This window comes from Triticum urartu, chromosome 5, assembly GCF_003073215.2.
Source record: "Triticum urartu cultivar G1812 chromosome 5, Tu2.1, whole genome shotgun sequence".
NCBI lineage: Eukaryota > Viridiplantae > Streptophyta > Magnoliopsida > Poales > Poaceae > Triticum > Triticum urartu.
In genome coordinates, this window is record NC_053026.1 from 604007431 (window position 1) to 604078827 (window position 71397).

Sequence of the window (71397 nt, forward strand, 5' to 3'; positions counted from 1 at the left end):
AGAGTATTTTGAATGCTTATACTGCTGCTACTGGACAATTACTCAACCCTGCAAAATGCTCCATCCTTTTTGGGGAATATTGTCCCATTATTCAGCAGAATGAAGTCAGAGCCATGCTCCAAGCTGATACCATAAATTTCGAAGAGAGTTACCTTGGTTTACCGACTCCTGATGGTCGCATGACAAAAGGTAAATTCCAAAATCTACAAGTTAAGCTGACAAAGAGAATGTTGCTTTGGGGATGCCCCTCACAAGGTGGTAAAGAAGTTGTTATAAAGTCCATTGCTCAGTCCATTCCAACTTATATCATGAGTATCTTTAAATTGCCTCTAGGACTTTGCGATGAACTAAATCAGATGATCCGCAACTATTGGTGGGGCTCAGAAAAAGGGAAAAGGAAAACCCATTGCAAATCTTGGGAGGAGATTACTAAACCGAAGTGTATAGGTGGTATTGGTTTTCGGGATTTTAGGTTGTTTGACCAAGCCTTACTTGCGCGGCAAGCTTGGCGTCTCCTGACAATCCCGGACAGTCTTTGTGCACGTGTCCTACGTGCCAAATACTACCCTAATGGTAGGCTTGAGGACACTGTTTTTGCTGGTAACCCGTCATCATCATGGCAAGGAGTAGCTCATGGTCTTGAGCTTTTGAAAAAAGGGCTAATATGGAGGATTGGAAATGGCACCCAAGTGCGAATATGGAGAGATAGATGGATCCCTCGAAAACCCTCCTTCCAAATAATCTCTGCCAAGGGGCGTTGCAGGTTGAAGTGGGTGTCCGAACTCTTGGATATCAATGGCAACTGGGACGTTGCTGCAGTCCGTCAATGGTTTCCGCTTGATGCTGATGTAATCTTGAAGATCAAGAATTCCGTGTGCAACGAGGACGATTTTATTGCTTGGGCTGGAGAGAAGACGGGCATCTTCTCGGTTCGTAGCGCATATAGGATTGCCTTTGAAGAAATGAACCGGCCGAATCAATCTTCTTCCAGTAACTCTCCTGATGGAGAACGAAGAGCTTGGTCAGCTATTTGGTCTTGTAATGCTCCACCAAAGACCCGCATTTTTGCTTGGCGTGCTGCAAACAACTCACTTCCGACTTGGGATCTGAAGCATGCTAGGAAGCTGGAGGTTGTGGATTTATGTCCAGTTTGTGGCACTGAAAAAGAAGACACGTTTCATGCTTTGTGTCGATGTCCCAATGCCAGGAATCTTTGGCTTGCAATGGCTGATATTTGGCCTATCCCCGATCTTAAAGACATGATGAACACAGGCCCGGAATGGCTTCTCCATGCCCTGTGCAAATTGCCTGATGAGCAGCGCCTGCACCTGGTTATGCTCTTATGGAGAATTTGGTACGTTCGGAATGAGGTAGTACATGATAAACCAGCACCGCCAGTTCAGGTTTCTGTACGCTTTCTTAGAAGCTATGTTCAGTCCATTTTGACAATCGCCAAAGAGCCAGAGAAAGACCCCTTGAAGGGGAAATCTGCTATGCTAGATTGTTCTTTTTCTGTTGCACCTGCGGCTACGTCTGAACTGGTAATTCCACCAGCTGTGTGGCTGAGACCTGAAGAAGGATGGTTGAAACTCAATACAGATGGCTCCTTTGTTTCAGCGGACGGTACTGCTGGCAGCGGCATGATCTTGCGTGATCACAACGGTAATATAGTCCTCAGTGCTTGTCGTCATCTGTATCATTGCCTCAATGCTTTAGAGTCTGAACTTGCAGCCATCAGAGAGGGCCTGTCACTTGCTTTACAATGGAGCGAGCTACCTATAGACATTGAGTCTGATTGCTTGGAGGCTATCAATCTGTTGAAGAAGGGAGAAATGGATAGATCTGCGAACAGTTTCATGGTTCATGAAATCAAAATACTCATGGATCAACGAAATTCTTGTATTACTCACATTTATCATAGTCAAAACACTGTAAGCCATTTGTTGGCATCTTTTGGTAGAACTACGGGTCGTACCATGGTGTGGCTCGGATCTGGACCTGATGAGGTCGTCAAACTGTGTAATTCTGCTAGTAGATCGGCTACGTGAGTAATACAAGTAATTTCCCGCAAAAAATGGTTCAATGATCAGTCCGTACTAACCGGACTTCGATGGAGGGGCGGCGCCACCAGAGGTAGGAGTTGAAGACGAGCACGTCGGCGTACGTCCAGTGCCGGGCGTGCTTGAGGATGGAGGAGGTGTTGGAAATATGAGCAATTTACCAAATGATTTTATTAACAAAAATACTAGATAAAGCATGACTAATATAGTAGAGATAAAACAAGTCATGCGTTTTGACAGAGAGAAGGTAAATAGCTTCTGCATATATGAACCGTAGCCTATCATATCTAAACCAGACAGTATAGCAAGTAGCATATATGAAGCAGAACCTATCATGTATACCCATTTGCATCCTATAGGTTTGCACCCATAAGGACGATCAGTTATCTCTCAAGTTTCATTCGCCAAGATGGAATCCATCTCGCTACGAACCGCTTCCTTCCAGTAGTCAGCATCTTCAGATGCATAGGCCTCTGAAATAGAACTAGGAGTGTCATCTATGAGGTACACAAGAAAATCATCACCAAAGGACTTTGCAGTCCTCTTTCTCTTGCTCCTAATAGGAACTTCATTGTTCTCCTTCACAGGACTTTCAAAGTGTTCCATCGAAATTGTAGGTTCGGTAATTGTAACTGGTTCCTGATTCGATGAATTAGGCATCTCCTGATTAGATGAGGTAGCCATATCCTTCATGGGAAACATATCTTCAAAGAAAGTCGCATCATTCGACTCCATGATCGTACCGACATGCATGTCAGGTACCTCAGATTTTACAACCAAGAATCTATAGCCAATGCTATGAAAAGCATATTTCAGGAAAACACAATCCACAATCTTTGGTCCAAGCTTCTGCTTCTTTGAAATTGGAGCATTGACTTTCGCCAAACAACCCCATGTTCGCAGATAAGAGAGTTTTAACCTTTTCTTGTCCCATTCCTCGAATGGAGTTATCTCTTTGTTCTTTGTGGGGAATCGGTTCAGGACATGACATGCTGTCAATATCGCCTCCCCCCCCACCATGCCTTGGAGAGACCCGATGTGTCTAACATGGCGTTAACCAAATCAGTTAGAGTACGGTTCTTTCTTTCGGCCGCCCCATTTGATTGAGGTGAGTAGGGAGGCGTCCTCTCATGGATTATATCATGTTCCGCACAAAAATCATCAAACTCATTGGAAAAATACTCTCCACCACGGTCGGACCTAAGCCTCTTGATTTTCCGATCAAGTTGGTTTTCCACTTCAGCTTTATAGATCTTGAAAAAGTTCAAAGCCTCATCCTTAGATTTCAGAAGATACACACGGCAGTACCTAGTGGAGTCACAATTAACGTCATGAAATATTTCTTTCCACCTTTTGTCAACACACCATTCATTTCACATAGATCTGAATGTATGAGCTCTAGTGGTGCAAGATTTCTTATTTCCGCAGTCGTGTGAGACTTACGAGGTTGCTTAGCTTGCACACACACCTGACACTTAGATCCCTTGACGGTGGTGAAAATAGGGATTAAGTTCAACTTCGCTAGTCGCGACATGCAACCAAAGTTAACATGACAAAGACGTGAATGCCACACATTGGATTCACTATTGTTGCAAATATGATTAACAACTTTATTGCAAACGTCTGATAAGGATAAACGAAACAAGCCTCCTGACTCATAGTCTTTACCAACAAAGGTTCCATACTTGGATATTACAAATTTATTCGACTCAAAGACAAGCTTGTAGTCATCTCTACACAGAAGAGATCCGCTAACAAGATTTTTATTGACGGAGGGGACATAATGCACGTTCTTCAGCCGCACGATCTTCCCCGAAGTAAACTTCAGATCGACCGTGCCAACACCACGAACAGAAGCACTTGAACCGTTGCCCATCAGCACGGTTGAAGTCCCTACGGTCTGATAAGACGAAAACATGGAAATATCACCGCATGCATGCACATTAGCACCCGTGTCAATCAACCAGTCAGGAGAATGACATACTGAAAGAATAGTGGGAAATATACCATACCCAACATCCTTCATACAGTGTCTCCAATGACAACATTAGCGGTCTTGCCGCCTTTCCTAGGATGACCCTTGTCATAGCGATTAGGGCAACTAGGAGCCCAATGATCAGGATCCCCACACACATGACAAGCACCTTTCTTCTTGCCATTCTTCTTCTTGAAGTTCGTGTGTTGCACAGCCTTGTTCTTCCCATCAAATTTGCTTTTCCATCAAACTTGTCCTTGTTCTTGAACTTGTGGGGCTGGAACTTCTGCTTCTGTACCACATTGGCACTAGATCCTCCCTCAATACCTCGAGCACGTGTGTCCTTTGCTCTCGCCTTTTCTTCCACATCAAGAGTGCCAATGAGATCCGAGACGGAAAACTCCTGCCTCTTATGCTTCAGCAAGGTAGCAAAGTTCCTCCATGAAGGAGGAAGCTTAGTGATGATACCTCCGGCAACAAACTTGTCCGGTAGCATACAACTGAAGTGCTCAAGTTCTCTAGCAAATGACTGTATCTCATGAGCTTGCTCAACCACGGAGCGCTCTTCAGTCATCCTGTAATCATAGAATTACTCCATGATGTACAGCTCAGTGCCAGCATCCGAGACCCCAAACTTGACCTCGAGTGCATCCCAATATCTTTTCCATTATCAATTGACGCATAAGTATCAACTATGTTCTCACCAAGAACACTCAAGAGAGCAGTCTTAAACAGAGTATCCATTTTCCAAAAAGCTTGTGCCTGTTGAGCATCAAGCTCTCCTTCAGGTTTGCCGAGAGTGGCGTCATAGCAACTCATGGTTTGAAATCATAAGACTGCTCTCACGCGCCACCTCTTATAATGGATACCCTCAAACATAGGAGGTCTAATGGAAGTAGCAAAACCACTTGGGGTAAATTGCCTATAATAAGGTTTTTGGATTGTTGGAAATATGAGCAATTTACCAAATGATTTTATTAACAGAAATACTACATAAAGCATGACTAATATAGTAGAGATAAAACAAGTCATGCGTTCTGACAGAGAGAAGGTAAATAGCTTCTGCATATATGAACCGTAGCCTATCATATCTAAAGCAGACAGTATAGCAAGTAGCATATATGAAGTAGAACCTATCATGTGTAGGACAAGGACTAGAACAAGGAACTGAGGCATAACATTTAATAGGAAAGACAAGAACACGTACGGAACAGCAGCAGCAGAAGCGCTGGACTTGGGGTCGGTGTCCTCGCCTGCCATGTCGTCGGGGAAGAAGTCGTCGGCAACTGGATCGTCCGTGATGAAGCAGCCAGTAGTCGCGCTGAGCGCTTCTCAAAAACCTTATCACCCTTCTCCCGTACAGGACTCAAAAGGTGCGGTTTCGGAGGCCTACTGTCCCGACCTGCAGTGCACGCCGCAAGACGGGATGGGGAAGAACGTAGCAACAGCGGAGTGGTCGGAACTTTGTGGCGAGAGGAAGAGGCGCGGCGAGGCGGGCGGCGGAGAAGGAGCGCGCGTGGATATCCCTCTTGTACTCATGCTCGTACAAGTGAGGAAAGAACCTCCCTTGTAAGAAGGTCCAACTCCCACTAAATTAGCAATATAAAACTAAACTTTAATAATATCCTTTACCCTGCATAAATGGGCTAAGTAGATCTCTCGGATTTATTAGAAATTTCTAAAATAGTTATTGGGCTGCCTAAAATAGACTAAATTCCCGCAGGAGGCGCCCATAGTGCGGTCTGTGACGCGATGGCGCACCGGGTGGTCGGAGTTGGACTCCACCAGCAGCGGCGACCAGTAGAAGTCCACCGACGCGTTGTGCTCCTGATACCGATCCATCTGTGATCGGTCGATTAGAGTTCATGCATGTGACTTTGATCGATCGTGCCATGTGATTAGTAAGTTGGTGCATACGTGCACGTTGAAGGAGACGAGGGTTCCGGCGGAGATGAGCGTCTTGTGGAGGCCCTGGGTGGCGCTGTCGATGAGGCAGACCATGGACACCCACTGGTTCCGGTTCAGAGAGTCGCCCACGAACGCCAGCCGCTTCCCGCGCAGCTTCTCCAGCAGCCTCATTTTTCGTTATGCAGTTTCGGTGCTTTAAAGGCACCTGCCTTTGGGTCACTGACATGTGGATCAGTCACCTGTTAGACCCATATGTCATAGACATAAAGGTAGGTGCCTTAAGGCACTGAAGTATCATCCATGCATGAGCAGCTGAACAACCGGCAGACACAGTGTGACTTGTATTGTACTTCCTTTGTTCGGAATTACTTGTCACGAAAATTGATGTATTTATACGTATTTTAGTTATAGATACATTAATTTTTATTCATTTTTAAGACAAGTAATCTGAAATGGAGAAAGTACACACGTGCAGACACGCTACACTTACTTCACTTCACTATGCGCGACAACGACATGTGTAGGTATGGCACGTACGTACCTAGGAAGGTCGCAACCGTGCGGCTGCCACCGCCAGTGCTGGTATCGGAGGTCCGTCCTGCCGTACCTCCCGCACGCCAGGTTCTCCGACATGAACCGGCACGCGCTCTCCTTGTACAGAGCGTACGCCTCCTCGTCGTACACCCACCGGCCGGAGAACATGTCGCACTCGTCCACACCCCGACCACAGCCGGCGGCAACAGTGGTGGGTGGCGGAGGCATGCTCGGTGGCGGTGATGCCGCTGCTCTTGGCCGTCGTCGTGACCGAGACGGTGGCCGTAGGAGGCGAATGCATCGTCGGCGTTTTCAGGGGCAAAGCCAGGATTTGAGCATAGGGAAGACAGAGATTGATTCGGCGATGAGAAAAAAAACAGAACATAGTAAATCTATCGAGTGATTTTGATTGATACCTGAATATGCTTCTCGTTGTTTGCTCGAACCAATCCCTTCAAAAATGAATGTACTGGTTCTTCTGATCACGACTATGCACAAACCCAAGCATAGTCGATGATTTTTTTTAATCCAAATGACAGAATCAGTGTATTATATCTATTTTTTATATCAATTTGTGAGGATAAAACGGGAGATTGCTGCATCTAACTAATTCCATCTAAATCAAAAAATCGGTGTAATCTTAATCCTAATGCGGATTGGTATTGTCAGATCGAACAAACTAATGAAGGGGGACTCACCACAAATTTTCTTGCGCATCGTCGTGGTCATCGGGCGCAGCGTGACAGCTTCCACCATCGGTGGTGATCGCCTGTGACCTGTAAGGTGCGGCGCCGCCTACCTTTTGCCAACCGGCAAACTGCCCTAGGCGGCTGCGAGTCGTGCGTGGTGCGTCCTGGGCGACTAGGCGGCTGTTTGTCTTTACTTCTAATGGAGTAGTTGATAGCTTCGTACGGTTTATTTTCGTCCCACCACTTTCAACCGTTTTATTTCGTCGGGTTTTTTTCGTCTCCTCTCCCACCCCACCGGTTTAGTTTCGCGTTACCCTCACATACAATGAAAAAAATCTAAACGGATCAGAACTTTTCATTCTAACGCAAGTTATTGAGGAATGTCTTTATGTGAAAGAATCAATCACGATCAATCTCTAAAGATCAAATCTAAATTAATCAACCTTACATTAAATTGCTCAATCACATTAATCTCTGCGCTTGGCAGTCCGTACATTGTTTCTTTAGTTCGCTTCCACCACCTCCCTTCGTTTTTTTCTTGCAGCAATCTCTACTCCCAATGCACGAGTTGGTTGAATAGTCCCATCACTTTCGTCTGGTTTTTTTTTGTCTCAGCTTCCACCACCCGCCACCTCGCACTGGTTTATTTCCGTCTCACCTCTCACCACTCCTCCTTCCATTTTTATCTCCGGTTACTAAACCCGCCAACTGATTTTTCTTCCTATCCCACCGATCTTCTCTCATTGTTTCCATTCTGTTCCGGATCTCCTTCCCCCAATCCTTCCCAATCACTCCCAAGTCAGAATTTTCTTCCAAATCTGACCATACCTATCTTCTTTCCATTCCATTTCCGATCTCCTTCCCTCAATATTTTCCAATCATTCCCAATTCAGTTTTTTCTTCCAAATCCGATCACACCCGATCTAGATCTCGAGGGTTGCCTCCCGTTCATCCCAGCACGTCCCTTGTACCAGCCATGGAAGAGAGGAGGGAGAGAAGATGGGAGTGCGGTGGCCTCTGGGCCGTCTTGGCCCTAGCGGGAAGGCATTGGGAGGAGCCCGGAAATGGGCGATATGGCGAAGGTTGTGGCCATCGTGGTCACGGTCGTCGTGCTCGTGGCGTGCGTGTTCCTGGCCATTTGGAAGTACCGATGGCAGGCCAGCACCATTGCACGCACACGGACACGGTCACTCGAGTCATCCACGGCTACGCCGCAGGCCAACGGCTCCGCGAGCCTTGATCCAGTATCTCTGTCTCCGTGGTCTACGAGAGCATCTCCGACTGGGGCAACAACCTGCTGCCGGCGGGGAAGCAAGTCGCCTTCTGGGGCGGGCGGGGCAACAACGGCAGGGACCAGCCCATGTCCGTCTTTGGGATCCCGAAGTACCATTATAAGTATGGCAACTACTCCTCCGTTGCAATCTTGGTTGCAGTATTAAGATCACATGATCAGTGAATTGTAAAGTTGAAATATATCAGCTTGACTGTCTAATGCATTTGATCTAATTAAGGATAGTACATTCATGGCAGCTCTAGAAATGCATGCATGCAACTTATACCATGATCTTATTGTGAATGTTAGTGTTGGTGTGAGTAGCCAGAAGCAAAGTAACGTCTTTCTGATTGCTCCATGTTACTGTGTCGGTTGTTCGGGGATCTGCAGAAGGCTACCAAAAACTTCACAACGATTCTGGGCCATGGATCATTTGGTCTTGTGTACAAGACTGTAATGGCTACTGGTGAAGTCATGGTTGAAAAGATTCTTGCGACGCCGCTGCTACTTGGTGCCCGCCACACCCCAAGGTATCGGTTGCCGTCCCTGTTCTCCCGGTGGCCCTCTCGTCATGCGCTCACTTGGTCGAGAGTTTGTCACAGCCGCCGAGGAACAGGTCGGTGAACTCTATTTACTTTTTATGGTCTCACCTTAGCTATTTGATTCCTTTCAATTGTGTGTCGCATATGTGCAGTCTAATTTAGAATTTTAAAATTCTCTACTTTTAATGTCTGAGTTGGTTGATTAGTACGGTTTATTTTCGTCCCACCACTTTCAACCGTTTTATTTCGCTGATTTTTTTTTCCGTCTACCCTCCCATCAACCCTTGGTTTATTTTTGCGTCACCCCCCACACAACAAAAGAAATCTGAGGCCTCTTTTGGTTCATAGGGTAGGATTATCGTAGGAATAGGAATCTTGTAGAACGGATCAGAACCTTCCATGTTGTCACGAGTTATTTAGTAATGTCTTTATGTGAAAGAATCAATCACGATCAATCTTAAAGATTAAATCTAAATTAATTATCCTTACCATAAATCGCTCAATCACAATAATTAATCAAAATTACATTAGTTTTTAGGGCAATATCTCACACCTCGATCTTTTTCTACATCGAATCGCAAGGACGACGCGGCCCTCGGAGCCCTTCGCCACCGCCGGTGTCCGAGAGGACCTGCCGCCGTCTTCCCCACCAAGATCTCCACCCTCTCCCCCGCCAGCGTCATCCACTCACGTTCTTTCCTTAAAGCGGGGAGGCCCCAGATCGAGTTGAGCAAGTCAGGGGCCGCCGCCGACGCGGATCCCCACGAACGAGCCAGCCATCGCCGCTGCGGTTCCCCACGAACGAGCCAGCCATCGCCGCCTCGGATCCCCACGGACGCCGCCGCGGATCACCACCGTAGCCCTCTCCTTCTCCCCCTCCGTTCGTGCCTCCTACCTCTTCCTCCAATCTCCAGGTAAATCCTGATCCGCGAGTTCCTGGTTTTGAACATATGGTGTGTGTTGCTGTACTGCAGGTCCTTTGGGGAGAAGAGCTTCTGCGGTAGGTCGTTGTCGGCGGCGGTATCACACCTCTCACTCGTCTTCTATCAGATTGTGCCAGACCAACCATCAAGTTATTTTCACCTGGCAACATGTGCTCGTGATGCCATTTGAATTTTCGAGCAAGTCTCGGTCTTTCCTGGTCCGGCTATCCAGGCGACAAATGCCAACTTGGTAGCAGTTATCGAGCATGGCTAAGAAGAAGGTAATTCATATATGCATGGTGCAGATTTGTAAACTCTAATATCCTCATACTTTCTCTCTGTTTTTTCAGTGGGTAGGGGTTGGTGCGACTAACTGTACTTGCTTCCTAGAGAACAACTATCACAAATCACATGCAAGTTCAGTCGTCGTGAGCTATAGTATTCGACAAAAATGTACATGGCATTGAGCTATAATATTTATTTCGTTTTCATTCTTATAATATAAAGTTCAGTGTTACTTCCATTCTGTTTCATGGTAATGATGTGTTGGGTATGTTTCAGTTAGTGGAGGAATCTGAGAACACACAGAGATTTAAACTTACCCTGTTAAATGCTTAAAATGCATGTCCGTTCTGTTGGATGCATGTTTGCGTGTATATATAAATAAATATGATTCTCACCACCCTTCATCCTAATTCGTAAATGCAAATACTTGACTAATGCTGGATCTTGCACAGCCAACTTTACACTTTCATCACAAAGGTGAGAAGGCTAGCGAAGTGGTCCGTGCCAACATGAAGAAACTTGAAGATGCCATTCATGGAAATTCTACACAACAAAGATCTTTTTTCATCTTTTTTCATACACTGATGGTACACTTCTGTTTCAATGATCTTGCCTGCTGCAAATTAACAAGAATATACAAGCATGGTCAAGATAATCTGAATCTTGTAGGCTTGTAGCTAAACTAGCTGCTGAAAGGCACGAGTGATGTGTACTAAAGGATTCACAGACCATGTCTACTTTTTGTGATTAATAATAGTACCATATGTTGGAAAATATTAGTTATTAGGGATGAACACCAAACTGTTGTAGGGAAAATCTGTAACATCTAACCACCTTTTTTTATGGACACATGACACCTATTTCAATTGGTCTTCTTTTAAGCGTCATAAATTCTTCAAGTTTGCTAACCATGAGACCATTATCGGTTGTGATAATTATATGAATCTTGGAGATAATAGTTTTTGTATATTATTTATTTCACAGGCATCGACGACTACAATGAGGAGCACAATAGCAGCAAGTCAGTACCAGCGAGCAGGGAGGAGGGCAACCAGCTTCAAAGCAGACTTCATCCAGAGAAAGGCACTTATTCACCGTTACTTTGTAGATACTCCCTCCATTCTAAAATATAGCGCGCCCGCGCTTCCCGAGGTTGAACTTTGACCATTTCAACGAACGAGACCGACTGCGGCGGGAGAAAAAATTACATAATTAAAAACTTCTTTCGAATACAAATTCACTGATATAACTTTTGCTCCCGCCGCAATCGGTCTTGGCAGTTAAATTTACGGTCAAAGTTGAAGCATGGGGATAGAGGAAGCACTACATTGTGGAATGGAGGGAGTAGTACTTATCCTTTTTATAGTTTCAAACGAAATTTTTATTATCGATAATTAATATTCCAATAATTCTGAAACTAATAAACATTAATGAGAAATTTGAAAAATAGGAAGGACACTAGGAATAATAGCGTCCAATTCTGGGCGTCGGTACCAACAATGTCCAAGGCTGGACGCTCTTATAAACAGCGTCGTGTTTGGTTTGACCAGACCCCGCATGGCTACCTTCGGCCTTTGACTTGTACCCTCAGCCACCTCCACAGGACTAAAACTAGACTCCGTCACCTCTAGCCCGTCGAAAATGGCGCTTTAACATTATTGTGTTTGATAGTATGATGTGTGTTAGCTGATTGTGAAAAAAATGTGTTAGCCGAGACAACATTGTTATCAGTTATGTTAGCTTGACGAGTACCATCTAATTTTTTTCAAAAGCCCATGGCAACGCACGCGTATTCTACCATCTAAATTTTTTCAAAAGCTCGTGGCAACGCACGGGCGTTCTACTAGTTTTCAATAGTGGGCTGGCGAACTAGTATGATGGTAAGCTGAATTATTGGGCTTCAAAAAAATCAACTCCTTTGATTCTTTACGTCGCTGGGCTCGCTACAGGCCTTAAACGCCCAGAATAGGAGGGGGGGGGCGAATTATGCCTAAGGCTGGTCATAATGGGAAGTAACTTATACTAGTGTCATCTCTATAGTGCGAAGTAACATAGTAGTAGTATCATAGATGATTTTATTTATTACCTTGTACACTCATCCTTTCTCGGAAAGTGCTATGTTACAGTAAATATTATGTTACTTTAAACACCCCTCTTCTCATTAACTATATGCCACATAAGTAAAAAAATGACTAATAGAGGCGAGGGTCCCGATCTTTCGATGAGATGATAACTATCGATTTGGTGGAGACGACTTTGATGATCCGACTACAAACGTGCATGACGTTGTGCCTTAGCAATCGCTAAACAAATCTCCTGAGGTTACTGACGATCCTGGAAGCACGGTCAGCCTGACCACGAAGGTCTGTTCCTGCAAGCAATCGAAGAACGAGCAAGAATATGATAAAGCAATCTGAATATTGCAAATAAATATGAAGTATTGATAATGGTGGGGATCCGGAAGCGGTCTTGGTCTGGTCGTTGGACACAAACGAAGTACACGAAGTTGCAATGGCTAACTTTTAACTAAACAAATCCCCAGGAAAAAGCTACTAGATGGATCTACTTATATAGGAGCAAGGGGTGGCGGCCAAGGAGGTGGGAGGACGTCACAAGGCAGCCTAAAACTAACCCTAGGTCGTACAAGGCTCATGGGCCCAAGTGGAGGTGATGCAACACCTTTGGGCTTGTAGTTTGACTCGGATTCTGCTGCAACGTCAGATTGTTTCGTCCATAACTCCCGCGCTCATAATCCGAGATGCAATGATGGAGGAACCCACCGGCGGTGGTGAGCATGAACTGGAATAGTAGTTGTTGTAGTCACCTAATGCATCCTACTGTATCTGTCTCTCAAAGGTACAAGCACGAACATACATACCAGTAATGCAACGAGGAATATACTGAAATCTTGCCTGAATATCATGGTTCAAACCACCAAAAAATCTATTCATTGTATCATTCTCAGATTCTTCTATGTTACAATGATGCATATAAGATTTTTGAACTCTTGGTAGTAAGCATGAACAGTGTTGTTGCCTTGTTTAAATTGTTCAAATTTGCGACGCAATTCACGACGATAATAAGGAGGGAAAAATTGTTGTCTCATTACAGCTTTCAAAACTTTCCAAGTTGTGGGTTGGTTATCAATGTTTTTCTTACAATGTACACTCCACCAAACAGAAGCAAAATCAGTAAATGCTCTAGTGGCTGCTCGCACTCGCTCAAGTTCAGAAAAGTCATGGTGACTAAAAACTTGTTCTACTTCAAGCTCCCAAGCTAGATAAGTAGTAGGATTAAATCTACCCTCAAATGACGGTAAAAAGATAACTTGACCATGTGCTTGTGTGTGTTGTCCCAACTCTCGTGATGGTGAAGATGTGTCCGTCGTCCTAGAACTTCTATCTTCGGAACCTGTCATGATTAGTAGAAACAAGAAACAAAATTCAAGAATAATGTTCCTATGAACTACTAGGGTGTGGTGGTAAAGCGCTCACAGTAAAGCAAATATCAATATCTTACAAGTTCTTACCAAGCAGCAGGTGGTGACAGGCAACCAGCGGTGTCAAATAACTCTGAAGATTGTGTAAAGCGATTGCCAGGGGAATGTACGTATACACGGTGTAGAAATATGTGGAGCTGGGTTGGCTATATATGGTAGCAAAAGATTAGCAATAATCAATTCAGAGATGCGATGTTGAATAAACGCTCAACGACGGTACTGTGCTGGTCCTAGGCTAGACCAAACTAGAGATGCGAGCCTAGAACACTAATGAGGTCACGTCGTAGCACAACTAGCATCAATGAAGGATACTAAGTAGCTCTGGACAGCAAGATATAAGTGAAGATCACAACGGCAATAAAGATAATGAGGTGAAACAACAGCCAAGCAGGATATATCAACAACTTTGTCTCCAACTTTCCTCTGAAAAAGTTTGTGCCGATTTTTTTGTTTTTTTTTTCTTCTCTCTTTTTTTTTCCTCACACTTTTTTTTTTCTTTCTCTGCTTTTTTTCTCTGACTTTTTTTTCTCTCGTTTTTTTCTCTCTTTTTTTCTCCCTCTTTCCAAAACAAACTAGATAAGATGCAGATTGGATCAAGTGAAGATGTGAACGATCTCAAGTATTATTATAACAATAAATGGTGGGTAACACGTGGTGGAAATTGATGAATGGGTGGTGGACAGCGGAAGAGATAATGATGTAGCGGTGGTGTGACTAATGTGAACAGAACTCGAAACTCTAAACGAACTAGACACTAAGACCAGCAACTCGACACGACGATGCAACCGATAATTCAACTATGCAAGCAATGAAAAGAAAATTGCAAAGGCTCAGACTGGGTTGGACCAAGGATGAATAGATCTAACTCTTTTTTGTGGCTTTTTCTTGGACAATAGGTAAGAAAATAAATCTAATCTAGGAAAACTGGAAATTCTCACCGAGCAACCTGAAAACTGATACCACTTGATAGAGGCGAGGGTCCCGATCTTTCGATGAGATGATAACTATCGATTTGGTGGAGACGACTTTGATGATCCGACTACAAACGTGCATGACGTTGTGCCTTAGCAATCGCTAAACCAATCTCCTGAGGTTACTGACGATGCTGGAAGCACGGTCAGCCTGACCACGAAGGTCTATTCCTGCAAGCAATCGAAGAACGAGCAACAATATGATAAAGCAATCTGAATATTGCAAATAAATATGAAGTATTGATAATGGTGGGGATCCGGAAGCGGTCTTGGTCTGGTCGTTGGACACAAACGAAGTACACGAAGTTGCAATGGCTAACTTTTAACTAAACAAATCCCTAGGAAAAAGCTACTAGATGGATCTACTTATATAGGAGCAAGGGGTGGCGGCCAAGGAGGTGGGAGGACGTCACAAGGCAGCCTAAAACTAACCCTAGGTCGTACAAGGCTCATGGGCCCAAGTGGAGGTGATGCAACACCTTTGGCTTGTAGTTTGACTCGGATTCTGCTGCAACGTCAGATTGTTTCGTCCATAACTCAACGCTCCGGACGAATTTGAAGCTGAATCCAATTGGGTTGGAAAGAGCACGAAATCTAGTTTCCAACAAAAAAAGAATCACCCAATTCGGAGTCCGTATGAAAAAGTTGTTGGCGTTTTGAGTCAGGTATGTCTGTGCAGTCCGAATCTGAATCCAGAACGTGAGAGACTTGGACTCTATCTTCTCTTGGCCCAAAAGTGACGTGAGAGGACTTTTTAAACACAACCTAAACTTCTCCTTTTCCCTTATCTTCATATGTGGATTGTACAAATGTCCCATACACCTGACAAATATGCTTGTATGCAATATTTTTGGTCGTATCTAAGGTATTCATGTCCTCATCAATGACTATGCTATGTTACTACCTAAGTTACTTCCACTATGACTAGCCTAAAGAGCAAAATCTAATCAACTTTAAGCCTAATTACTAATGTACGATGCAAACCTGGGGGGGGGGGGGGGGGGGGGGGGGGGTTGCTGGCCCCTACTCGTCCCCCCTTAGGCCAACTCCAGCGCGCGACCCCATCCCGCCCGGCCCCGTTCGTTTGGGGTAAATAGGACAAACCAGACGACCCAACGCACGACGGCCTGAACTCAACTGATCTGTTTTGTGTCTGTGCCGACACATTTCGAGCGCAAACTTGCGCCGGGTTTGGGTCCCGGCGGACAGCAAACGGACGCGTCGCTCATCCGCTTCGGGGTCGCGTGGCAGGAGGCCACCTACCTCCCACCGCCCGACATTAATGCTCACGCGCAGTCAGCCTCACTTGTCATCCGCCCAGGCGAACGGTCGCCGTCCTTCTTAAATGGGGAAGCCGTGGACCGGTCGTCGTCCACACTCCCCACTCCAGCCCGTTGCCTCCTCTAAACCCGACATGCCTCAAACCCTAGCCTCTCCCCGTCATCGAACTCGCCAACTGATCCTTGATCCAGCTCCTCGCCTTGCCGACATGAACTCGTACACAGTCCTCGGATCCTGGATGGGAACACTTGCACCTATCCACCACTTCTTTCCTCATCTTCCCTGAGTCATCACTAGCTGAGGTATCTATGTTGAGGCGACAGACAGTTGTGCCCAGTTTTGCTAAGGTTGCAGCTTTGTAATCATCAGTGTCCACAGGGTCTGTTCTAACACGTTTCTGTGCATAACTTGACAAGTTGCTGATGTTAGGAGCTACTCCTTCCTGGGAACAAGCAGACTGAATTAGACGCAGGTTCAAACAACAGTGGATACAAGAACTCAAACAATGTGGAGACGATCTGAAATCAATTTCACAAGAAACCTGATACAAGAACTCGCCTCAATTTTGCAAGAAATTGGGATAATATCGCCTCGCACAAATCCTAATACCACCAATTTCGCACAAATCCTGATATCCGCAAGAACTCGGAAGAATTCGCATCTAGGACTGAGACTCGAGAGTCGGAGCGTACCTGGCGCAACCCTGCGATCGCCTTCCGCGTTGGCTCGATCTCCGCGCGGCTGCGCCCCCGCGTCGCCATGGCCACCACCCGGGCCAGCCAGACCGCCGCGTCGGCCTCGGCCATGCCATTCCGCGTGCCCGCGTCTTCCAAGTTCCAACGCACGCCGTGTCAGCGGCGCCGCACGGCGTCTCGGAGCCAACGGGAGGAGGCCTCCGCCCTTAGGGCTTGCCCCACCGCCGCCTCCGCCGCTGCTTGTTCCTCCCGCTCGTCCGCCACCACCTCCGCCCCGCCTCTTCCGAACCTCCGTGGCCATGATCTTAGGAGCTGCTCCTTCCTGTAACAAGCAATGTGGAGACGATTTCAGCTCCTTCCTTAGTTTTAGCAGCACAACAACCTTCATATCTTGCCCAAAGCTTCTGAAGAGCTTTTTTAGTACTAGCTTCGGGATACTCCATGTCAACCTATTGAACATAGCCACAATTGTCAATATGCAAGAAAAATGAGTTACTTAACCATAAGCAACTACAAATGGTACACCAGAGTAACATAATCCTTTTCATAACAAAATTCATTATTTAACTATGTTTGTCTCTAGCTCCTACTAAATAGAAGACCTTCAGATAAATAGAGCAGTTAAGCTTCAGAGAAACAGAGCAGTTAAGCTATAGAGAAACACAACAATTAAGCTTCAGAGAAGCATAGCAGATAATTTGTCTTTAACTATGTTTGTGGAAGTAAACTTTCAACACATAGGTTCTCAAATAAGGAGATTAAGGACATATAAATCTCAGCCTAGCTCTTTTTTCAAACCAGTGTGACCATTAACCATTACAATGGTACAACAGAGATAACTGAATTAATAGAAAATAAAAACATTCAGAGAAACAGAGCAGTTAACATGGGATTTCAAATAAGCAAAGCAGGACATGCATTGCAACTTACTTCTTCACCACATCCATAAATTTCCTGGCTATTTTCCGATGGTAGCACTCAACTGGGCCCTCCTCTGACACCACTTCGCCTTCAAAGTCGGAGACGTCTATGGTTAGGAGCGGCTGGATCAAGTTCAAAAGGAATTTGGAGTGGTCAAATGCACTTGACCCGGTCCAAATCATACCAAAAAGAAAATCCCCAGTCTGAACTCTCTAAATCTATCAAGATACTAAACTCTCTAAATTTTGAGCCTCCTGGTGTGTCGAGGAGTGGGGGGGAGTGGGGGGCGCTACGGGCCTGCTTGTAAGAGTTTGTGTCGTTGGCCGATCGGTTTTTCTGGTATTGAGAAAGTATTGTCTAGTTTTATTTTCTTTTTTTTTGTGTTTTCACCATTTTTAATAGTTTTTCTTTTGGGTTTTCTAGCCTTTTCCTTTTTCTGGTTGGTTTTTTCCTTTTGCTCTTTTCCTAATTTTTTATTTCACTTTTTCACATTTTAATTCATGAATATTTATGATTCTAAAGTTGATGAACATTATTAAGGTCTGTGAACATTTTAAAATTTGCTAATATTGTTCTGAATTTGTGAACATCGTTCAAATTCATGATTTTAAAAGCAATCGTGTTTTTTAATTTGCAATCTTTTAAACTTATTATTTTTAATTATGTGAATTTATTTGATTTAATGAACTTATTCAAATAAAAAATATGATAGCCAACCTTTTCTAACCAAGCAGTGGAGCGAGAAAAGAAAAACTAAGCGGGGGAGTGGAGCATGCCGAGCTGGCCGAGCGTGAGGTTCATGGGCTGGCCCATGTGAGTGTCATAATAGTAATTTTGTGGTGTCAACGTTTAATAAGAGCTTTCAGGGGGCTCATACAACCACCACCGGCTGACACTAAAACCAAAATGTTTAAGAACACCACAACCACACATCTAACAACTCCACTCTTTTCTTAGAAGGAATATCATGTCCAATGTAATCCAACACAATATAAAATAGAAAAAAACATTGTCAGAAAATAATTTAACCTAAGCCAATGCAAATAAAACAAGAAAGAACAAACTGACCATAATGACCAGTTAGAAAAAAAGTTAATTCCTCGCAAACTAAAATAAATAAATAAAGTTAATCCCACAACTGCTTCGTGTTGCGAAGCGCGCCTTAACATCTAGTGCTAGTAAACTATACACGATTGATCAGTCAGCTTGATTGATACGATGTCTTATTATGGGGGAAGTTGATTCGTTGTACTATCATGATTGAAAATGAATAAATCAAAAGTTTTCTCACAAAAAAACTTATTCCTTTTCATAAATTTTCTTGAAAACAAAAAATGATTTGTAATCTTTTTTTAGTCTGAAAATGATTCGTAATGGTAACGGCCTGAAACGTGGGGTCCATAGTACTTTGGGCCGGTGAGTAGCCGATGCCGCTTGGGCCGTTTATGCAGGAACCTGGTTGCTCTCGGCCCTGGTCATAGCCGGAGTTACAGACCCAGCTACCTTGGAAGCAATAGCATGTAGAGAAGGACTTGCTTTGGCAAATGATCTTCTTATGGGGAACTTAATCATCGCTACGGACTACAAGCAGGTTGTCGATGACATCAAGAATGGCAATCAGGGATCATATGGGTCGGTGATAACAGAAATCAAGATGCGTTCTTTGAGTTCTATTTGTAATTTTGTTTTTGAAAGCCGTTCTTCAACGGTGAAGTTCATAGTTTAGCTAAGCATGCACTTCCTCTCAGTGCGGGATGTCATATGTGGTTGGCTAACCCTCATAATCCGAACTGTATCCCACTCCATGTGGATTATGATCAATAAAGCTTAGCTTTGTCCTCAAAAAAATAACTTGCCTGCCTGTTTGAGACACCGGGACACGAGAGACCTTCCTTCCCTCAAAAAAGATAAAAAAGGCACGAGAGACCTTCCTTCCTCCTTTGCTCCTCTTGCAAACGACCGGCTGTGCTAGGGTTCCTGATCCTGCCGACGACTTCTCCAGTACTGCTACACCACCCCGCTCCACACCCCTCCACCAGAATTAGGTGAGAACTTCAAGAAACCCTAAGTTGTCTGGGTATCGGTTTTTTTCTTTCTAGAATACTCTGGGTACGGTTTATCACATCTGATTTCAGTAATTATTTCAGTTATCTTATTAGTATTTGAGATTTCTCTAGTTTCCGATTACTATCAAGGTTTCTCTAGTACTATGACATTTACGATTTTAGGTTGATTTATGCTTTTCATCTTTAATCAATTCAGTTTTTCTTTTCCTGAACTTAACATCCTGTTAATATGTACTGTAGTTCCTAAATATTTCATCAGACGCTCTAATGCTAGGTATAGGATGCCTCGAGTTGGAGACCCAGAAGCATCCTCCTTCTTAAGGCTCTTGGCGGAGTTCAGCTACCTTTCCTCCATCATTCTGGAACGATGGATTAATTTGAAGAACGTGTCTATCGGACGGCCTTTCTTAATATACAACACTGTATGGTTGGTTCTTCACAAAATAGACTCGCCCTATGCACGGCCCTGGATACTTTTTTAATACTCCACCCTTTTAGCTTTACAAAGGCACCTGAACCCGATGGGTGCCATGTTGACTTAGTGGAGGGACTTTGTGAAAACAAACAACCCTCGGAACTGTAGATTTGTGAGAATTGTACCAATGAGAGTGAGTGGAGTGGGTGGTTCTGTGAAACATGAGTTTAAAATTGTGGTTCTATGAGACATTATTTCAATGAAAATTGGCTTTCTGTTATGTCAGGCAAAAGTGTCTCCCTTTGAAATTTTATGTCATTTAAGGGTATGGTTATGTGCTATGTATCATTAAATGCGTGTGCATTTATGTCAAATAATTTGCATATGCAGGTTTTAAACGACGGAGCTGATATTTTTGTCTCTCCAGCCAGTTGGCCACCCGCTTGTATGTTGCTCCGAGAATTCTTTCATTTGATCAAACAATGCAGCAGCAATCCTTGAAACTTGAGAATCTGCGTCACTTTTGTTTTGTTAGCCCACAGACCACAGCTCTGTTCTGGACACATGGCTACTTTGACCTCCAGGCACCTCCATTCTCACCAGCATGATTTAAACTTTTTGAAGCATTTCCTTGGGAAGGTTTCCTAGTACTCTTGCAGAAACCATAGAGATTCAAGCAAAAGAGACCGATGAATTGATTTCTGTTAGATACTTGTCTGGTATGCAAGAAACCTTTGATATCATGATGAAGTATATTCCTGGCATGGCAAGTATGCAACCCTTTCGTAAGCTGCTCTGTATAAATTAAAAGTGAAGAATGTTAGAGAAATATGAATAGATCTTTTTAATCAAGATAATTTTGTAGCGAGCAAACTAAGTGATAGGTTGCATTGGTGTTTTTTTCCCCTGTGGTCTGTTATGTTGGGTGTGCTCTGCTTTCAGGTGTTAATTCTGTTTTAGATGGACCCTTTGGTTCGTATTATTTCAATTATCAGTAATATTGTTCCTGTTTTGCACAATGGCAATTGGCACCGCTGCTTTAACTGCCACAATTCCTGTTTTGCGCCTTGGCGATTGGCTCTTTCTTTTCCAATATGTATGCTTGAGCCCCTGTGCAACACCGTGTGTACTCTCTGTTTTCTTGTTGCATGTACATCGATCTTTAGTTTTTGATTCAGGCGATATCAGTCTATAAAGTTTAATGGTTTGTGTATGACAGGATGCATGGCTCGTTTTATGTTTGAGCATTTGTTTGGTTTTGTACAGAGATGCCAATCGGTTTAGCTTCTTTTAGCCTGTGCTTAATTTTCCCCAACTGTCAATATCCTGTCAGAGGGATTTCTATCATCGGGGGCTGCACACTATGAGAACCATGTTTTTCTGGCTGTACTTTTTTGCTTTGGAGATTTGTAAGGCATCACCTTTTTTGCAGTTTATATACAGTTCTATAGTATACTTTGTTGTTGGACCATAATAAAATATGTTAAATTTGATGACTCACATCAAGAACCATAGTCTCATAAAGAGTTATTTCTGTGTCTCGGCTATCACTGCTAAACCAAAGTTTGTAAGGCCTGACCTTTTTTGCTTTTGCTTCTTATACCAAACACAGTTTGTCTTGGTTCCGTTTGAAGTAAAATTTGAAGCATCTAAAGCAAGGCAATATATCCAGTGAAATCTGGATTTGGTTGAAAACCTAAAAACTTGCCTCCTATGCCATTAGATCTACAACGAACGGCATCCGGGGCAGTTAACTTGACTGCCTAGAATTGCAGCTGAGGTAAGGAAATGTTGATTCTTGCCATGTAACGGGCAGTCAACAGATTTGTGACCCGGGGCTGAGCAATTAATGCAGATTAAGCGAGCCTTGCAAGAATTTTTGTCGTGACCCCATTGGAGGCAACGAGAGCAAAGGACCGCCCAATTAATGGATAATTCCTGTATATCTGCCAACGAGTAGTGGGCTTGGGCCAGATCTGCCTTGTGACGGGCTGATAGCACAGCGGGCCAAGAAACATTTGGGGGGGGGGGGGGGGGGGGGGGAATTTGAACGCCGACGGAAGGAAACACTGTGGTAGCGGCAGATAAGAGGCGGACAAAGGGCAATTAAAGTCTCCCAATTTAATGTAGTCTAATGGCCGACGCTCCTCTAAATCTGCCTGGTGTAAGAAATGCTCCATTAATGCCCATGGGAGCATAAATAGTCTGATATTGATAGTCTTTACTCTAGAAACACCTAACAAATTATTTGCTAGATTCATACACTCTAGAACAGCCTATCAAGTTTCATAGATATTTGAGTCTATTATGGAAAATGATACATACACATACATACCGAGATAATATTAGTTTCTTAAGATTTAGAGTAAAATCCGTTGAAAAATGACAGTGTTCTAAACACCCAAAACTAGAAAATGGGCAAAATACCATCTCAGCTTGGCAGACAAATTTGTATTTTGTTTGTATGTATAAGAATTTCATGAAAAATATGTGCATTAGTATAGATAAGTCTATTTACAAAATTTTAACTTGACTAATTATACCAAAAACATGATATTCCAAATATTAAAATTGAATAACTTCAGTCAATAAAAATAATATACACCTTTCATGGCAAGATGAGTTAAGATGAAGTATAAAAGTTTAGTATAAATAAGCGAGTCGCACAAGAAACTAGTGCACCATAGGTAGGCAGAAAGATATCACAAGGTAGCAAACACCATATAGAAAAAAGGGAAACAGGCCCATGAAATTTTTATTCTATGAATCGTCTTATTATTTAACCGGCGGATGTAATGCCTCGCATATTGGTCGTTCGAGCATTAAGTGAACCCTAATTCGAAGAAATTTTAAACTTAGTCTCGCTTGATTATAATGAGGCTACACGATTCAACCCAAGTCATTTAGAGACCGTTTGACATTTATATAAAATATACATTTATAAAAATAAACTGAGTGTTTGCATTAAGGGTGATAGATCGACTTGTGTAAACATTTCAAAAAAATTGTGTGGCTCCCATCATCAAAACAAGATCGTGTCTAAAAGTCTGGTGGGTCAGTCACGATCCAAAACATCGAAAAGAGAAAAGGTGTTTACTTATTTACTAGTTGATATAAATGGCAAAAATCCAAGTTAATTATGCAATTATGATGCTCATGTAATGTTGATGATTTCATGATGGTGCGAAAATAAAATAACAAACAATTTCTTATTTGGAAAAAACCCAAGGCAGTTGCACGGTAGCTCAAGCCCGGCAATGCAATGCTCATGACGGTGCTAACATGTCGCTCATAAGAGAGGGAAACGACCGGCAACATTTTTATTTTGTAAATCGTCTTATTATTTAACTGACGATTATAATGCCCGGCATATTTTATTTATCGGTCGTCAAACGAACTCTGGTTCAGACAATAGTTTAAAGGTTGTCTCACTAGATTATAATAAGGCCACCCGATTCATCCCAAGTCAAATCAGAGACCATTTGAAATTGATTTAGGAAATATCTCCATTTACTAAATAAACAGAGGGTTTGCATTACGGGTGATAGCTCGGCTAGCTCATTGTGGAAAAAATCGGGTTACTGCCAAACATCACAACAAGGTCGAGTTAGTCTGGTGGTCAGTCTCAATCCAGAACATAGAAAAGAGAAAGCGGTTTACTTATTCATCATTTGACAAAATGGCAAAAAATCCAAATTAATTGTTATGATGCTCATGTAATCGGGTCACCGCGAAACATCATTATGATGCTCATGAAATGTTGATGATGTCATAATGATACAAAAAATTGCAAACAATTTCTTGTTTGGGGAAAACCCAGGGTTGTTACACGGGAGCTTGAGCTCTCTGTCGTCCCCTTCACCGGACAACGCAATGCGTATGACGGCGCCAACCTGTCATGCTCCGCACGCTCTGCGTAGGTGTAGATCCGCCACTTGTCACGCCCCTCTCCCACCCCTCTGACCTCGCACCGAAGGTGCGCGCTCCACGCCGCAAGAGATAGCGAGTGAAGGAGAGGGTGGTGGCGGTGAAGGCAAGTTCCTCCCACAGGTCCCGCGTGTCTGCGACCGCGCCGCTCGTCGATCCGGATAAGCGGCTCTTGCACGTGGTGTTGCATTCGCCGATGTCCACAACAGAGACGGATATGAAGTGCCCGCAGTGCAAGAACACGAATGCACTCCAAGTCAGCACCGAGCAGTCTGAGTGCCTCGCGACGAAGAGGGTGCCTGTCGACGCGTAAGTGGCTCGGCTCACGAAGGAGCAAGCGAGCGCTGCCCATCGTCTCACTGACAAACATCTCGTCCTCGCTCGGCGGGGCACGATGAGCACCGACAATGACGCCCCTTCGGCCGCCGACGCCTACGCGGAGTACTACTACCACCACTCTCGTGGCCGCAAGGAGAAGGGACCGGCGAGGAAATGATGATGTCCAGTGCCCCCTCGGTTTAGCTATGTTTATCTATGTATCTAGATTCGTGTGATGAACTTTTGGGCCGGAATGTACAAAACCGTATGCCGAATAAGTATGGTCCGTGCTATGTTTCTGTTGTCTGAATGTTGATATGTTGATCTACATACTTTGCATCAACTTGCATCGCTAGTCTGGATTTGGGGGCCAGATGTAAGGGCCTAAGGGGGATGACTGCTGACATGGAGACATGAGGGGTGACCGGTCACCGTTTGCGGATGCGCCCGAACACGGGCATTTAGGTTTAAGGATTTGTGTGAAGTCCATTTGTAGATGTCCTTAACAATATTTTCTACCGTTGGAGGTTTTCAGCGTTTCCGTGGCCTGTACGTGCCAAGCAAGCCCATGAATCGCATCCAACGTGTAAGGGGACAAGATCCGGTGAGGAGAGCAGGGAACACACATTTAATCACATTTTTTGCCAAAAAAGGGAACGAATTATAGCCATGGCGTCCACACGACGCAGCACGCCGATCGCAACGACACTGTACGATGCATGTTAAACGACGACGATCGACGAGGCTGCGTCAGAGCGCCTGGTCGCTGGCGGGGAAGAAGAGCTTCCAGTAGAGCAGCTCGTTCCAGGCGTCGGGCACGCCGGGGAGGCACCAGTGGGTGCAGTCGGCGTAGCTCTTGGGGTCGGCGAGCTGCTCCTTGGTCGGCGGCGCCCACTGCTCCCGGTACACCTGCGTGTGCGCGTCCCGGCGGTACTCGGACATCTGCGTGACGTTCACCACGCCCACCGGCACCCTCGCGGACGCGCCCAGCACCTCGCCGGTCACCCGCAGCATCGCCTTGCTCGTGCTGCCCCAGTAGGACGCGTCGGCGATGGGCTTGGTCTGGCCGTGGCAGTTGCTGCCCTCCGCCTCGTCGCCCCAGAGCTGGCCGCTGGCGTGCGTGGGCGACGCCGTGACGAAGAAGACCCGGGACTTCTTGGGGTCCACGTTGCCGTCCAGCCAGCGCACCACCTGGTGCAGCACCAGCCTGTAGGCCTCCTCCGCCCCCATCTCCACGATGTCCTTGCTCATGTCGTTGTCGGCGCCCCTCCTGCGACCAACCATGCATACAGAAGAAGATCAGAGCTTCGTTCCGATCATCAAAGTGATCTTGATCATGGTTGATGTGGAGATGTTTGTTCGGCGGCTTACAGAATCTGGATCTTGTCTCCGGTCATCCACCAGAGGTAGGAGTTGAAGACGAGGACGTCGGCGCCCTTCCAGAAGCGGGAGTGGCGGTCCATGGGGGCGCCGCGGATGACGCGGTCGTTGAGCTGGTGCTCGACGCCGTCGTCGGCGTTGGACTCGGCGAGGAGCGGCGCCCAGTAGAACTCGATGGTGGCGTCGTAGGCCTTGGCCCTGAAGATGCTGAGGGCGTCGACGGTCTCGAAGGAGCTTGAGCCCTCGGGCATGGCGCGGTGGAGGAGGCAGAGCAGCGACACGTACTGCGCCCGGTTCAGCGCGTCGCCCACGAACAGCATCCGCTTCCCGCGCAGCATCTCCAGCATCACCGTCGCGTTGAAGCTGCAGCACGAGAATATTTTCTTCTTCTTAGAACATCACTTTTACGTTGATAAAATCAGAATATGAACTGAGATGAACCACAAACAAATCAACCAACAACACGTAACATGTCGCTCCGAATCTCTGAACCAACCCCAAGTGATTTTCATGCAAGTCTTTTAGGGGGAATGTTTGCCAATTTACCGTGAAAGAATGTCCATTCAAAAGTCTAATTATTCATCAAACTACTAGATCGATCAGCGCAGCGAGTGCAACAACTGCAGCTGAGTATAGCTAGTTGACCTGTACGTCCCGTCCCACCCAACCCTGCCGCATGAGCCAAAACATTTTGGACAGCGAATCACCGCTCAGCATTTCCCCAAAAGACTGGCTGTGCAATGAGCCAATGAGACCTCAGAGCCATGACATGCACAAGACACGGCACGGCACGAAATAGGTGGTGGACTTGTGGGCACGGCACGCACGGTCCCTCCCTCCCTCTCTCTGCCAAATCCACCAACGTTGATGGACCTCGTTTCGTTTGTCTGCACGGCGTGCATGTTTGGCATCTGGACCGAAGCCATGCACAGCCACCAAGGCGTGCCCCTGGCTTGCCACAGTTTTGGGGTAGAGCAAAAGTGCGGAATCCGCAGCAGTTTGGCAGCAATTTTTGTTAATTTGCTCTGTTAAAATTGCGGCTAGAACGCAGGCACGTCCCCGACAATCGGTAGTGCTAGCTCCTGCATCACGTGAGCACATATAGACACACACAAGGATCATAACTAACCTCTTCACGATAATCACCCAGCAGCAGTACCTCCTCGCCGTTCATTACTAGCAGTACAGTGCTATAACGGCTTTGAAGTTTTGAATCTTTGAGTTCTACTGCTGAGTAACTTGTGTTGGTAGGACGAGAACAGAGAGAGAGAGAGAGGATGGCGCCTCACCTACCCTGCGCTGTAGCGCTGTCCTTCCACGGCGCAAAGGCCCTACCGTGCCTCCGCATTATTGGCTTAGCTAGAGCTGGAGCTCACGAAATTACCACATCGGTCGAGCTGTTCCCGCGTCAATCTATTCTATCCACGACACGAGTAATTTTTGGATTTCTACGTACGCAACAAAGCGGCGCTACTCGTCTCGTCTACTCCTCCGTCCGTATCTTTATGCGCGGTGCCTTGCGTGCGTGACGGGCGTGCACTTTGGATCCCACCGACCGTACCCTACACGCACCGATCTACCGTGCGCGAGCTCATCGTGAGTGGCGGTGAGATGGTAAGGCGAGAACACGCCGGCGGGAGAGCGCACCTGGGGAGCGAGCAGCCGCGGGGCTGCCACCGCCAGTGCTGGTACGACTTGTCGGGGCGGCCGTGCGCCTGGCAGGTCAGCTCGGCCGGGATGTAGGGGCACGCCGCCTCCTCGTACGCCGGCGCCGCCGCCTCGTCGTACACCCACTCGCCCTGCCCGACGTCGCACCCCTCCGGCGCCGCGCCCACCGCGAACGGCAGCAGCTCCGACCCGCCCTCACCCTCCTGCAATGCCACGGCAGCAAACATTAGCCAGGCACGCGCATTTTTACTCTAAGGAAGTCCAGGGTGCCGGCGACGCGTACCTGGCCAGCGACGCCGAGGAACGGCGCGGCGGCGGCCACGAGGGCCAGGACGGCGAGGAGCTTGGCCATGGCGTCCGTCAGTTCGCTGGTTGCTGCTCTGCTGGGTGTGTTGGTCGGCTCTGGTAGCTCACGAGGGGCGCGCGCGCATTGGGTGGGTGGGATCTCGGCAAGCTCTAGCTCACTCTGAGTAGCCACCAGACCACCGGGACACTGACGGGATCGGGCTCGCGCTCCAGCAGATATAACGCGGGCGCGAGGGTCCGGCTCCAACAACCGCACGCACGTACTCCTACCACACCAGACCACTGGTAGTAGTAGGCGCGACGACATTGGGGGGTGCTGGCTAGAGCTAGCTTGTGTCGCACGGCCGCGAACTACTACCGGCAGCTTTTGAATTTCCTAAACCTAAAGCGAGATCTCACTCCCTTTCCGAGCCACCGACGGAGTGCGGCTCGACGCCCCGATCGGCAGTACTGTAGCGAGCTCGCGCCGGTGCGGTACGGTGGCGGGTGGGCAATGGGTGTGCGTGCGCTCCTTTGCAAGGCACGACTTGCCCGGACTGCCACGGTAGGTGGGTGGGTTGCTCTGATGCTATCTGGTTGGAACTCCGTCCAAATTCTCGTCAGGGTTGGTGCACGGTGTAAAATTCAGTTTTATTGTTGTTGCGAATACGTTCTTAATTATTATTTCCTCCGTTTCAAATTACTTGTCGCAGGAAATGGATGTATCTAGAACTAAAATACATCTAGATACATCCATACCTGCGACAAGTAGTTCAGAACGGAGGAAGTACGTCCTGCAGGAGCGAACGAACGTGCGCTTTGTAGCAGCAGCTAGCGCGACGGCCCTCCGCGGTACGCTGCCGCCGACGTTCGCTTTTCTCCGGCGGGGGGAACCGGTAAGAACTCCCTGTCGCGAAAGGCCAAGTTCGTGGTGGAAAGGATCGACACGCTCGAGGAATGCTCATGTTACAGCGAGCGTTGCTTCTGCGCAAAGAAGCTCATTTAGGTGGGATTTGTTCGCTCGTTTATACTCCACGCGCACGGTTCATGCTATACCTCCGCAATTTTTGTTAAAAATGAGGCCCATGCTACGTAGGAGTATGTAGGAGTATGCTTTATTAGGACTATCTGGTGCACCTAACGGAATTCTATCTGGCGGCAATCATCCTTAGCGCCACAAAAGCGACGCACCAAACAAAAAAATGGTGGCCATATCAAACGCTGAGAAGTTCTTTTCGTACCAGAATTGTGTAAGATGGTCTAGTGAAAGCAATGCCATCTAACAATAAAACGGAATTAATTGAAACTCTAGCCGGCAAAGCGTGACATATTTCCCTGTGTGGATTGTAAGCAAAGGCGCAGATAAAGTGTGAGTGAGAAAGGTACGGAGCAGGTGCGGGTAGCCAGGCCAGTGGACTGGGATGTTTGCCATATGGGCTGAGGCCGACGCAGCAAGCAAAGCATCGATCGGGTCCCGCATGAGACCGGTTGGAGAAACGCTCCCATGGTTTCGGCGCTTTATAGTTTTTCCCTGTTCTTTTTTAATGTCTCTGATGGTTTTGGTGCTTTGGTTTGGTGCACCATGATATACACATGAATGATACACGGAATGGTGTTCCTACGTCGGAGTTTGCGGTGATTCGTCTAGGGAGAATACACCTCGTACATTTACTCCCTCCGATCCATAATAAGTGTCAGTAGAAGATAAGATTGACGGGAAGATTGCTATCCGGGAGGGCAAGCATGTCAGCATGGCTGGCATATGTGATCCTCATATCTCAAGCCATATGCCATATATCTTACGCCGCTTCATATACCTGGTAGGAATCAAATGAAAATTCGACAAGCACGGGGTTAAATATCTTTGTGCAGGCGTGACAAGGTCACAAGAGGGAAATGCAAAGTAGACTAGGAGATAACATGTGAGTCGGCGGAGTTAGATGGGTTGTGCATTCTTCATCAAGATAAATTTGCTACTACGATGGGAATTATATGTGTCCTTGATTACATTGGGTTCATGCTTCAGTATCATGGGCTGAACTTGGTGGTCGGTGCAATTAATGTGACAATGAGTGATCCACATAAGCTACAGTGATTATGGTGAAGAAGGAAAGTTCCAGGGGTTCCCTGGGATCGTTGGGATTAGATCAAGAGGTATAGACCCTCAAAAACATTTGAGATTTGAACAAAGAGCAAAGCACAGCTAGAAAAAACTATTGGAAATGCCAGGGGAGTTTCTACGGTTAACATGCAACAAGGGCTCACTTTCTCGCACATATAACAATTTGCTACCCTTTGGAAAAGATTAACCACATTCATCTCATTTTGAAAAAGCAAGACACGGTTAGATGAGAATTTCATGGATGGTGCTTACACGACCTCAACCCACAAGCGCCCTGATGAACCTGATGTTTGGAAACTATGGGTGCCACCGAAATGTACATTCTTCGCCTATTGACCATAAAAGAAATAGGAATTGGATGGCGGGCCATCTCTTCGGATATGGTTGGAAAAACAACATGATTTGCCCTCTTTACAAGCAAAGTTCCACAAAAGGTGACTCATCTCACTTTTAGATGTCATTATACGAAATAAAGCAGCCAGATAAGTTGGTTAGCCAATAATTGAATACCATTATATGAAAGAAGGCAACCGGGTAAGTTGGTTAACCAAGTATATTTGTAGAAAACAATGCTTTTGTAAGCATAATTGAATATCCACCCCTATTTTGTTTCCTTATCGAAAGAAGGAAACTGGCCAAGATTAGCCAAAAAAAAGTCTAGTATTCAGGACATGTCCAATGGTAAGCGCTTATCCAGGCTCTTAGAAAAGAAAAAATGTGTTTAGAAAATTTAAAAGGCCTATAAGCGTTAACTCTTCCAACGCAGCAAGGCACTAAGTACCAGCGCTTAAGGCCTTGTACAATGAAAGGTGCTTAGAAAAATAAACCGAGTTTTTCTAAAGCACCGGTGCCTATTTCTATAGGAGAGACGCTTAGTTAAGCGTCTACTTTATACAAATAAGCATCGGTGCTTAAAAAAAATCTGATTTATTTCTTTAAGCACCTCCCAAGGCCTAAGCTCAGGAACACGATTTCTGCCTCACCTTGTGTGGAGAAAGCACTAAGCGCTCACTGTTATACTTGGCATCGATGCCAGCCCCGATGCTGGGAGTCCACGATGCAACCGTCGCTTGGCCGGGAAATTTTTCCTAGCGCCCTGCTTTAGCGCTGGGCATTGGAGATGCCCTCATATGGCATACTCAATCCGTTCGGGTTTATAAGTCAAATATGCACTTTAAAATTTCCTAAACCATCAATAAAATTACTAATATTAGAGATCGTATGTCATAGTAATCATGCCATCCAAAGCTTCTTTCAAATACTTCTTCTATACATAAATATAAGACATTTTAAATATTGTAAAAGCATCTCCAATAAAAGACGTAAATACAAAAATAACTAATTTTTACATCATGAAGTCTCAAAAACGCTGCTCCAACACATGATGTAGATGTAAAAAAATTACATCACATCCTTCAAGTGATACAACACTTAGAGATGTAAATTTGCATCTCCACCTCCCTGGTGATGTAAAACTGCAGCCATGCGTCAACCGCCCAACCGTCATTCCTTTCCCCCCACCCACCGCCCGACCGCGTCCTCTTTCCCGCTGCAGTTTGGCCGCCGCGCCACCCGTCGTCTACACCCCGCCACCGTCGCGGCGCCGCCAGATCTGGCTGCTCCACCGACGCCACTGTTGGTTCCCCCGCCGCCTCCAAATTGGCCGAATCAGCCGTTGCGCCGCCACCGGATTTGAGCTCCCCCGCCGTCGGATTCGAGACGCACACCGGCCGCCATGCTGCAGCCGCCAGACTTGTCCTTCTCGCCCGCACAGTTGTTGCCCCGTCGCCGCCAATCCGCAGCCCGATTCACAGTCACGCAACCGACCATTCGAGCTCCCGCCGCTGCATTCGACCTCCCGGCTCTCATCGCTCAGCCGCCGCCGCTCATCCTGGCTCTCGTCGCTCGGCCGCCGGCGCTCTTGCTGACTAGTTTTACTAGTCTGCCGCTGGTTGGGACTTATTTGAAGATGTAAAAAGCACTTTTTCATGATGTAAATTATACAACGCCCACTTTTACACCTCCGGATTTGCATCATCTATTGAAGATGCTCTAAGCCGTCTTATATTTATGTACGGAGAGAGTAGGTGTTGTATTTTTTATGGCGGACGTATCGTATACTATTGGTCTCATAAATGCTCAAAGTAATCTCGAAATACATATGAAAACACATAAACTTGGACAAAAGAGAGCATGTGCTTAGTTGTAGGATCTTAGATTTGAAATGGAGTACTACCTTAATCGTCCCTCTTAGGGTCAGCTGACCTGAGCTAGCTTTCCCGTTCCAGCTCGTCGTGGCGTGCAGAAATAGCGACGTTTTAGGTCGTTCACGCGGACAGTGATCGACTTGTAACCATCCTCCCAGTGTGTGCAGGTCAGAGCATTTGGCTATTGGCTTTGGCGTATCGCGACGGATCAGCACAACAATCAATTAACCAGACGGGGCCGCCGGACTCGTACAGCACGGCCGGCGTTACGGCGTCGCCGTCGGCACCCGGCAGGCAGGGCCGTGGTGACCTGCTAAGCGCTTAATCAAGTGTTTTTTTTTCAACGGCTCGATCATGGCTCATTTGACTAACTCGTTTGTTGATCCATCCGTGTATCGGGCGGTGCACCTAATGAGCTGGTGTACGTACGTGGCGCTGCGTACGTGCCGCGATGGACGCACGCGGGTTTGCCACCGGCTGTGCTGGTGCGCGACGGCGACGGCGCCCGGTGGATAGAGCACACCATGGTCCGCCTGGGTTCCACCACCGTCCTCCGTCCTCCGCCGCTAGTCTCCGTGCCTTGTCGCTTCCTCGGACCGGCGTCCGTATGCGCTGCCGGTGCATCTTCTGGAGAGACAGGGCCGGAGGCGCACGTACGAGAGTCAGTCCGGAAGAGCATCCGAAGACAGGATCGAACCACGTTTAAATTCCGCGCGCTACGTAGACGTACTACCGTACGTGCGTGCGTGCATTGCCACCGTGGTGCGCTGGTGCGTGGTGACCGTCGGCCGGCCCCGGCATCGGTTGAAGGGCAGCACGTGCCCCCCGCGCCGCGCCCATCATCCAGAATCCATCCGGGATCCGCCCGCGCCTGCCGTCGGGTCCCGCGACGCAATCGGGCATGATGCTTGATGCCGCCGGGCCGTGCCACGGTGGTGGTGCCCTGCACAGCTCGACGCAAACTGTAGCGCCTATGCGCCACCGCTGCACCTCCCCACAGCCAACCATCCGATCCCAGCGACGACCCTCCCCGTCCCCTTCCCGTGCAAGCTTCCGAGGCTCGACCCGATCCTTCCACACAAGCAATGATCCATGATTCACGATTGTGTGATCGTAGCACGCCCTGCTACCTCAATCAGCTTCCCTTTCTTTCCGTGGTCTTGCCTACTACTCCCTCCTTTTCTAAATATAAGTCTTTCTAGAGATTCCAACAAGTGACTATATACGGAGCAAAATAAGTGAATCTACACTTTAAAATATGTCTACATACATCCATATGTTATAGTTCATTTGAAATGTCTAAAAAGACTTATATTTAGAAACGAAGGAAGTACTCTACTGTGCACGCACACACAAAAGGGCCGCTTTTCCTCAACTGATCAACATATTATACCTGCAGCGACATGTCGTGCCACCCACCGTCGCCTCCTTTCTTTTCTGCCGGTGGGTTGGGTTGGATTGGACGCCAAGAGGTCAGATACACACACACACTCACACCTATGCTTCATTAGCAATCAACCGCTTCCTAGATTAGACTAGATTAGGTTAGGGGGCCCGGGCTAGGCGGGCGAATTATTGGGCGGTAATTCGCCGATGATGTGAGTGAAGCCATGATGCGATTGCTGCAGCTGTTACTCGACTGCTAGTACTGTGCTACGGCCTACAGTACGTAGCAGCGTAGCAGGAGTACTGTACTGCTGCCGCCGTGTGTGGCTGTGGGCTCGGGTGCTCAGATCGGCAGCGGGTGGGCCGGTTTGGTGGGATGGTACTACACATCTTGTCCGAAACTGATTGGCTCTGCGTGTTACCCGACGGAATGGTACGTAGATACATCCATTTCTACGACGAGTAATTCAGAACAAAAGGAGTATTTTTTTATATTTTTTGCAAGCTACTTCAGCAGTGTTATGGTAATAGTGCTGTGTGTGTCCTGTGTGTCTGAGAAAAGCTACAAGGTTTGTTGTGCTTCCCAGATGCTGAGTGTGCTACTATCATCTGGCACCCACTCAAGGAAGCAACAAATTTGGCTTAAATATTCCTTGGAGAAAGTATTTCCTTCTGTCGAATGCCCTCAGAGACCGACACATTTTCCCCTCCCTTTTGCGGCAAAGCACGGCTGTTTTTTTTTCTGTAGAGAAGCACTGCTGGTTGTTTGCAGCCAAGTCTGTCACCAGTGTGAGAGACCGGCCCAATGGAGTGATACTTTTTGTTTGTGCTTTTTTTGTACTAGTGGACAGTGGTGGTGGTGCTGCTGCTGAACAGACGGTTATGCTTCCCAAGTGCTGACCATGCTAAATTTGGGTATGAAATCCTATGAAGAGAGGTTCTTTTTTCTTCACAGCCTTCAAAGAGAAAATGGACGCATGAAATCAACCATCTGTTCTAGATCAGGTGATTTCTGTCTCCAAGGGTAGCAACAGACGCGGCAAAATCAAGAGTCATGATGCAGTTAACCGGCGAAAGCTTATTAATAATCATGATCATATGCATCGTTCTGATGCAGAGGCTGGGGCAAACCCCCTTTTCGAAGAAAAAAAGTTAACGGCGAAAAGCGAAAACTCGATGCAAAAGACTACATAAGCCACAAAAAGCCTCTGCCTTTAGGTGATCACTTTGAGCAATTTGGCATTCATGCTCGATGAAAACATCATGCCACGAGGAAGAGGAATGTGGTACGGTATCGCAATTAGCATTTCCAACGGATGACCACAAACACCTCAGCTTGTGCACCGTGCGTGCGGCGTGTATAATATTCTTCACTCTTCGGAGTGTAGCAACCTGTACGATGTCAGCTACACTAACCCTTCTCCGGCAGATCAGATCCTTCCCAGATGATATACTATACTCCCAGAAACCCGGGTGAGGTGCTCCTGCACTTCTTTCAGTCAAAGGGTTGATCAGCACTTGTGTGCTCAATTCGCGCGTCAATTCTCGAACCCAAGGTTCTTCCTTCACTCAAGGGAAGAAGAGCTTCGCGTAGAGCAGCTCGTTCCAGGTGTCCTGGAGTCCCGGGAGGCACCAATGCGTGCAGTCGGCGTAGCTCTTAGGGTTGGCGATCTGCTCCGGGGTCAGCGGGTTCCACTGCTTCTTGTATATCTGGGTGTGCGCGTCTTTGCGGTACTCAGAGAGCTGGGTGATGTTGACGACCCCAACGGGGACCTTAGAAGCACTGAACACTTCGCCGATAACCCGCATCAGGCCCTTGCTGGTGCCTGGTCCCCAGTAAGACAAATCTTTGATTGGGGTAGTTTGGTTGTAGCAGTTTCCATCAGACTTGTCGCCCCAATCTTTGCTCCTGATGACAAAAGAACAGAAACATGAGTCAGATTTCAATCAGTCACATGCGATTTAGTAGGATGAGCTGATCAGTTTTTTTTTCAAGGAAAATTAAAGCAAATATGAGAGCTTACTGAGTATGAGTAGGTGACATAGTGACAAAAAACGCTCTTGAACTTTTGGGGTCCATGTTGTTCTCGACCCATTTCGCCACGGCATTCAGTACCATGCCATAGGCATCCTCTGTTTCCATTTCTTTGATGTCCTTGTTCTTATCTTCGAAGGAATTTTGCCTGCAAGAAACAAAAATTCAGAAGCCTTTTTTTTCGAAATTACTAGATGATTCATCGTAAAATACCCTGCTTGTCACTCTCACTTCAATAATTGATCATTGTCATCATGCAACTGTGATTTTTATCTCATGTTTACTTGATTATATCCCCTACTCTCAAAACATGGTTTTTTTTTCATGTTGATTTTTTCATTCAAAGACAGGATGACTACCACAAAACAACAAGAATGTGGCAATCGAAAAGGCACAAAAATATAAAAATGTGATGTACCATTGATGTAAGCAAGAACAACTTGCACTCATGTAGAAATTACTTACAGAATTTTCATCTTTTGTCCAGTCATCCACCAAAGGTAGGTATTGAATACCACAACATCAGCTCCTTTCCAAAACTTGGCGTGCTTTTCAATGGCTGTGCCCCTTACTATTCTATCAGTGACACGGTGAACAACAGCATCGTCGGAATTTGATTCAGCTAGAAAGGGGGCCCAATAGAACTCAATCGTGGCATTGTAGTCCTGGGAAAATGCAACATTAAGCATATTCAGTATGGATGAGATTAGAGAGAAAGGGTAGCCAGCAAGTTACAAATAGAAACACCGTTTTGAGATGAAGATATTCAGATGGAAACATCCATAAACTTGGGGAGTCTGTTGCTTATTGATATATCTAGTAATCTTTGGTGTTTGCAGTAGTTCATTGACCAACAAAAGGTTCAGTGCAGTGCTTATTGAGTTATGTTACTGTGTGAAAAAAATAAGGGAAATCTTTGGTCTGAAAACTGTGAGCGAGTCAACTGTGAGTTTTAAGATCAAGTCATTTGGATGAAATATATAGTTATCTATTGGTGTTCACAGTATTTCATTGGCTGAAAAATAGGTTCAGTGCAGTGCTTATTGAGTTATGGATTGCGCTGTTCATCTACCATGTAAATAGAAACGTGGGAGTTTGTTGCAAGTTCACATATCTAGCAATCTTTTGGTGTTCACAGTATGTTTATTGGCTGAAAAATAGGTTCAGTGCAGTGCTTATTGAGTTATGTATTGCGATGTTCATCTGCCCAGTGAAAAAAAAACTAGGTTCTTGTACTTCTGCTCTGAAAAAAGAAGAATTTTCAAGATCAAGGCATTTAGATGAAAACGTTCATGAAGTTGGGATTATGTTGCTTGTAGACATATAATATAGCAATCTTTGGTGTTCACAGTATGTTCATTGACTGACAAAAAAAAAATCTTCAGTTCAGTGCTCATTAAGCTATGTATTGCTCACTGTTCATCTGCTATATCAGTGATCACTAAGCTATGTATTGCTCACTGTTCGTCTGCTACGTCAAGAAAGCAAGGGGAATACCTTTGCTCTGAAAACCGTGAGTGAGTCAAATGTTTCCATGGACTTGGAGCTCTCAGGAATGGCCCGATGCAGGAGGCAGACCAACGAGACGTACTGTCCGCGGTTGAGAGAATCCCCAACAAAGAGCATGCGCTTGCCCCGCAGCATCTCCAGCATAAGAGTCGCATTGAAGCTGCATTTTCAGGTGTGAGAATGGGGTACATAGCATAAAGATCAATGCTGTATTAAAGCCATAACAACCACCAAAAACCATAGCTTGATAAAGCAGTTTAAAATTTTCTCGATTGTGGTTCAACTGCAACACTCATGCAACTGGCGCTCTGCCATACAACACTAGTGGATTTAGTTCTGCGAGTGACTGAGATTGTTCTGCAACCATCAGACTCGAACAATATTAACTGAGCAGTACGGACAACAGATTCAGCGTCACGTGTTTTTGAATAAAAGTTTAGCGCCACATTGTGTCGAGTGTGACCGCTAACTGTGTGCGATATATAGCCTACGCCGCTGTCTGTGAACATTGAGAGATGGAGGTTTGCAACAAAAAGAGAAGCCGAAACTCTTGCAGACTGTCCCGTAAATTATGCACCATAAACTATTGTGGTACATAGCATTGAGATCAATATTGAAGCCGTAACAACCACCGAAAACCTTAGCTTGATAAAAACGTGTTCAACATTTTTAGATGGCGGTTCAACCGCAGCACTCATGTAGCTGCACAGTGCCATATAATACTACTGGGTTCAATTCTGACAGTGACCGAGAATGTTCCATGACCATCTGCCTCCCTTAACCCCTATTAACCGAGCAGTACGGACAACAACGGGTTCACATTCTCTGAATATAAAACTTGAAGCGCTACACTGTATCAGAGTGTGACCGCTAACGGTGTCCGATATACAGCCTATGCAGCTGGCACTATGCCATACAGTACTACTACCGAGTTTTATTTTGACAGCGCCTGAGATTGTTGTTCCGTAACCATCTGACCCAACCCGTGTTAACCGGGCAGTAGGCCAACGGTGTCCGGTATACAGCCTATGCCACTGTCTAGAAACATGTTGACAGGTCTCTGCAATAAAACATGTTCTGCGCCATAAACTATTGTGGTACGTAGCATAAAGATCAATATAAAGTCATAACAACCACCGAATTCCATGGCCTGATAAAACAGTTTACCATTTTTCAGATTGTGGTTCAACTGGAGCACTCATGCAGCTGGAACTCTGCCAAGCAACAGTGGCGCGTTTAATTTTGACAGTGACTGAGATTGTTGTTCCGTAACCATCCGGCCCGACCCGAATTTAACCAGGCAGTACGGACGACGGGTTCGGCGTCGCGTTCTATGAGAATAAAAAGTTGAATGTCGCATTCCTTGGAGCGCGACCGCCAACGGTATCCGGTATACAGCATATGCCACTGTGTAGAAAGTAGAAACGTTTTGACAAGTCTCTAGAAACAAAAGGAGAAGCCACGAAGAAACTCAGATGGGCCTGCCGCGAACCGCGCAGCACCCATCCATCGCCCCTAACGTCGCCGTCGCGAGGATACTCAGCGCCTTCTTAATTCCCAGCCACCGAAGTATCGGAGCCGAGCTGGGGAATGTGGGTCGACTGTGGAAGACGGACAGCAACGGGGCAACCACTAGAACCCATCAGGAGAAAAGCAAAGCTTGATTGAGGAGCCCCTCTAGCATCCAAGTGGAGGGTCCATGGCAACCCGCACAAAAAGAGAGGATGCTTGATGCTTGGTACGGCCGTATTTCCCTCCCGTATATCAATGCCGGCGTCCCGGTCGCCGTGGTCCGCTCGGTCAGAGGAGCCGCCCCGTGCTCCCACGTGACGCCTGCCGCTGCATTTGCTTCTGCTTGGCCGGGGAGCACGCGGCACGAGCGGGGTCAATGGGGGAGCGGCCGGCAGCAAACACAGCTGGATACCGCGTGCCATGATTTTCCATGGCGGATGGACCACGCGCGAGTGGAGGAGTCTTCTGGACGGCCGTGGCGTGGCTTGCCGCCCACCGACACGCTACGACGCTCCGCCGTTACGGTCAGAGACGGAAAAGTCTCGGGTTAGTTAGTTAGTTAAGGAGTCCCCGCTAAAATAACTGCAACTGCATCTGGTTGCGCCGTCCAGTCCAGACCCCGGACTCGGCACGTTTCTAGAGTCGCCGGCGAATGGACCTGTGTCGTGTCGTGTCGTGTCGCGTCGCTCGCCGCGCCCCCACCACCGCCACCACCACCTCGGAGTGGCCTACCTCCCCAACCCCGACGATGGGGTGGTTCGCCTACCTCGGAGCCTCGTAGCGCCTGAACCCGCCCGGACGCAAGTAAGCAAAGGCCAAGCGCGTCCGGCCAAACCCTACCGGCCGGATTAGCCTCAAAATCTCGCTGTTCTTCACCGTTGCTAACCCAATAACCGTAAAATCCCAACCTCCCGGTGGACTACGATCGATTCGTTCCTTCCGCCGAGTCGGCGTCAAGGCTTGGATCCATTCTTCTCTTTTTACGCTCGACGATTTGTTATTTTGTAAGTATTGTTTTCTCTGTCATGGGGCGCAAACATCGATCCAAACCCACTATCGCCGTCGAGAGGAGGAAGATGTGATTTTTCTTTGTCCATGGATGGATGATAATGTAATGTAATGCGATTTACTCACGCACCTTGGGAGCGAGCAGCCGCGGGGCTGCCACCGCCAGTGGCGGTAGGCGGTGTCGGGGCGGCCGTGCGCCTTGCAGGTCAGCTGCGGCTGGATGTAGGGGCACTCCTCCTCCTGGTACAGCGGCCGCGCCACCTCGTCGTACACCCACTCGCCGCGGGCCACGTCGCACCCGGCCGCAGCACGCCCGACCGCGAACGGCAGCGACACCGCCGCCGCCGAGCGGGAGCCCGAGACCTTCTTCTCTGCCACCACCGGCCCAGCCTTGCCGCCGCCCATGGGGACGTGGGGACGGGGCCTGGGGCGGTGGCGGGGCGGCGGGTGGTGGAGGAAGGGCTGGTGGAGCGTGGAGGAGAAGTCCTTGAAGTAGAGCACGGAGACGAAGGTGATGAAGGCGAGCGTGAGCGCGTAGGAGGTCAGGAACGGGGTGCGCCGCCCGTGCCCGCCGCCGGCCGCGCCGTGCTGCGGCTTCATCATCCTCCTAGCCCTCGTCTCGTCTCGCCCCCGGCTCGGCTCAGCTCGGTCGATCTTGCTGCTTGCTGGCTAGCTAGATTGCCGCCGCCAGCATCGCGAGATGCAATGGAGATTCGTCGGCGGGGCAGGGCGGGGCGGGGCGATCCGATCTGGCGTGCGCGGCGCTGCTTGGGGAGGAATCTGTGGGGCGGTTGGGATCTGGGGGTGGGGGAGGGTAAAGCGCCGGTGTTCTTGGCTTTGGCTTGGCTTTGTTGAGGGGAGGAGGAGATCGGAGAGGCAGGTCGCTCGCTTTCGGGGTTGGGGCCCTGGCAACTTTGGTGAGAAGTGGAGTAGGATTGAATGCCGGGGGTATAGCTGGGGGTGTGGTGCGTGTCCGAATGGTGGTTTGTGGTTTGTGAGTGGGCTCACACTTGGGGTGTTTGCTCGAGTAAACATGGGCCGATTATTACAGCAATTAGTAGTAGTGTGTTGCTCTCGTGATTACTCGGTGTAGTTACTGCACTGCATGTTCATTTAATATACTGCATGTCTGCATTACTACAATGCTACTACTCCTACTCGAGGTGCATGCCAAAAGAAAATTCCAATTTGGTCAGTTACCTTGGTTAAAAAACTGTACTCCCTCCGTTCCTAAATATAAGTCTGTGTAGGAATTTTACTAGGTGGACTACACATGAAGCAAAATGAATGAATTTAAATTTAAAATAATTCTATATACATCCGAATGCGGTTTATAGTAAAATTTTTATAAAAACTTACGTTTAGGAACGAACGAACGAAGGGAATAGTAAAAACTTGAGCTTCCCTTTCCTTGTGTTCTTCGATCGACCAGCTGAGAATCACCAATCCAACTTGTACGCTACTCAAACAGCTTGCACAGCGCACCAGTTTCAGTGTTTCACATTCGAACCGGGAAGACCGGGGGGAGGGGCCATGTGTCCCCCAGGGCGCCAGATCCGGCTTCCACGTGGCCCCACTAACCCCCTGTTCAGGTTCGCCTCATCTCGTCGACGCACGCAGCACTAGTTGTTGTTGAGCTCCGTTGCCGGCACCGGACCATACGCCAGGTAGGGTAGGTGCGTCGTCCATTGCAGATTTGCAGTTATTGATGACACTGTGGCAACCTCAGATCGGTCGACGCTTGAACAAGATGGCCGGCAGGTGATCAATGAAGCATAGTACGTACTACTGTACTGGAGTACTAATGAACTCGGACCATCTGATGAAATGAAATGCGTGTCCCAAACCTAAATCGGCCGCGTCTTTCCTCAAGCCCCGGGCACGCATAACCCTCACCCTCTTTCGATCGCGTGTGGAACTGCGCGCGGCCGCCGATCTTTTCCTTTCATCGCGGGGCGTAATCTCGCCTCAATCACGCGCCGCGGCGCGCTGTACCTAATTTCAGTTCGGATCCTGGTGCAAAGATTACATCTTCCGAGGCTTGCTGGCCTTGTGCGTGCCGTTTCCACCCAAAAGCGCTGCCTTTTCTTGTACTGCTACTGTCTTTTCTTGCTCACACGCATCGCTCTCGTCCTTGTTACTCCGCCAGTCATGGCATGCACAAACTTGATCACTACCGCCTCCTAATCTACTTTTTTTTTGCGGGTGTATACGGTACCAATACTGCCGTGTGGTGGATTGCAGCCCGACCGGCATGTTTTTGGCGGAAAGCGGTGCCCCAGCGACCCGAGGTCGGCAGACGTCCTTCTGGCCTTCGCGACGGGACACCACGTACCGCCGGCCAAACATTCAAAGCTACGCAGAATTTGGAGGGGGGAGCCACCGGCGTGCGCAGTCGCGAGCGCGCGCGACCCGGCAGGGCTGGCTGCTAAACTGTCACGACAATGCCCCTTCAACACACGCACAAAAACTCAAAAAAGTCATTGGTTCTTTTTCCGAGGCACAGCAAAAGCTTTGCCACGTTTTCATTATTTAGAGAGCACTGTAGGCCATGTCGATGTCGTCGGCGCGGACCATAGAGTGCATTCGCCAACGCCCGATGCATGCTCGCCGCATTCGCCAACGTGTGTATAGCCGCGAGCTCGAGACTTGGTTGGGCCGACTGTCAACTGTCACGCCAATGCCGCTTCAACGCTCGGGCGAACAGTCATTGATTGCTTTAATTTAATGAAGCATGGGAAGAGATTAGTGCTACTACTACAGGTTTTCACTATTTACACGCGCATGAAACTGGATTAGATCGTTACCAACTAGTAGTGCATTGGAAGTAGAGTTGGTGTAGATCAGTTGATGCGGATTCCCGCAAATGTGATTTGCAACCTTCAAACCATGAGAATTTTTCCTTAGTCTTCTTTGGTTTGGAGGAATTTTATAAAAATTCTAGAGGATAGGATTTTTATAGGATTTTTTCCTTTAGAGCCCTTTGGTTCATAGGAATGGATTCCTATTCCTACATAGGATTGGTTCTTATCCTCCATATTTCATAGGAAAATAAAAATGAGCCTAGACTCAATGAAAAAATTCCTTTGGTGTCAACCAAATGACATCTTGTTTCCTATTCCTACTCATAGGATTTGAGATACATATCATCTCATTTCCTACAAGATTCCTATTCCTACGATAATCCTATCCTATGAACCAAAAGAGGCCTACGGACGATCCCTCTGCAGTATCCACACGTACGAGACCATCTATCCGACAGGGCTTCATCGTCCAGAACAAGAGCGTCGTCGGAGAACTACAGTAGGAGGTGGAATAGCCTTGCAGTATAGGGTTTTTTTCGACGGAGAGAGAGGGGGACAACCTCCGCACCAAGTTTGCATGGGTTTGGAGGGGGCTGCAACTTCATATAGACGCAGGGAGGGGTGGCAGCCTAGGTTGAGGGGCTGACTCCTCATATGGTAGCGAGCAAAGTGTGGGTCCACCCCAAGTCCTAGAAGCACACTTGGTGCTTTGGCCACCAGACCTAAGGGTGGCGCCTAACTAATGGGCCACTATGGCCCATGCTCTCCCCCCCTTTGTTCTCTTTTCTCGTTTCCTTATTTCGTCATGTCCGTGAACATGTCACGCTGTGTCTGATTAGATGGTGATGGATATCGTAATACCGAGAGGGCCCAGGAATCTCTCTCCATCATCGGACGAGCAAATCCTAATCTTGAACTATCAAATCCAGTGTCATACTTTTCTGATGCACCTAAAAGTGGTCATTATCACCCTGTTGTGGGTAACGTTGGACGAACCCCAGAGCACCCATCCGGCATGAAGGTACTTGATAGTCTCGTGATCTAAGGAATTATTGATAGATTAACATTTGTGTGATCATACTAACACCGATGTCATTTCGGTGTCATGTTTGGCCCATGGTAGAGGTTTCATCATCAGGACGGAACGTTCAGATCCGTGTTAATCTTGCATACTATCACAAATCCTTTATCGACATGATCTCAATTGATGTGTATTTGCGCTCATTGTATTTGGCCTTGTGGTGGGACCTTGGCTCCTTTGCCTCAGCCATGGCGCCACTATTATCACAATAGAGCTCTACTCGGGCCAGCGCGCTTGCAACCACAGGAAGTTATTAGTGAAACTTGTTGTTCCAAACTGCCCCTTTGAAACTTCTGAAACTGCGACATATTCCATCTCCATTGTAGAATCCACCACAATGTTCTGTTTGGAACTCTTCCAGCTCACTACACCACTGTCGAGTGTAAAAACGTACTTCGATTGAGATTTGGAATCATCTGGATCAGTCATAGCTTGCATTAGTATAACCATTTACAATGGCCTTCTGAGATATTTGAGAATGATTTTAACTATTGTCCAATGACCTAATCCTGGCCACTTTGATACTTGCTACTTACACTTGGCGCATAGGCAACATCTGGTCTTGTACATAGCATGCATGATAGATCCAATTCCCGAGACATGTGGAACATCACTCACATGCACTCCCCCATTAGCTGTTTGTGGCACTGATTATTGGTTAGTATTGTGCCATGTGACATTGGGAGTAAACCCTCCTTGGTGTTCTTCATTTTAAATCTCTTTAAAACATTGTCGACGTGCGTGCTTTGGCTAAGCGTTGTTAGGCATCTTGATCTATATCTATATATTTTGTTGACATTACTTGCTTTTTTGCGGGAAATAACATGCATTACTCATGTAGCACCATTTACTTCAGAATTACAGAGTTACACAGTATTAACAGGACCAAAGGCAAGCCAAAATGCAGTTCTACCACTGGTCCTCCCATAGCTAGCTAATACATGACTCACCAAATTCTGGTTTCGTCGAACATGAGTAATACAAGTATTTCTATGGGACACGAGTAATCTAATCTCATACACCATGAAGCCAAAACGAGATTTATCCATTCTATTCTTCTTTAACAAATTTACTGCTTCAACTGAGTCTGTCTCAATATGAATTGGCATCTTGCTCCATTGCAAGGCCAAAGCAAAACCTTCTTTGATCGCCGAGTGTTTTGAGATTGTTTACCACGTACACCATGTGGTATATATATATATATTTTAATTCCTAATGTATACACACTTCGGAAAACCACAAAGGGGCTCGATTAATCCGGTTTTGCAATGTTTGGGCACAAATTATATGGTATTGGAGAGCAGAGGATATCAATGTTGGGTAACGTAGCAATAATTCAAAAAAAAATCCTACGTGTCACCAAGATCAATCTAGGAGATACTAGCACCGAGAGAGAGGGAGTGCATCTTCATACCCTTGAAGATCGCTAAGCGGAAGTGTTACAAGAACACGGTTGGTGGAGTCGTACACGCAGCGATTCAGATCACGGTCGATTCCTACCTAAGCGCCGAACAACGGTGCCTCCGCGTTCAACACACGTACAGCCCGGGAACGTCTCCTCCTTCTTGATCCAGCAAGGGGAGAGGAGAAGTTGAGGGAGAACTCCGACAGCACGACGGCGTGATGGTAATGGAGCTCGTGGTTCTCTGGCAGGGCTTCGCCAAGTGCTACGGAGGAGGAGGAGGAGGTGTAGGAGAGGGGGAGGGGTTGCGCCAGGGGAAGGGTGTGGCTGCCCTCCCACCCCACCACTATATATAGGGGCAAGGGAGAGGGGGGCGGCCCCCTCAAATCCCATCTAGGGTAGGGCGGCCCCTTTAGGGGTTCCCCTCAACCCTAGGCGCATGGGCCCTAGGGGGAATGGCGCCCAGCCCACTTAGGGGCTGGTTCCCCTCCACATACAGCCCATAGGGCCCTCCGGGGCAGGTGGACCCCCGGAACCCTTTCGGTGGTCCCGGTACAATACCGACAAATCCCCGAACACTTTCGGTGACCGTATGAGGACTTTCCATATATAAATCTTCACCTCCGGATCATTCCAGAACTCCTCGTGATGTCCAGGATCTCATCCGGGACTCTGAACAACCTTCGGTAACCACATACTATTTCCCATAACAACTCTAGCGTCACCGAACCTTAAGTGTGTAGACCCTACGGGTTCGGGAACCATGTAGACATGACCGAGACATCTCCCCGGCCAATAACCAACAGCGGGATCTGGATACCCATGTTGGCTCCTACATGTTCCACGATGATCTCATCGGATGAACCACGATGTCAAGGATTCAATCAACCCCGTATACAATTCCCTTTGTCTATCGGTATGTTACTTGCCCGAGATTCGATCGTCGGTATCCCCATACCTTGTTCAATCTTGTTACTGGCAAGTCTCTTTACTCGTTCCGTAATGCATGATCCAGTGGCTAACTCCTTAGTCACATTGAGCTCATTATGATGATGCATTACCGAATGGGCCCAGAGATACCTCTCCGTCATACAGAGTGACGAATCCCAGTCTCGATTCGTGCCAACCCAACAGACACTTTCGAAGATACCTGCAATGCACCTTTATAGCCACCCAGTTACGTTGTGACATTTGGTACACCCAAAGCATTCCTACGGTATCCGGGAGTTGCACAATATCATGGTCTAAGGAAATGATACTTGACATTAGAAAAGCTTTAGCAAACAAACTACATGATCTTGTGCTACGCTTAAGATTGGGTCTTGTCCATCACATCATTCTCCTAATGATGTGATCCCGTTATCAATGACATCGAATGTCCATGGTCAGGAAACCATGACCATCTATTGATCAACGAGCTAGTCAACTAGAGGCTTACTAGGGACATATTAAGATCTATGTATTCACACATGTATTACGGTTTCCGGTTAGTACAATTATAGCATGAACAATAGACAATTATCATGAACAAGGAAATATAATAATAACCATTTTATTATTGCCTCTAGGGCATATTTCCAACAGTCTCCCACTTGCACTAGAGTCAATAATCTAGTTCACATCGTTATGTGATTAACACTCATAGTTCACATCGCCATGTGACTAACACCCGAAGAGTTTACTAGAGTCAATAATCTAGTTCACATCGCCATGTGATTAACACCCAAGAGTTTACTAGAGTCAATAATCTAGTTCACATCACCATGTTATTAACACTCAATGAGTTCTAGGGTTTGATCATGTTATGCTTATGAGAGAAGTGTCAGTCAACGGGTATGCAACATTCAGATCCGTGTGTTCTTCGCAAATCTCAATTTCATATTGTAGATGTCGCTACTATGCTCCACTTGGAACTATTCCAAATGTTTACTCCACTATACGTATCTGGTTTGCTATTCAGAGTCATCCGGATAGGTGTTAAAGCTTGCATCGACGTAACCCTTTACGCCAAACTCTTTATCACATCCATAACCGAGAAACATTTCCTTATTCCTAAGGACAATTTTGACCGCTGTCCAATGATCCACTCCCGTATCACTCTTGTACCCTGTTGCCAGACAGGTGGCAAGGCACATCGCGGTACACAGCATGGCATATTGTATAGAGCCTATGGCTAAGGCATAGGGGACGACTTTCGTCCTTTCTCTTTTTTCTGCCGTGGTCGAGCTTCAAGTCTTAACTTCACACCTCACAACTCATGCAAGAACTCCTTCTTTGACTGATCCATCTTGAACTCCTTCAAGATCATGTCAAGGTATGTGCTCTGTGAAAGTCTTATCAGGCATCTTGATCTATCTCTATAGATCTTGATACCCAACATGTGAGCAGTTTTACACAGGTCTTCCTTTGAAAAACTCCATTCAAACAACCCTTTATGCTTTCTAGAAATTCTACATCATTTCCGATCAACAATATGTCATCCATATATACCTATCAGAAATGTTGTAGTGCTCCCACTCACTTTCTTGCAAATACAAGTTTCTTGCAAACTTTGTATAAACCCAAATGCTTTGATCGCCTCATCAAAGCGTATGTTCCAACTCCGAGATGCTTGCTCCAGTCCATAGAAGGATCGCTGGAGTTTGCATACCTTTTAGCATCCTTAGGATCGACAAAAAACTTCTGGTTGTATCACATACAACCTTTCTTCACAGAGACCGTCAAGGAAACTTTGTTTTGACATCCATCTGCCAGATTTCGTAAATGAAAATGCAGCAACTGCTAACACAATTTTAACAGACTTTAGCATCGCTATGATTGAGAAAAGTCTCATCACAGACAACTCCTTGAACTTTTCGGAAACTTCCTTGAGACAAGTCGAGCTTCATAAATGGTGACATTACCATCAGCATTTGTCTTCTTATTAAAGATCCATTTATTCTCAATGGCTTGCCGATCATCGGGAAAGTCCACCGAAGTCCATACTTTGTTCTCATACATGGATCCTATCTCGGATTTCATGGCTTCCGGGCCCACCATCGCTTCTTCATAGCTCATAGGTTCACCGTTGTCCAATAACATGACCTTTAAGACAGGGTTACCACTCAGAAGTTGTACACACCCTTGTCGACCTACGATGTTTGATAGTAATTTGATCTGAAGCTTCATGATCATCATCATTAGCTTTCTCTTCAACTGACGTAGTTGCCACAGAAACATCTTTCTGTGCTGCGCTACTCTCCGGTTGAAGTGAAGGTTCAACAACCTCATCAAGTTATATCTTCCTCCCACTCAATTCTTTCGAGAGAAACTCTTTCTCGTGAAAGGACCTGTTCTTAGCGACAAACACTTTGCCCTCAGATCTGAGATAGAAGGTATACCCAATCGTCTTGTTTGGGTATTCTATGAAGATACAATTTTCCGCTTTGGGTTCGAGCTTTTCCGACCGAAGCCTATCGACATAAGCATCATAGCCCCAAACCTTAAGAAACAACAACTTTGGTTTCTTGCCAAACCATAGTTCATACGGTGTCGTCTCCACGGACTTAGATGGTGCCCTATTTAAAGTGAATGTAATTGTCTTTAATGCATAACCCGCAAAAATAGCAGTAGATTGGTAAGAAACATCACATACACCATATCCAATAAGGTTCAATTACGGCGTTCGGACACACCATCATGCTATGGTGTTCCAGGCGGCGTCAACTGTGAAACGATCCCACCTTGTCTTTAGTGATTGCCAAACTCATAACTCAAATACTTTCCCTTTGATCAGATCGAAGGAACTTGATCTTCTTGTTACGATGATTCTCAACTTCACTCTGAAATTGCTTGAACTTTTCAAACATTTCAGACTTATGCTTCATTAAGTAAATATACTCATATCTATTCAATTCATCGGCGAAGGTGAGAAAATAACGATATCCACCGCGCGCGTCAACACTCATCGGACCACACACATCAGCATGTATGATTTCCAACAAGTCACTTGCCCGTTCCATTGTTCCAAAGAACGGGGTTTTAGTCATCTTGCCAAAGAGGCATGGTTCGCATGTGTCAAGTGATTCAAAATCAAGTGACTTCAAAAGTCCATTAGCATGGAGGTTCTTTCATGCGCTTTACACCAATATGACCTAAGTGGCAGTGTGATATGTCTCCATCGTATCTATAATTTTTGACTGTTCCATGTCAATATTCTACAACTTTCATATACTTTTGGCAACTTTTTATACTATTTTTGGGGACTAACATATTGATCCAGTGCCCAGTGCCAGTTCCTGTTTGTGGCATGTTTTTTGTTTCATAGAAAATCCATATCAAACGGAGTCCAAACGGGATAAAAACGGATAGAGATTATTTTTGGAATATATGGAAAATATGGGAAGAAAAATCCATGCGAGACGGTTCCCGAGGGGGGCACGAGGCAGGGGGGGGGGCGCCCCACCCCTTGGGAGCGCCCCTGACCCTCGTGGCCACCCCGTAAGGCGGTTGATGCCCTTATCTCGTTGCAAGAAAGCTAATATCGGGAAAGAGATCGTGTTAAAATTCCATCCCAATCGGAGTTACGGATCTCCGGGAATATAAGAAACGGTGAAAGGGTAGAATCTGAGAACGCAGAAAGAGAGAGAGACAGAGAGACAGATCCAATCTCGGAGGGGCTCTCGCCCCTCCCATGCCATGGAGACCAAGGACCAGAGGGGAAACCCTTCTCCCATCTAGGGAGGAGGTCAAGGAAGAAGAAGGAGGGGGGCTCTCTCCTCCTCGCTTCCGGGGGCCATCATCATCACCGCAATCTTCACCAACAACTTCACCGCCATCATCACCAACTCTTCCCCCCCTCTATGCAGCGGTGTAACCTCTATCTTACCCGTTGTAATCTCTACCTAAACATGGTGCTCAATGCTATATATTATTTCCCAATGATGTATGGCTATCCTATGATGTTTGAGTAGATCCGTTTTGTCCTATGGGTTATTTGATGATCGTGATTGGTTTGAGTTGCATGTTTTATTATTGGTGTTGCCCTATGGTGCTCTCCGTGTCGCGCAAGTGTGAGGGATTCCGCTGTAGGGTTTGCAATATGTTCATGATTTGCTTATGGTGGGTGGCGTGAGTGATAGAAGCATATACCCGAGTAAGTAGGTTGTTTGCGTATGGGATAAAGAGGACTTAATACTTTAATGCTATGATTGGGTTTTACCTTAATGATCTTTAGTAGTTGCGGATGCTTGCTAGAGTTCCAATCATAAGTGCATATGATCCAAGTAGAGAAAGTATGTTAGCTTATGCCTCTCCCTCAAATAAAATTGTAATAATGATTATCGGTCTAGTTATCGATTGCCTAGGGACAAATAATTTTCTTGTAACAAAAAGCTCTTTACTAAAACTAACTTAGTTGTGTCTTTACCTAAACAGCCCCTACTTTTTATCTACGCAATCTTTATTATCTTGCAAACCTATCCAACAACACCTACAAAGTACTTCTAGTTTCATACTTGTTCTAGGTAAAGCGAACGTCAAGCGTGCGTAGAGTTGTATCGGTGGTCGATAGAACTTGAGGAAATATTTGTTCTACCTTTAGCTCCTTGTTGGGTTCGACACTCTTACTTATCGAAAACTGTTGCGATCCCCTATACTTGTGGGCTATCAAGACCTTTTTCTGGCGCCATTGCCGGGGAGATTCGCGCCAAGTCAAGTCAAGATTTGACTCCCACAACGAGTCATTTCTGGCGCCATTATCAAGTCAAAATATACCAAGTACCCATCACAAACTCTTATCCTTGCATTACATTATTTGTCATTTGCCTCTCGTTTTCCTCTCCCCCACTTCACCCTTGCCGTTTTATTCGCCCTATCTTCCTCTCTCCCTCTCTTTCCGTTCCCCTTCTCTTTTTCTATTTGCCTCTTTTGCCTGTTTCTTGTTTGCTTGTGTGTTGGATTGCTTGCTTGTCACGATGGCTCAAGATAATACTAAATTGTGTGACTTTGCCAATACCAACAATAGTGATTTGATTAGCACTCTGATTGCTCCTCTTACCGATGTTGAATCTTGTGAAATTAATACTACTTTGCTGAATCTTGTCATGAAAGATCCGTTTTCTGGCCTTCCTAGTGAAGATGCCGCTACCCATCTAAAGAACTTTGTTGATTTGTGTGATATGCAAAAGAAGAAAGATGTGGATAATGATATTGTTAAATTGAAGTTATTTCCGTTTTTGCTTAGAGATCGTGCTAAAGCTTGGTTTTCGTCTTTGCCTAAAAATAGTATTGATTCATGGAATAAGTGCAAAGACGCTTTTATCTCTAAGTATTTTCCTCCCGCTAAGATAATCTCTCTTAGAAACGATATTATGAATTTTAAGCAACTTGATCATGAACATGTTGCACAATCTTGGGAGATGATGAAATCAATGATACGTAATTGCCCATCACATGGTTTGAATCTTTGGATGATTATACAAAACTTTTATGCTGGATTGAATTTTGCTTCTAGAAATCTTTTAGATTCGGCCGCGGGAGGCACTTTTATGGAAATCACTTTAGGAGAAGCTACCAAACTCCTAGATAATATTATGGTTAATTATTCTCAATGGCACACCGAAAGATCTACTAATAAAGAAGTGCATGCAATTGAAGAGATTAATGTTTTGAGTGGAAAGATGGATGAACTTATGAAATTGTTTGCTAATAAGAGTGTTTCCTCTGATCCTAATGATGTGCCTTTGTCTACCTTGATTGAGAATAATAATGAATATATGGATGTGAATTTTGTTGGTAGGAACAATTTTGGTAATAACGCGTATAGAGGTCATTTTAATTCTAGGTCGTTTCCTAGTAATTCCTCTAATAATTATGGTAATTCCTACAACAATTCCTATGGAAATTATAATAAGATGCCCTCTGATTTTGAATCTAATATTAAAGAATTTATTACTTCGCAAAAGAGTTTCAATGCTTTGATTGAAGAAAAATTGCTTAAGATTGATGAGTTGGCTAGGAACATTGATAGAATTTCTCTTGATGTTGATTATTTGAAACTTAGTTCTATTCCTCCTAAGCATGATATCAATGAGTCTCTCAAAGTCATGAGAATTTCCATTTATGAGTGCAAAGAAAGAACCGCTAGGATGCGTGCTAAGAAAGATTGCTTTATAAAAGCGTGTTCTTCTAGTTTTCATGATAATAAGGATGAAGATCTAAAAGTTATTGATGTGTATCCTATTAAATCTTTGTTTTGCAATATGAATCTTTATTATGATGGGATTGAAGACGAGCCATCTTTACCTAGAAGGCGTTCTAAAAATTCGGAGTTTGTACATCTTGATGCTAAAACTGTTAAAAGTGGGATTGAAGAGGTCAAAACCTTAAATATCAATGAACCCACTATTTTGGATTTCAAAGAATTTAATTAATATAATTGCTCTTTGATAGATTGTATTTCCTTGTTGCAATCCGTGCTAAATTCTCCTCATGCTTATAGTCAAAATAAAGATTTTACTAAGCATATCATTGATGCTTTGATGCAATCTTATGAAGAAAAACTTGAGTTGGAAGTTTCTATCCCTAGAAAACTTTGTGATGAGTGGGAAACTACAATAAAAATAAAAATTAAAGATCATGAGTGTTATGCTTTGTGTGATTTGGGTGCTAGTGTTTCCACGATTCCGAAAACTTTATGTGATTTGCTAGGATTCCGTGTTTTTGATGATTGTTCTTTAAACTTGCACCTTGCGGATTCCACTATTAAGAAACCTATGGGAAGAATTAATGATGTTCTTATTGTTGCAAATAGGAACTATGTGCCCGTAGATTTCATTGTTCTTGATATAGATTGCAATCCTTCATGTCCTATTATTCTTGGTAGACCTTTCCTTAGAACGATTGGTGCAATTATTGATATGAAGGAAGGGAATATTAGATTCCAATTTCCGTTAAGGAAAGGCATGGAACACTTCCATAGAAATAAAATTAAATTACCTTATGAATCTATTATGATAGCCACTTATGGATTGCCTACCAAAGATGGCAATACCTAGATCTATCTTCGCTTTTATGCCTAGCTAGGGGCGTTAAACGATAGCGCTTGTTTGGAGGCAACCCAATTTTATTTTTATTCCTTGCTTTTTGATCCTGTTTAGTAATAAATAATTTATCTAGCCTCTATTTTGGTTGTGTTTATTGTGTTTAATTAGTGTTTGTGCCAAGTAGAACCGTTGGGAAGACTTGGGGAAAGTCTTTTTGATCTTGCTGTAGAAAACAGAAACTTTAGCGCTCACGAGAATTGCTGCCATTTTTATTTGGAAGGTGCTATTTAGTTAATGCTTTTTTAAGCTGATTAATAGATAAATTCCTCACGTCCAGAAATTTATTTTAGAATTTTTGGGGCTCCAGAACTTGCGTTAGCTACAGATTACTACAGACTGTTCTGTTTTTGACATATTCTGTTTTTCTTCTGTTGTTTGCTTATTTTGATGAATCTATGGCTAGTAAAAGAATTTATAAACCATAGAGAAGTTGGAATACAGTAGGTTTAACACCTATATAAATAAAGAATGAGTTCATTACAGTACCTTGAAGTGGTGTTTTGTTTTCTTTCGCTAATGGAGCTCACGAGATTTTTTATTTTGAGTTTTGTGTTGTGAATTTTTCAAGTTTTGGGTAAAGATTTGATGGATTATGGAACAAAGAGTGGCAAGAGCCTAAGCTTGAGGATACCCATGGCACCCCAAGGTAAAATTCAAGGACACCAAAAAACCTAAGTGAGGGAGTCCTAGACTAGGGGGTATCCGGACAGCCGGACTATATCCTTTGGTCGGACTGTTGGACTATGAAGATGCAAGATTGAAGACTTCGTCCCGTGTCCGGATGGGACTCTCCTTGGCGTGGAAGGCAAGCTTGGCAGTACGGATATGTATATCTCCTTCCTTGTACACGATACCGCATTACGCTTTTCTCATGCTTAAGATGCCCCGGTACACGTGGCATCATTACAGTAAATGAAAATATTGAGCGCTCCTTGCGCGCGGAAAACCGTGTAGCTGCCTTGGCAGCCGCACACTAGACGGCGTCACCAACTAAAGCATATGACAGGTCGTTAAGACCACGGACATGGTTAGACGAGTCCGGTGTAGCTATATATAATTGATACAGGTTTGATGGCTATACCCCTATAACAATACAAGGGGCTCAACGCGTGTAAACAAGTGACAATTAGGCTCAACTTTACTCATCTTGAACTGTACATGGTTTATTTAGTATAACCTACCTTTTGCACGACGACTTTTCAACTAAGTTCCTCTCTTTTACAGATGACCATCGTGCTACACCCGTCTAGGATACGGCACAATGGAGACACAGGCGCAGACGTGCAGCAGGGACCCGTTCCAAGGATTCTTTTTAGATTAAGACCCTGCGTAAACCATTTTTACTGTCTCTTGTTGATACACATCCCCCGGGTTCTCAGTACAATTGAGAAGGATGCTAACGTATTGGCATGTGGCCACGTCAGAATATCGCACGTACCTGGACACCAGGGGCTTATTACAAAGGGCACTGTTTATCCCAGTTTACATCATAAAGACCGAATACCTTAGGGAGTGTTCGGCGTCGCGAGTTTGGCCTTATATGCATCAGCTCCGAATCATGTCTTTGGTCAAATGTTGGGTTTGCCCGGCTCCTGTGTTTTTCTGCCTTACGTTCCGCTCTATCAGCTAAGGTGGCACCAGGAGAACTACTGCGATTGTGCCCTGGTTCATCCGGACGAGCACCTCAGTAGAGAAAGCCAAAAACTGACTGTCATGATATAGCGTGAGACTGGTCAACCACTCGATGACCTAGCGGAATCTTCGGGATTCCTCCGCCTTAACGAAGGGCCGTTTCCCGGCCAGGCATGTACGCGCCCCGAATTCGGATGAGCGCGGAGCCACCAGGGGCTATATAGTAGCCCCACTGTCAAACTCCTCTGGCTAAGTGAAAGTGTTAAAGCATTATAGTCCGATTGCCTAGTTCGCTGCGCTATCACCTCCTTAATGGACCAAGACGTTGGATCAAGTGTGAACATGCGTCTTCTGCGAGCACCCCCGCATTATATGCGTGGGGGCTGAAGCCGACGACTGCCATCTTTCAGGTTATATACATATATACATAAACGGCCGCACAGGAGGCATCATAGTACTTTCGGGAAAAAGTATAAATACAACCTTGATTAATTCAGAAAAACATTGTTTTTACAATGGGAATACATGTCACTCAAACATAATATTCTTCGAGCACTGAGCCTCTATCGAACGAGCGCCTTCAAGGACTTCTTCAAAGTAGTGCTCGGCAGCAACTCGGCCTATAGCCGAACCCTGTGCCGCAACAGTGGTGGCCTCCATCTTTGCCTAGTATGTTTTGACATGGGAAAGGGCCATCCGCGCACCTTCTATGCACGCTGATCTCTTTACAACATCGATGCGTGGCACAGCTTCAAGGAATTGTTGCACTAAGCTAAAATAGCTACTCGGCCTTGGCCCTCCCGGCCATAGGTGATCCACAACGGACCTCATGGCAAGTCCGGACAACCTACGGAGCTCGGCCCAACCAGTCAATCGCTCATTCAGCAACAACGGACGGACTGGAGCATGAAACTATGACCAGAACAGCTTCTCCACTTCAGGACCTTTCTGATCCTTGAAGTACTCGGGCGCATCAGCAGCACTTGCAGCCAACTCGTCCGCAAAACTCCATAGCCGGTCCAGAGGAGCATATTTCGGATCTCCGAACTTAGTCCGCAACAAGAAGGGCTTCCCAGAAACGATATCCGCAGCTTGATTCAGCTCCTCCTTCGTCGCTCTAATTTTGGAGTGGGCTTCCTTGGCAGCCACTCATGCCTTCTCCAGGTCCGTCGCCTTCGCCCGGTTTTCTTTTTCAAGAAGCCGGTAACGGTCAGCAGCATCTTTTAACTCCATGGCCATCTTGGCAATTTTTTCTTTGCTCTCGCAATGCGCGGCCTGTTCAACCCTTAACTCCTCGGCCGCCTTTAAAGCGGTCGCATTGCTACTCCTTGCTTGCTCCTTGGCTCGGGCAAGCTCCACCCGAAGGGTCTCCACGGTGGCAGCTCCATCTGCAGTCACAACATATTAAAGATACTGGCATCATGCTGCTCTTACTATGTGACGATCACCAGAAAAATCACTGACCCTGTGCCTCGTCAAGCCGCTTCTTGACAAGCACGATGTCGTCATCCGCCGCATCCAGCCGCCGCTTTAGTTCAGCAAACCCATCAGTCCGGCTAGCCACCGGAGCTTCAACCACCTACACATAAAGGCGGTCTGGTTATTACCTGGGACTATGATCCTTTGTTTGCTGCCGTTCTCGACAACAACCAGAGTCTCAGGGGCTACTATCTGCATTGGGCATACCTAATGTATGCGGTACTGTTAAAAGCATACATTATTTCACGTACCTCGAAGCCTTTCAGCAGACTCATAAAAGCTTCATGCAACCCGCTTTCAGCGGATGAAATCCTCTCAATTACCGTACCCATTAGCGTACAATGCGCTTCCGAGATGGCAGCTTGCCTCAAAAGATCCTTCAGCGCGTCCGACCGCACACTGTGCGGACCCTCGCTGTCACTCTCTTTAGGAGCCGGATACTAGGGATTCCGGGCAGCCAAAGGGTTATCCTCTGGACCTAGTAGATCCGGAGATGCCCTTCGCGACGACACTTCGAGGTCGCCCGCTTCTTGAGTTGGGGAGTCCGGGGGAGGCGTTTCGCTCTCCATCATCTCCGAAAGAAGATCCCCCAAAGATGAAATCTGTTGAGAAGGGCTGCGATCCGGACTACAATTTATAAGCATCGATTATTGTCTTCAGAAGTAAGATAGGATATCTTCACTATTAAGTACTTTTTGATTACTTACAGCTCGGTAGAGGGTTGATCCCCGCGTGGACATTGTACGGCCAGAATACCCTCCGAGGCAGGACCATCTGGCGGAGATTTCTTCTCCCGTTTGGAAACCTTAGTTTCCGGATCTTCAGAGGTGGTCCTCTTCCTTCCCCGGGGAGAAAGAATGTCAGATACTTCCCCTTGGTTATCCTCCCTCACGGAGGCGCTCATTCCCTCCATTGGAATAAATAGTGATGGAGGCCTGCTTTCGTCCTCTTTATTTCCCCCTTCATCTTCCTTTGAGGGCACTAGACAAGGTGCTGGCTCGAGCATCTTTTCCAGCACCGGATTGTCCAATCCCTCGGGAAGGGGAGCCGAACACCAAATCAGCTTAGCCTTTGTTATCCAGTCCTGGTCAAAGAGCGATTCTTCAGAATGATGTCATGATAAATAAAAGGACAGTGTGTTCAGCCATGGGATTACTTACTTGGGCAGCGGGACGGTTGCAGCTTAGGCCCATGTCCTCGGTGGTGTCCAGGCACTCTATTTGGGGTCCGAAGAACGATTTATACATCTCCTCATGCGTCATGCCGAGGAAATGCTGAATAGCACGCGGTCCTTCCGGGTTGAATTCCCACATACGGAGGGGTCGGCGTTTGCAAGGCTGGACTCGACGAACCAGCATAACTTGTATTACCATAACCAGACTAAAATCTCCCTCGAAGAGATCTCGGATACGGCTTTGCAGTATTGGCACGTCCTTGGCTGGACCCCAGCTCAGCCCCCTGCTGATCCATGACATCAGTTGTGGTGGGGGGTGTCGGTGTCAAAACCGGCGGATCTCGGGTAGGGGGTCCCGAATTGTGCGTCTAGGCCGGATGATAACAGGAGGCAAGGGACACGAAGTTTTACCCAGGTTCGGGCCCTCTTGATGGAGGTAAAACCCTACGTCCTGCTTGATTAATATTGATGATATAGGTAGTACAAGAGTAGATCTACCACGAGATCGGAGAGGCTAAACCCTAGAAGCTAGCCTGTGGTATGATTTTTGTTGTGTATGTTGTCCTACGGACTAAAACCCTCTGGTTTATATAGACACCGGAGAGGGTTAGGGTTACACAAAGTCGGTTACAATGGTAGGAGATCTGCATATTCGTATCGCCAAGCTTGCCTTCCACGCCAAGGAAAGTCCCTTCCGGACACGGGACGAAGTCTTCAATCTTTTATCTTCATAGTCCAGGAGTCCGGTTGAAGGTATAGTCCGGCCATCCGGACACCCCCTAATCTAGGACTCCCTCAGTAGCCCCTGAACCAGGCTTCAATGACGATGAGTCCAGCGCGTAGATTGTCTTCGGCATTGAAAGGCGGGTTCCTCCTCCAAGTACTCCATAGAAGATTTTGAACACAAAGATAGTGTCCGGCTCTGCAAAATAAGTTTTCACATATTGCCATAGAGAGAATAATATTTACACAAATCTAATCTGCTGACGTATTCTGTAGTGTGACACACCACGACCAAGACTTTATCCGAGTCGTTTTATTATCCCACCTCAGCGCGTCATGCGAGGCGGTTTCCTTGGCACGTCTTGTTAAAGCAGAGATCGTGTCCCCTTATTCCGGGATTCTCATTAATACGGGCGTGGGTAACCCAACCGCTTCTAGGACTCCTAGATTATAGGCAAGTCCAAACGGACACGGAGAGGACGCTTGATATTCACCCTCTTTATAAAGGGGACAAGGCTTTTATTTTTCCCTCCCGTGCTCAATCGAATCCTTCCCCCACCTCAAGCTCAAACGCCCGAAGTTCAGGTCAGGTGCTCCGAACCTTCAGTCATGTCGGGATCTAGCCTTCAAGGCCGATGGGTGCCTTCCTCCGTCACGGAAGAAGACATCAAGAAGTTGAGGGAGGCCAGATATCTGACCGCCGAGATTTTGCATCGGCTGCCTCCCCGAGGGCAGACCGTCCCCACCCCTGAACCCAACGAGAACGTCATGTTCGTCTCCCACTTCCTCTGAGGTCTAGGCCTTGCTCTGGATCCTTTCATAAGGGGTTTGATGTTTTACTATGGGCTAGACTTTCATGATCTAGATCCGGACTCCTTTCTTCATATCACGACATTTATTGTCGTGTGCGAGGCCTTCCTCCGGGTTACCCCTCACTTTGGCCTATGGCTCAAGACCTTTGAAGTGAAGCCGAAGATGATCGAGGGGCAACATGCAGCGTGTGGAGGTGGCTCAATACGCAAGATGACGGGAGCTCCGTGGCCCAAAGGTTCCATCCTAGAGGTGTCTGAATTGTGGCAACAGGAGTGGTTCTACATCACGGCTCCTAGAAGTGCCAAGTGGGCGCCCCCCTGTTTTCTGCTCGGGCCCCCACCGCAGCTGATGTCATGGATCAGCAGAGGTCTGAGCTGGGGGCCAGTCAAGGACGTGCCTATACTGCAAAGCCGCATTTGAGAGCTCTTCAATGGAGATTTCAGTTTGGTTGCGGTAATATAGGTTATGCTGGTTCGTCAAGTCCAGCCTTGCAAACGCCGGCCTCTTCGCATGTGGGAGTTCAATCCCGAGGGACCGCGTGCCATTCAAAATTTCCTCAGCCTGACGCACGAGGATATGTACAAGTCATTCTTCGGACCTCAGGTGGAGTGTCCGGAAATCACCGAGGACATGGGCCTGAGTAGTAACCGCGCCGCCGAACAGGTAAGGCATCTTCGGGCCGAACATACTATCTCTCTTTGTTACGAAGTTATTTCTGAAAGTTCGCTTTTTGACCAGGACTGGCTAACAAAGGCGAAGTTGATTCAGTGTTCGGCCCCCCTCCCTGAGGGTTTGGAAAATCCGGTATTGGAAAAGATGCTCCAGACCGCACCTTGCCCGGAGCCCTTGAAGGAAGATACTATGGAGGATAATGCGGGCGGACGCGGGCCCCCAACGCTGCCCATTCTAGCCGAGGGAGCGAGCGTCTCCATGAAGGAAGACGACCAGAAGAGGAAAAGGACTGCGCCCGGGGATTCGGAAGCCGAAGCTTCCAAACGGGAGAAGAAGTCTCCCACGGTGGGTCCTACCTCAGGGGGTGCCGTTGCCGCACAAAGTCCGCGGGGGGATCAATTCTCCCGCGAGTCGTAAGTGACCCGAAATACTTTTAGTAGTACAGATATGCCATCTTTTTCTTCTGAGAAAACAACCACCGCATATATTTTTGAAGTTCGGGCCTTAGCCCCTCTCAAATGAGCTCGTCTTCGGGGGATCTTCTTCTAGATATGATGGAGAGAGAAACGCCTCCTCCGGACTCCTCCGCTCCAGAAGCGGGCGACCCTGAAGTGTCGTCGCGGAGGGCCTCTCCGAGTCCGATGAGGCCAGAAGATAATCCCATTGACCCCCGAAGCTCCCAGTGTCCGGCTCCCGAAGAGAGCAGACAAAAGAGTCCGGCACCATCTGGTGTGCGATCGGATGTTCTGAGGGAGTTGGTGGGGCGAGCGGCCATCTCAGATGAACATCATGTGCTGATGAATACGGTGATGGAGAGAATATCGTCTGCCGAAAGCGGATTGCATGAAGCTTTTATGAGTCTACTGACAGGCTTTGAGGTACGTAAAAGAATGTATGATAGTCCTGCACATGCTAGGTGTGCCCTGTGTAGATAGTAGCCCCTGAGACTCTGGTTGTCGCCGGAAACAACGACGAACAGAGGATCATATTCCCAGGTAATAACCATACTGCCTCTATGTGCAGGTGATGGAAGCTCCGGTGGCTAGCCGAACTAGCGAGTTTGCCCATTTAGAACGGCAGTTGGATGTGGCAGATGCCGACATCGAGCTTGTTAACAAAAGGCTTGACGAGGCGCAGGGTAAGTGTCATTATCTGGTAAACGCCACATAGGAAGAGCAGCATGATGCCGGTATCTTTAATATGTTGTGATTGCAGATGGAGCTGCCACTGCTGAAGCCTTGCGGGTAGAACTTGCCCGAGCCAAGGAACAAGCGAGGTTGGGTAATGCAGCTGCTGTGAAGGCGGCCGAAGAGTTGCAAGCCGAGAAGGCCGCGCATGGCGAGACCCGAGACAATATGGCCAAGATGGCTATAGAATTAAAAGCCGCCACCGACCGTTGCCGGGTTCTTGAAAAGGAAAACCAAGTGAAGGCATCGGACCTTGAGAAGGCTGCTGCAACGAAAAAGGATCTCCGCTCTGCTATGAGGGCAAAGAAGGAGGAGCTACGGGAAGCCGGGGATATTGTAGCCGCGAAATCCTTTATGTTGCGGAGGAAATTCGGAGATCCACGGTATGCCCCTCTGGATCGGCTGTGGAGTTTGGAGGATGTGTATATGGATTTGGCGGCGAGCGCTGCCGATGCGGCCAAGTATTTCCAGGGTCAGACGGACCGTGAAGTAGACCAGCTGTTTTGGAGACAATTCCATTCTCCCGAGCGTCCACTTTCATTGACTGACCAATTAGCCGAATGGGCCGAACTAAATAGGTTGCCCGGACTCTTCATGAGGTCTGTTGTGGATCAACTATGGCCGGAAAGCTCAAAACCGAACAACTATTTCGGCTTGGTGCAGCAGGTCCTTGACGTGGTGCCGCGCATTAATGCGATGAGGAGGTCGGCGTGCATAGAGGGCACACGGATGGCCTTTTCCCGTGTTAAGGCATACTGGGCGGAGATGGATGCTACCAATGTTGCAGTGCGGGATTCGGCTATAGGTCGAAAGGCTGCTGAGCACTACTTTGAAGAAGTTCTTGAGGGTGCCCGTTTGATAGAGACACAGTGCTCAAAAAATATTATGTTTGAGTGATATGTAATCTCATTGTAAGCGAAATGCTTTTATAAATTTTTATAAGGCTATTTTTATACTTTTGCCTGAAAGTAATATGATGCCTCCTGGGCGGCCGTTTATGTATACATGTGTATAACCTGAAAGATTGCAGTCGTCGGCTTCAACCCCCACGCATATAATGTGGAGGTGCTCGCAAAAACACGCGTTCACACTTAACCCAACGTCTTGGTCCTATTAAGGAGGTGATAGCAGAGCGAGCGAGGCAACCGGACTATAATGCTTTAGCACTTTCACTTAGCCATAGGAGTTTGACAGTGGGGCTACTAGATAGCCCCTGGTGGCTCCGCACTCTCCCGATTCCGGGGTGCGTACATGCCTGGCCGGAAAACGGCCCTTCGTTAAGGCAGAGGAATTCTAACATTCCCACGGGTCATCGAGTGGTTGACCAGTCTCATGCTATATCATGACAGTCAGTTTTTGGCTTTCTCTACTGAGGTGCTCGTCCGGATGAACCAGGGCACAATCGCAGTAGTTCTCCTGGTGCTACCTTAGCCGGCAAGGCGGAACGTAAGGCACCAAAACACAGGAGCCGTGCAAACCCAACATTTGACCAAAGACAATGATTTGGAGCTGATGCATATAGGGCCAAACTCGCGACGCCGAACACTCCCTAAGGTATTCAGTCTTTGTGGTATAAACCGGGCCTAAATAGTGGCCTTTGTAAGAAGCCCCTCGTGTCCAGGTACGTGCATTGTTCTGGCATGGCCACATGCCAAGATGTCATCATCCTTCTCAACTGTGGATATGTATCAACAAGAGACAGTAAAAAAGGTTTACACAGGGTCTTAATCTAAAAAGAATCCTTGGAGCGGGTCCCTGCTGCACGTCTGCGCCTGTGTCTCCGTTGTGCCGTATCCTGGACGGGTGTAGCACGATGATCGTTTGTAAAAGAGAGGAAGTTAAGTGAAAAATTTGTCGTGCAAAAAGATAGTTTTTAAAGAAACCATGTATATTTCAAGATGATAAGAAATTGCCACTTGTCTGTGCGCGTTGAGCCCCTTGTATTGACAAATAGGGGTGTGACCACTTATTCCATATAAATAGCGGCGCCGGACTTGATTAGTTGTATCTGAGGTCTTGACGACCTATTGGATGCTTTCGCTTGTCCATGCGCCTTTAGTGTGCGGCTGCCAAGGCAGCCTCACTCTCTTCGGTGCGCAGAGATCGCTTGATATTTCCGTGCACTGTAATGATGCCACGTGGACTGGGCATCTTGAGTGTGAGGGAGGCATAGTGTGGTATTGCATTAGAGCGAGCGAAAGCTTCGCGTCCGAGCAGTGCTTGATAGCCACTTTGAAACGGAGTGATGTGGAAAGTTAAATGCTCGCGACGGAAGTTATCGGGGGGACCGAATATAACTTGTAGTAGGAGGGATCCCGTACAATGAGCCCCTGGGCCTGGCATTACTCCTTTAAAGGTAGTATTGCTATGGCGAATTTGTGTTGGGTCTAACTGTAACACCCCGGATGTAACTTTCCCAATTTGTACTCCAACTCTTGCCGTTTCCGGCGTTAAGTTATTTTATTTTCTCGGGTTCGGATTTTTGTCTCCGTGTGTTGTTGTCGTTGTCATGCATCTCATATCATGTCATCATGTGCATTGCATTTGCATACGTGTTCATCTCATGCATTCGAGCATTTTCCCCATTGTCCGTTTTGCATTCCGGCGCTTCGTTCTCCTCCGGTGGCCATTTCTAGCTTTCTTTCGTGTGTGGGGATTAAACATTTCCGGATTGGACCGAGACTTGCCAAGTGGCCTTGGTTTACTACCGGTAGACCGCCTGTCAAGTTTCGTATCATTTGGACTTCGTTTGATACTCCAACGGTTAACCGAGGGACCGAAAAGGCCTCGTGTGTATTGCAGCCCAACACCCCTCCATTGTGGCCCAAAACCCACCAAACTCTGCTCCATGTCCTAGAGCGTTCGATCACGATCGCGTGGCCGAAAACCGCACCTCATTTGGACTCTCCTAGCTCCACTTATGCCTATAAATAGACCCCCCCCCCCCGAATTTCGGATCTCTCCTTCTCCCCGAAACCCTAATTTCATCTCCGCGCGCCGGACACGTCCGCCCGGCGCCGGACACGTCCGCTGCTGCCCCCCTCGCCCTATCCGCCGCCGCCACGTGGCAACCGGCCACCTCCCACCGCCACGGGCCCGAAGGCCCAAGGCCGGCCCCCGACGCCGCCACCGCGGGCCGCGCCCCACGCCGCCGTCCTCCGCCACCGCCGCCTCGCCCGGCCGCCGCCCCGCCGCCCGCTCCTCTCCGGCGACCGGAGCCCGGATCCGGCCGCCCCCCTCCAACTCCGGCCATCTACAGCTCCGGCGAGCTCGGATCCAGCCGTGCCTCGTTTTCCGTGCAGATCTGAGATATTTTGGATCGGTTGACTTTCTCCTCCCGAAACCCTAATTTTATGCAATCTTTGACCGGTGATATCTCCGCATCCGTAACTCCGATTCATGCATATAGCATATCAAAATGTTCGTCTCGATGAGTACATCATTTCATTCCATTGCATCATATTCTTTTGAGCTCATCTTGATGCCCGAAATGCTGTTAGAAGAGGGCTTCGTGAGTTAATTGTCAGATCTGCTAGTTCATCTTAGACTTTTGTCATTTTTGCCATGATTAATGTGTGCATGATATGCCCGTGAGTTCTTCATATGTTTTGTTAAGGGTTTTGTCATCTATCCAGAGGTGCAACCCATGTATTTTTAGGATGTGTGTGGTGACTTGTGCAAGCTTGCAAAGTGGTGCACTTGCTAATTCTGTTTTCAGGGACTTAGTAGTTTTCACCAAGTCTGGGATTATTTAGTTCATGATGCCATATGTTCATGCTGTTTTCTAGTGATCCGTGCCTCTTTTGAGGATGATCAGTAAAGGAGTTTTGTTGATCTTGTTATGCTCTATCCATCCATGCCTTTGTTTGCAATTATGGAGCAATCTAGCTTGAGTCAATCGAGCTCTACTTTTGCTTCGTTGTGAATCTGGGCAGATCGTCAACTCGTTTGCGATTTTGCCGATGTTGTTGTAGTTGATCCGTGCATGCTATGCCATTGTTCTTGCCATGTATAGCTTGTATTTTGTGCCTTCTTAAGGTATGTATGCTTGTATTGCCATGAATTGCACCGTAGTGAGTGCATCGAGCTCGTAAACATGCCTTCGTGGGTTATGTTTCAGCATGTCCCAGTTTTCACTAAGTCTGAGAACTGATTATGTTTTTGCTATGTTCGTGTGCTTGTTAGTATATTTTGTGATCCCTTTTGGCTCAAGGTCATTAAGGGACTTTTGTTAAGCTTGTTGAGTAGCTCCATGCCATGTCTTTCTTTGTCATGTTCAGGTCCGGTATCATATTGTTTTGTTGCTCCGAAGAGGGCTATATGATCTGAAATTCCAGACAAGTGTTAATTTCACTAAGTCTGAGATCTGTTTTACCATTTGCGTTTTTGCCATGCTTGTTTGAACCTGTTAGTGGATGAATTGGCCGTGGCTCAGTGCTAGACTTTTGTTAAGCATCTTGTGTGCATCCCTTGCATGTATTTTGTTGTCATGTTTGGTGGCTGTAGCATGTTCATCTCATTGCATTTAGATGCCTACTTGCTGTAAATCGCAGACCGGTGTCATTTTTGAAACGCTTGCCATTTCCAAACCGTAACTCCGATTCCGGCGTTCTTTATATCGTTTTCAAGCGATTTCATCTCATCTTTCCAGTGGCACCCTTGGAATTCCAAGTTGAGGCCAGGTTCATGCATTTCCTGTCATATCTTGCATTTTGCATCCCGCATCGCATCCCGCATAGCATGTCATCATTGCATCTTTTTGTTTGAGTTTGCATGTGGTTGATTGTATCCTTGTTGCTTGTTTGTCTTGTTTGGGTAGAGCCGGGACACGAGTTCGCTAACGAGGAGCCCGTTGAGTTTGCTTGTGAGGATCCAGTCAACTCTGACAACTGTGCAGGCAAGATGATCATACCCTCGAAATCACTACTATCTTTGCTATGCTAGTTTGCTCGCTCTTTTGCTATGCCATTGCTACGATGCCTACCACTTGCTTTCAAGCCTCCCAAATTGCCATGTCAAACCTCTAACCCACCATTGTCCTAGCAAACCGTTGATTGGCTATGTTACCGCTTTGCTCAGCCCCTCTTATAGCGTTGCTAGTTGCAGGTGAAGATTGGAGGCCGTTCCTTGTTGGAACATTTATTTATTTGTTGGGATATCATTATATTGCTATGTTATATTAATGCATCTATATACTTGGTAAAGGGTGGAAGGCTCGGCCTCTCGCCTAGTGTTTTGTTCCACTCTTGCCGCCCTAGTTTCCGTCATATCGGTGTTATGTTCCCGGATTTTGCGTTCCTTACGCGGTTGGGTTATAATGGGAACCCCTTGATAGTTCGCCTTGATTAAAGCTTTTCCAGCAATGCCCAACCTTGGTTTTACCATTCGCCACCTAGCCTCTTTTTCCCTTGGGTTACCGGAGCCCAAGGGTCATCTTATTTTAACCCCCCCGGGCCAGTGCTCCCTCTAGGTGTTGGTCCGAACTGAGCTGCCTGCGGGGCCACCTCCGGGAAACTTGAGGGTTGGTTTTACTCGTAGCTAGTCTCATCTGAGTGTGCCTTGAGAACGAGATATGTGCAGCTCCTATCGGGATTTGTCGGCACATTCGAGCGGTGTTGCTGTTCTTGTTTTAACCTGTCGAAGTGTCTTGAGTTACCGAGATACCGAGTCTGATCGGAACGTCTTGGGAGGAGGTCTATTCCTTCGTTGACCGTGAGAGCTTGTCATGGGCTAAGTTGGGACTCCCCTGCAGGGATTGAACTTTCGAAAGCCGTGCCCGCGGTTATGGGCAGATGGGAATTTGTTAATGTCCGGTTGTAGATAACTTGAACCTTAATTGATTAAAATGAATCAACCGAGTGTGTTACCGTGATGGCCTCTTCTCGGTGGAGTCCGGGAAGTGGACACGGTGTTGGAGTAATGTTTGCGCAGGTTGTTCTCTAGCTTCTCGCTAGTGCTTTGCCTCCTCTTCTCGCTCTCTTTTGCGAATAAGTTAGCCACCATACTTGCTAGTCACTTGCTGCAGCTCCACTCATATTTTACCTTGCCTTACCTATAAGCTTGAATAGTCTTGATCGCGAGGGTGCGAGATTGCTGAGTCCCCGTGGCTCACAGATTACTATTACACCAGATGCAGGGCCTGATGATTCCGCTCCAGGTGACGCGTATGAGCTCAAGTGGGAGTTCGACGAGGACTCTCAACGATACTATGTTTCCTTTCCCGATGATCAGTAGTGGTGCCCAGTTGGGGGTGATTGGGACCGTGTTGCATGTTGGGTTATCTTTTATTTTGGCGCCGTAGTCGGGCCATGAGTGTTTGGATGATGTAATGTTATTTATGCACTTGATTGACGTGGCGAGTGTAATCCAACTATGTTATCTCCCCTTTATTATTCATATTACATGGGATGTTGTGAAGATTGCCTAACTTGCGACATATGCCTTCAATGCGATTATGTCTCTAAGTCGTGCCTCGACACGTGGGAGCTATAGTCGCATCGAGGGTGTTACAAGTTGGTAATCAGAGCCTTCCCCGACCCTAGGAGCCCCATTGCTTGATCGTTTTTAGCAGCCGAGTTGTGTCTAGAAAAATGTTTTGAGTCATTTAGGAATTATATATCGGAGAGCTTAGGAATTATTTTTACTTCCCAGTCTCCTCATCGCTCTGGTAAGGCATCCTGACGTAGAGTTTTGACTCTTCTCTTCTCAAATTTCACTAAAAAAAATTTTAGGATCACGCGGGTATCTTGGAATCGTTCCGATGGTTTTATGATGAGAACATTGTCTTGGTGCCTCCTGTCAGGGGTTTAGTGGAAGTGTCCCGGGGAGTTGAGCTCTGAGGTGTTGTCATCATAATTTTATCGTTGCAGTTCTGGAATACCTGAGTTTAGTACGCCGACATCGAAAATCTCTTTTATGCAGTTCGTTGGTGAGATAACCTCGACGCCACCCAGTACTGGGGCAGGAGTTCGGGAGTATCGCCATAACTTGTATAACGGATGCTTTTCGAAGGTTGAGGTAGATGGTTTCCGAAGGTTTCTTGGTTATGTGTTGAAGGATGGATACAGCTGGATGTAGGAATTGCTAGTTTGGGTGAGATATTATGCTTCCCCTGTATCCCCAACACCTGATTGCATAACCGGAAAGGTTCGGGAGTTTCATAGGTGGGAATTCTAGTAGCTCTAGTTCTTCTTCCACGGATATTGGTTTGAGATTGGGATTTCTTACCGATTATTCGTTCTTGATCCGTACCTTGTTGATTTATTTCTCTACCTTAATTCTACGTGGCTTTATGGATATGTGACCATTTCAAGAGGAATGCATTCGTTCATTTTGTTCGGATGTGAAGACTATATGTTGCAATTTTCATTCCGTTGGATTCAGCTTCAATATTTATCTATCAATGTGCTAATGGTGGTCACCCTCTTCAGGATGGCTCCTCCAACGCGCACGACTCCGAATCCTGATCCGCCACCACCTCCACCTCCTCCGGAGGCATGGCAAGCTGTGATGGCCGCAACCAATGCAAACACACAGCTGATCATGCAAATTCTTCAAGAGCGCAATCAAGGCAGTCAAGGGAATCAAGGCAGCAACCAGAGTCACTTTATTACACTCAACCAGTTCCTTGCTAACGGGCCAAAGACTTTCAGCAATTGTGTTGAGGCAACCGATGCTGACGATTGGCTTGTGGATCTGTGTAAGCATTTCGAGTGCAGTAACGTCAGGCCTGAGGACTTTGTTAAGTTCGCTTCCTTCCAACTCAAAGATCAAGCAGTAGAATGGTTCCAGCAGTACAAGGACTCCAGAGGTGGACGTGTTATCACTTGGGATGATTTCCGTCGAGATTTCCGAGCTCATCATATTCCGCAGAGCGTGATTGAAAGCAAGTGTGAGGAATTCCGCAATCTGAAGCAAGGCTCTTTGTCTGTCTATGACTACAACAAGTTGTTCCAGAAGCTCGCCCGCTTTGCCAAGCAGGACGTACCTGATGAGAAGAGCATGATATATCAGTTCAGGGGTGGTCTCAGAGAAGATATTCAGCTCGCTCTTGTTCTCTTCGAGCCCGTGAGATACGATGAGTTCTACAACATGGCACTGAAGCAAGAGGCTGCTCGGTTGAGGTGTGATGCTTCCAAGAAGCGAGTCAGAGATGTTACTCCTTCTTCCTCTACTCAAGTGGCCAAGCAGCAGAAGTTTTGGCTTCCTCCTCCTCCGTTCCGTCAGCCGTTTCAGCAGAAGAGCAAAGGTGGCAGTGGTTCTTCCCACCCACCCAACCCAGGCTTTCAGAACAAGACTTCGTCTCAACCTCCAAGATCGAGTGCTCCATATCACCGTCCGCTTTCAGAGGTCACGTGCAACAAGTGCCAACAGAAGGGTCACTATGCCAACAAGTGTCTCAACCAGAGGCGTCTTCCTCCTCCTCCTCCTGTCAGATCGACAAGTACAGCTGTGGTCAAGCATAACCCCAAGCATGCCAAGGTCAACTTGATGAATGCAGCTCAGGCAGAGGAATCGTCAGATGTGATCATGGGCAACCTTCCTGTTAATGATATTCCCGCAAAAGTACTTTTTGACTCTGGTGCATCGCATTCCTTCATGTCATTCCCATTTGCATCGGAGAACAATTTTAGTACTAAGGCTTTACCTAGAGCTATGCAAGTCGTCTCTCCGGCTAAGCGTCTGAGTTCTAGTTTGATGGTTCCGGATATTTCTATCTTGATGGGTGATTTCAAGTTTCTGGCTTCTCCAATGGTTCTTGGTAACTCGGATATTGATCTTATTCTCGGAATGGATTGGCTTTCTAAGCACAAGGCTCAGCTTGATTGTGCATCCATGCAGATTCAATTGACTCATTCGTCTGAGGATGTAATTGTCTTTGCCGCTCGGGATAATTCTATCCGTCTGTTTTCTCTCAATGAGAAGGGTGAATTGGACGCTATTTCGCAAATTCCAGTCGTTTGCGAATATCAAGACGTCTTTCCAGAAGACCTCCCAGGAATGCCTCCGCACCGGCCAGTTGAATTTGTTATTGATCTTGAGTCTGGCACGGAACCTGTGTGCAAACGTCCTTACAAGCTCGGACCTGAAGAGTTGAAAGAGCTGAAGAAGCAACTCGATATGCAAGAGAAAATGGGTCTCATCCGGCCTAGTTCTTCTCCGTGGGGTTGTGGTGTTCTTTTTGTGAAGAAGAAGGATGGAACGGACCGACTTTGTGTTGATTACCGTCCGGTGAACAAGAAGACCATCAAGAACAAATACCCACTTCCCAACATCAATGAGCTGTTCGAACAACTCAAAGGTGCCCAAGTATTCTCCAAGCTTGATCTCCGTATGGGTTATCATCAGATTTGCATTCGTGAAGAAGATATTCCCAAGACAGCATTCAGAACAAGCTTTGGTTCATATGAATACACTGTCATGTCTTTTGGCCTCGCCCAACGCTCCTCCGACGTTCTCTCGCATGATGAACTTCATCTTCAACGCCTACACCAATGACTTCGTTTTGGTCTATCTCGACGACATTCTGGTTTTCTCCAAGAACAAGGAAGATCATGCCAAGCACTTGCGTTTGGTACTCGATAAGCTCAGGGAACATCAGTTCTACGCCAAGTTCTCCAAGTGTGAATTTTGGCTCGATGAGGTTCTTTATCTTGGTCATATCATCTCTGCCAAGGGCATTGCCATGAATCCTGAGAAGGTGTCTGCAATTGTGAATTGGGAACCTCCTCGGAACGTGAAGCAACTCCGCAGTTTTCTCGGTCTCGCAAGCTATTGCCGAAGATTCGTTGAAAACTTTTCTAAGATCGCGAAGCCTCTCTCTAATCTTCTTCAGAAGCACGTCAAGTACGTTTGGTCTCCGGAGTGTGATATTGCTTTCAACACTTTGAAAGAGAAGTTGATCACTGCTCCAGTTCTGACTCCACCTGATGAATCCAAGCCGTACGAGGTCTTTTGTGATGCCTCTCTCAAGGTCTTGGCACAGTATTGATGCAAGAGAATAAAGTTGTTGCTTATACATCTCGCCAGTTGAAGCCTAATGAGAAGAACTACCCCACTCATGATCTCGAGTTGGCGGCAGTTGTGCATGCTCTTTTGACTTGGAGGCATCTTCTATTGGGAAGAAAAGTGGACATTTTCACTGATCACAGGAGTCTCAAGTACATCTTCACTCAGCCTAATCTCAACCTCAGGCAAACTCGATGGGTCGAAATGATTCAAGAGTATAATCCGAGTATCGAGTATACTCTAGGCAAGGCCAATGTGATTGCTGACGCTTTGAGCAGGAGAGCTTACTGCAACAGTCTGATTCTCAAGCCTTATCAACCCGAGCTTTGTGAAGCTTTCCGCAAACTTAATCTGCAAGTTGTTCCTCAAGGTTTCCTCGCCAACCTTCAAGTCTCTCCTACCTTGGAAGACCAGATTCGCCAAGCCTAGCTTCTTGATGCTATGGTGAAAAAGGTGAAGATTGGGATTGCCAGGAGTCAGTCCAAGTACAAGTGCTACCGCCTTGATGACAAGGACACTCTTTTCTTTGAGGATCGTATTGTTGTGCCCAAAGGTGACCTCCGTAAAGTGATCATGAACGAGGCTCACAATTCTCTCCTCTCCATCCACCCTGGGAGCACGAAGATGTATCAGGACCTTAAGCAAGCTTATTGGTGGACTCGAATGAAGCGCGAGATCGCTCAATTTGTGAATGAATGTGATGTCTGTAGAAGAGTGAAGGCAGAACACCAAAGGCCAGCAAGTCTCCTCCAACCTCTTGCCATTCCAGAATGGAAGTTTGACCACATTGAAATGGACTTCGTGACTGGGTTTCCAAAGTCCAAGCGTGGCAATGATGCTATATTCGTTGTCATCGACAAACTCACCAAAGTGGCTCACTTTCTGCCTATCAAAGAGTCGATCACTGCAGCTCAATTGGTGGAACTCTATACCTCTCGCATTGT

The 71397-nt window shown here is 46.6% G+C and overlaps 3 protein-coding genes and 1 long non-coding RNA gene across 5 annotated transcripts in view; 1 reads left to right on the plus strand and 3 right to left on the minus strand.

Moving 5' to 3' along the window:
* LOC125507524 (protein trichome birefringence-like 34) overlaps positions 1-6705 on the minus strand; it is a 10111-nt gene extending 3406 nt beyond the window's left edge. Inside the window, exons 1-4 of the mRNA XM_048672080.1 lie at positions 6434-6705; positions 5953-6109; positions 5746-5862; positions 2102-2181 (exon numbers count right to left, since the gene is read on the minus strand). Of these exons, the coding sequence (XP_048528037.1) occupies positions 2102-2181; positions 5746-5862; positions 5953-6109; positions 6434-6705 (626 nt within the window). The remainder of the gene's footprint in view (positions 1-2101; positions 2182-5745; positions 5863-5952; positions 6110-6433) is intronic.
* Positions 6706-9531: 2826 nt separating this feature from the next.
* Positions 9532-12385, plus strand: LOC125506252. 2 transcript variants are annotated; one of them, XR_007282613.1, is made up of 4 exons: positions 9532-9861; positions 9956-10185; positions 10642-10776; positions 11174-12385. It is a non-coding gene; the product is annotated as an uncharacterized LOC125506252 (long non-coding RNA). The 2 variants fall into 2 exon arrangements; XR_007282612.1 differs by lacking the exon at positions 10642-10776 and having other exon boundaries at positions 9536-9861; positions 11174-12379.
* Positions 12386-24887: 12502 nt separating this feature from the next.
* LOC125511137 (protein trichome birefringence-like 33) lies at positions 24888-27861 on the minus strand. The gene is made up of 4 exons (XM_048676430.1): positions 27614-27861; positions 27310-27533; positions 25654-26025; positions 24888-25552 (listed from the first exon to the last, which is right to left on the minus strand). The coding sequence occupies exons 1-4, from the start codon at positions 27680-27682 to the stop codon at positions 25033-25035; spliced, it is 1185 nt and encodes a 394-aa protein (XP_048532387.1). The 5' UTR covers positions 27683-27861; the 3' UTR covers positions 24888-25032.
* Positions 27862-34388: 6527 nt separating this feature from the next.
* LOC125511138 (protein trichome birefringence-like 33) lies at positions 34389-40324 on the minus strand. Its single transcript, XM_048676431.1, has 5 exons — positions 39525-40324; positions 36863-37034; positions 35831-36030; positions 35355-35513; positions 34389-35239 (listed from the first exon to the last, which is right to left on the minus strand). Exons 1-5 carry the CDS (start codon positions 39995-39997, stop codon positions 34900-34902), a joined length of 1344 nt encoding a protein of 447 aa, XP_048532388.1. The 5' UTR covers positions 39998-40324; the 3' UTR covers positions 34389-34899.
* Between the last annotated feature and the right edge of the window lie 31073 nt (positions 40325-71397).

Bases quoted from the DNA above. Each gene is read 5' to 3' on its own strand.
- LOC125511137 (XM_048676430.1), bottom strand. From the start codon at position 27,682: ATGGCCAAGCTCCTCGCCGTCCTGGCCCTCGTGGCCGCCGCCGCGCCG. The intron at 26,026-27,309 runs GTGCGCTCTCCC...CTCGTGCTGCAG, and splicing joins CGCGGCTGCTCGCTCCCCAG to CTTCAACGCGACGGTGATGC. The intron at 25,553-25,653 runs GTAAGCCGCCGA...GGTTGGTCGCAG, and splicing joins GGAGACAAGATCCAGATTCT to GAGGGGCGCCGACAACGACA.
- LOC125511138 (XM_048676431.1), bottom strand. From the start codon at position 39,997: ATGATGAAGCCGCAGCACGGCGCGGCCGGCGGCGGGCACGGGCGGCGC. The intron at 35,514-35,830 runs GTAAGTAATTTC...TGTTTCTTGCAG, and splicing joins GGACAAAAGATGAAAATTCT to GCAAAATTCCTTCGAAGATA. The intron at 35,240-35,354 runs GTAAGCTCTCAT...TTTTGTCATCAG, and splicing joins ATGTCACCTACTCATACTCA to GAGCAAAGATTGGGGCGACA.